This window comes from Arachis hypogaea, chromosome 9, assembly GCF_003086295.3.
Source record: "Arachis hypogaea cultivar Tifrunner chromosome 9, arahy.Tifrunner.gnm2.J5K5, whole genome shotgun sequence".
Lineage (NCBI taxonomy): Eukaryota > Viridiplantae > Streptophyta > Magnoliopsida > Fabales > Fabaceae > Arachis > Arachis hypogaea.
The window spans coordinates 112,830,780-112,902,868 of record NC_092044.1 but is presented as its reverse complement, the minus strand read 5'-3'; the positions used below and the strand labels follow the sequence as shown (position 1 = coordinate 112,902,868).

At 30.3% G+C, this 72,089-nt stretch overlaps 5 protein-coding genes and 1 pseudogene across 7 annotated transcripts in view; all 6 read right to left on the bottom strand.

The window, feature by feature from the left end:
* The window catches only part of LOC112713093 (uncharacterized), a 5,531-nt gene extending 4,426 nt beyond the window's left edge, over nucleotides 1-1,105 (bottom strand). For both annotated transcript variants that reach the window (XM_072203915.1, XM_072203914.1), the window contains exons 1-3: nucleotides 923-1,105; nucleotides 174-455; nucleotides 1-60 (exon numbers count right to left, since the gene is read on the bottom strand). The exon at nucleotides 1-60 is cut by the window's left edge and continues 433 nt beyond it. The gene's annotated coding sequence lies outside the window, so the exon portion shown is untranslated. The remainder of the gene's footprint in view (nucleotides 61-173; nucleotides 456-922) is intronic.
* A 27,153-nt stretch (nucleotides 1,106-28,258) lies between these two features.
* LOC112712025 (2-oxoglutarate and iron-dependent oxygenase domain-containing protein CP2) lies at nucleotides 28,259-32,584 on the bottom strand. Its single transcript, XM_025764800.3, has 9 exons — nucleotides 31,755-32,584; nucleotides 31,347-31,394; nucleotides 30,885-31,061; nucleotides 30,641-30,791; nucleotides 30,455-30,541; nucleotides 29,764-29,888; nucleotides 29,087-29,205; nucleotides 28,712-28,823; nucleotides 28,259-28,617 (listed from the first exon to the last, which is right to left on the bottom strand). Exons 1-9 carry the CDS (start codon nucleotides 32,190-32,192, stop codon nucleotides 28,588-28,590), a joined length of 1,287 nt encoding a protein of 428 aa, XP_025620585.1. The 5' UTR covers nucleotides 32,193-32,584; the 3' UTR covers nucleotides 28,259-28,587.
* A 3,370-nt stretch (nucleotides 32,585-35,954) lies between these two features.
* On the bottom strand, nucleotides 35,955-37,119 carry LOC112709536 (protein MAIN-LIKE 2-like). The gene is made up of 4 exons (XM_025761421.1): nucleotides 37,087-37,119; nucleotides 36,424-36,703; nucleotides 36,035-36,342; nucleotides 35,955-35,993 (listed from the first exon to the last, which is right to left on the bottom strand). The coding sequence occupies exons 1-4, from the start codon at nucleotides 37,117-37,119 to the stop codon at nucleotides 35,955-35,957; spliced, it is 660 nt and encodes a 219-aa protein (XP_025617206.1).
* Nucleotides 37,120-37,814: 695 nt separating this feature from the next.
* Nucleotides 37,815-40,588, bottom strand: LOC112712024 (fructose-bisphosphate aldolase 3, chloroplastic). Its single transcript, XM_025764799.3, has 6 exons — nucleotides 40,124-40,588; nucleotides 39,478-39,747; nucleotides 39,278-39,387; nucleotides 39,092-39,182; nucleotides 38,659-38,928; nucleotides 37,815-38,449 (listed from the first exon to the last, which is right to left on the bottom strand). The coding sequence occupies exons 1-6, from the start codon at nucleotides 40,286-40,288 to the stop codon at nucleotides 38,171-38,173; spliced, it is 1,185 nt and encodes a 394-aa protein (XP_025620584.1). The 5' UTR covers nucleotides 40,289-40,588; the 3' UTR covers nucleotides 37,815-38,170.
* A 3,203-nt stretch (nucleotides 40,589-43,791) lies between these two features.
* LOC112712023 (DExH-box ATP-dependent RNA helicase DExH5, mitochondrial) lies at nucleotides 43,792-53,224 on the bottom strand. Of its 2 annotated transcripts, XM_025764797.3 has the most exons (20): nucleotides 52,503-53,224; nucleotides 52,147-52,301; nucleotides 51,929-52,016; nucleotides 51,447-51,692; nucleotides 50,828-50,923; nucleotides 49,490-49,678; nucleotides 49,193-49,352; nucleotides 48,986-49,116; nucleotides 48,153-48,320; nucleotides 47,797-48,069; nucleotides 47,325-47,519; nucleotides 46,976-47,179; nucleotides 46,763-46,832; nucleotides 46,518-46,666; nucleotides 46,062-46,367; nucleotides 45,548-45,607; nucleotides 45,264-45,416; nucleotides 45,019-45,129; nucleotides 44,392-44,886; nucleotides 43,792-44,312 (listed from the first exon to the last, which is right to left on the bottom strand). In XM_025764797.3, the coding sequence occupies exons 1-19, from the start codon at nucleotides 52,884-52,886 to the stop codon at nucleotides 44,422-44,424; spliced, it is 3,603 nt and encodes a 1,200-aa protein (XP_025620582.1). In that variant the 5' UTR covers nucleotides 52,887-53,224; the 3' UTR covers nucleotides 43,792-44,312; nucleotides 44,392-44,421. The 2 variants fall into 2 exon arrangements, with proteins under 2 accessions (XP_025620582.1, XP_072059622.1); XM_072203521.1 differs by lacking the exon at nucleotides 51,929-52,016 and having other exon boundaries at nucleotides 43,792-44,886; nucleotides 52,503-53,150.
* A 12,059-nt stretch (nucleotides 53,225-65,283) lies between these two features.
* Nucleotides 65,284-65,493, bottom strand: LOC112713747 (small nucleolar RNA U3; annotated as a pseudogene).
* Nucleotides 65,494-72,089: the final 6,596 nt, after the last annotated feature.

The following is a 72,089-nucleotide window of genomic DNA, read 5'->3' as shown; positions in this document are numbered from 1 at the left end:
AAATTATTTTGTCATCATCAGAAAGTTTCTTATAGTCAACTTTCTCAGGAAATAGATCTCCTACAAAAAGGAAGACAACAAAGCATCCAAGTCGGTTCAAATACACCCAAGCATCAGGTTAATATACACCCAAGCAACAACTTAATATACAGCTATAATTTTGAGCTAATTACCTGTTGCATTGATGCCAAGCGCATCACCTATTTTTTTTGGGGTTATTTGGAAAGAACCATATCCTGTCTTCAGTCTGTTCTCCCCAAGTTTGAAGTTGTTTGCCAGCTCCCTTAAGAGTTTGTGATCCACCCTCAGTGGTGGGATGTGCATCAACCCACCGAATCCAAGATCCCTCACAATCGCCTTCTTCTCCTCAGTCATGTTTCTGAACTTATCATTCAGGAGATGTGTGGCACATTTAAGGTCTTTAGTTTGGTTTCTTGCTGCCATTTTCTCTGAAACTAAAAATATACCCAAAGATATCAGTAATATACACCCATATATATATGACTCAGATACACCCATTGATAACAATAAGATACACCCATATATATGAGTCAGATACACCCAAAGATATCCGCAAGATACACCCATTGATTACAGTGAGATACACCCATAGATATTATTCAGATACATCCATATAGATATCAGTCAGATATCACTCAACCATGCTTCAATATCAAGCCACATTACAAGGTTAAGCAGTTTACACCCCCGAATCTACGGAATAAACCCCCAAAAATCAACAAAAATAGCAGGAGAACTTAGAATAACAACGTAGAACGACGTAGAACTTAGAAGAACGACGTAGAACTTAGAAGAACGACGTATAACTTAGAACAGTGTAACAAAGAAGCAAGAGTAATAGTAAACCCTAGAAGAACGACGTAGAAGAAAAGTAAAATATACAGTATTTTAATGGACTTACGTTGAGTATTCTTGGTTTGTTTTTTCTTCAGATTCTTCACAGAGAGGTTGATGGTGTTTTGATGCAGTTTTCGAACTACGATTTCTATATTTTGAAACTTGATTTTCGCTCGAAAATGAGAGGGTTTCGTTGTTTTGAAAGCGCCTTGAGAAATAGAAGAAGTGGAAGAAGTGGAAGAGTCTGCCATACGTAACCGTTCGAATGTTGAGCGCGTGATTTTGACGCGCCATGTTATCTCTCTTCATGCGCGTGATTTCTGTTTGGGCTGGGCCAACTTGTTTGCTTGTAGGCTTGTATGTGTAGCAGGCCCGAAAAGAATATTTACTCACAAATAAAAGAAATAGTTGCTTAGAGTGAATCTGAAGCTGATTCATTGGAAAATCTGTATATATGGCTGTGTGTGCTTTGGGTGAGGATTAGGTGACTGCGAGAGAGAGAGCCACACCAATTATAAGGGCTTTCGTCAAGGCCCATGTGTTGTGGGGTCCTATTTCTTCCTATCATTATTTTCATATGTTAGCATTATAAATATTAATAAAAATAACTATTTTTTATCATCTAAATAATTACAAAAAATATAATTAAAGTAACTGTCACTTTTTAATTTTATCATTTATCCAAGGGCGAAAATTTACTTTGTAAGGCAAAAGGGGCTTGGCTTGGATGGTGACTAGTAACAAGTAACAAGAAGTAACTAGGGATTTTTCCAATATGGATTATTTTTCTTTTACTAGGGCATGCCCTACTAGTCAATGCAATGTGTGCTGATTTAGAAGGGAGCAAATTTAGCAAATGGACATGTGATCCTTATTATTTCATACATTGAACATTGAACAAAGTTTACTCTATATATAACATGAGAATGTGAACAAGATCTTCTAGAGATACAATAAATGTTCTTTTCCATTTTTATAATGTTCTTTCTCTTCCCCGCCTTCTCTTTGTTTGCATTTTTAAGCTTATTATTTAAACTTTCTAAAGGTTCATGTGCATCCCCCCTCCCCCTTCTTCCCCCCAAAAATAAAAGTGTTAGTGTTAACAACACGTTTCAAACAACAATAACCGTGGTGTTTTGGATATGCTACTAGCGACAGTAACATGATGTGTTTCAGTCAAACAAGTTAAATAAGTGCAGCATACAGAATCTTTGATTTATTCTTTCGTTTACCTCGACTACTTTAAGATTGTGTGTCCCCCCATCGTCCTTGATAGCTACCCAAATGCCATTGATGATTTGTAAATCCGCAATCTTCAAATTATTTTTTCCGGGAATCCTCATTCATCTCATTTAGTCATTTACAATGTGAACTAACCTCGTAATATAATTCAACGTAGGTTGTACGATATACTCATCATCTCATAGAAGTTGCATATTAAAGTTACTCGTTTCATGAATTGATCAACGTGATATATTTTTATTACAAAAATATTATTTATATATTAAAATCAGTCACTACATTTAATTATCATGTATTTTTATATAAATATATATAAAATTTAATTTATTTTTGATATATATTTTATATTCAATGTATATTATATATTAATAATTAATTTTAATAATTAATTTTAATATATACCTAACATAATTATTTTGGTTATCTTCTTTTCTTTCTTTAAAAAAAAAAATTCAACAGATAAAACAAGGGAAACAATATAACATGATATTGGTACTCATGCGTAATGTATATTCTGTAGGAACTACCTAGACAAAATATTATGAATAATTTTTAATTCCTAATATTTTAAAGGACATGATCTTTTTCTTATCATTGTTGTAAGTTGTAACCATGAAGCGTATATATATATATAGCCTACCTTCTCTTGTTTAATTTAATATATTGAATGTTAGTTTTGGTTTGTCGTCTAGGTGATTGAAAAGGTAAAGTGTCTGGTCCCTTTAGGTACTTGACGGGTAGGTACGCCCTTTGCATATGCTGTGTTTACCCAATACCTAAGGCAATCCCTGCTACACTTTATAAATTATAAGGAAACAACAAATGTTCACAAGGGCGAAACTAATCCAGCAATTATATATTATCCGAAAATATTATCATTTTTTACCGTCATTTGATCTGTAATAATTTATATTTATTAAAGTTTATACACATGAATTAATATAATTTATATTTATATTTATCAAAATTTATATATATAAATTAATAAAATTTATTTATTAAAAATAATTTAATATATGCTAATTAAATAATGATCAAAATAATTATTGGTAGAAGTAAAAATAGGCCGAGTTGAGTCGTGCTTTAACCAGAACTCAAGTCTGGTCTATTTAAAATTTAACAAATCCACAAATCTTAAAAAATTTATTTCGTGAATTAAAACTCAAAAAATAATACTTAAAAAATTTAAATTGACATTAAATATATTTTAAAATTTATAATTCATAATTTATAAAAAAATCATTTATATATCAATCTTTAGTCATATATCATAATTATACTTATAATTCATAAATTTTTTCTTTAAACAAAAAAATTACTATCTTAATTAATATTCACTATTGATTTTTGTTATTTTTGTTTTGTGTTAACATAAGTACATAGTTAAAAATTTAAATTAAAAATAATTTACTTTTACAAAAAATGTTTTAATGAATTGGTCCAACGAGTTTCATAATTTTTTTTTTAAATTTATGGCGTAACCCTTTTAATTAATAGGTTTTATAAAAAAAACTCAAACCTAACATATTTAATAAAACGAGTCAAATCAAGTCTAAAACAAATCGAATTACAAACTTTTATGGAGTAACCTAGCCCACACCTACTCCTAACTGCTTGCCTCTAAAAATTTCTGAAACTAATATTATAAGTAGTTTCTGACACCTAAATGTTTTATATTGAGTCATTTAATTAACTATTATAAATTGTTGAACTAATATTATATGTTAAAAAAAATAAAGAGACTAATATTTCTTTTTAATATTAACCAACTCTTTTGACAAATATTTATTTTATACAACTAAAATTTAGAATTTAAAATTTAATATATATATATATATATATTATTTTAACATTCAGATAAACACAATTATGTTAACAAATAGTACGGAAATGTCATCCCGAAACATTATATAATTATTGATTTTGTCATAGTTGGAAAAAGGTTTTATTATTTATGTAAAAATATTATTATTTAAAAATAATAATTAAAAATTATTAAATAATTTAATATATTTAGTTAAATTATTTAATATTATATATTTTAATATTTTAGTCATTATTTTATATTAAAATATTTTTATATAGGTAATTACTTTAAAAATTAAATATGCATTAAGGAGGGGGATATTATTATAATTTAATTTGTGCAGAACCACCATGCATCACTTGTAGTTTATGCATTTCTTCTTTTTTTCAAGAAATAGAAGGAAATATTACAAATATACAATACAATATAATGTATATTTAAAGAAAATCTATCTAGGAAGGAAGTTTTTTCATTTTAGCTACGATTTTCTTTTAAAAATAAAATAAAAGACGGAAAACAAAAGAATTTTTTATTTTAATAAATAAATTAATTATAATAATTACTGAAATAAATAATTTAAAAAATATCTACGAAAATAAATATTTTTTTCTTATCTCGTTTACACTATAAACAAGATAATTTTTTATGTATTTATAAATAATTAAATATAATTTTTGAAAATAATAAAAAATATTAATAATTTAAATTGGACCAAACTATTAAAAATAAAACGTTTCAAATAATAAAAAAAGATAGATTATTTTAAATAATAGAAAAGACAAACAGTCAATTTTAAATAATAAAAAAGATGAATTGTTCATTTAAAATAAGCCACGTTAACATGTTTATTTTGACGGTTTTTTATTAGGATTTATATAAAATTTTAAAATTTCGCTGTTATACGAGAATACATAAAAATTTGTTTGTTGCGTGGGATATGTCAAAATTTAAAATATAATTTAAATAACTTTATCCTAGAAAGAACTCAATGGAGATAGATTAATTGGTTTGATGATTTTCATTAATGAATAAGAATCAATTTCAGTTCGATCGAAAGAATCTAGCTGACTCTAGTTATCTTGTAAAACACACTTATATATCCGAATTACATTGTAACAAATTTTGTACAATAAACTTAAGTAAAACAGATTTCATATTTTATGTCAATAGAATTATGATATCTATTAATTGGGTCATTAAATAATAAAATAAATTATGTGTATTTAAATTATATTTTAAATTTTTAAAGAGTATATAATGGATACTGGATAATTAAAAAAAGCTAACTGTGTTAATAATAGATAATTTAATTGTGTACTTATGTACTTTTAAAATAAATATGTTAATGGCCAATAAATTAAAATTTAAATGATATTATTTTTTTATATTTATCTAAGAATTTACAAATTCAAATCTTTCTAACTGTTGATTTTTTTATTATTTAAAATACACATAAATACACATATGTAAACACGATAAGAAAGGTATATTGTACCTTGGATTTCGTCATTAATAATAATAAGGAAAATTAACTGTGTAAGGATAAGAGAGGTATATTGTAAACAGGACCCCATGCCTCAAATACACCACATGAATCAGGAATGAAGATAGAAGCGTGTAAGGTTTTGAACCTCATTTCCCTGAAATACCCCGAAACTGTGTCTTGATTAATCATTGATTAGCAATATAAACATATTTTTCGCATACTAAAAATTAACTGCTAAATTAATTATATTATTTAATTAATTTTTAATATATATTTTATACGAAGATATTCGGAATCTTCGGTCCAACCCACTTTGTATTTTTCCATGCATGGACAATTAGTTAATTCGTAGATATATATAATCCATGCCTTTCACATAATAATATGCTACGCACGCAATTGCGTGACCAAATATAGTTAATGATATTACTAATAAATTACATTCCATCAGGAAAATGAATAGGATAGAATAGAATGTGGATTTAATTTTAATTTTATTTATGAGTTAAAATTTTTATATAAATTTAATTTTATTGTATTTGTGTATTAAAAATATCTTAGTTATAATTTTATTTATTTTTAATTCACAGATATTTAATTTTATTCTTGTGTTACTAAAATGATGTAATATTATTATATAATTTAATGATAATTTAAAATAAAATTAATTTTATATATAAAAAAAATTAAATTATTAATTAATAATCTTCTTTTAGTGACTGAAAATTTTTTGTATTTAGTGAAAGATTTTTTATTTAACATCTACTTAAAATATATTTTTATATATGTATATAATATATACATATATAGAGTATGAGTTAGTCGAATAAAGTTAAAACTCAACTTATACTATACTTGATTGATATGAAAACTCTACTCACACTCTATTCTATCCGCTACAATTGAATTAATAAATCTATCCGAACAAATTGAATCAAATTAAATACCTATAAATAAAATACATGTTACCACCACCCCTACCCCCAACCCAAAAAGAATTAAGATAGCAAACAAATAACTATAGACCGTGAAGAGTTTGAGAGAATTTAAATAATTGGTAGAAAAACAAAGTTAACCTTTATGACTAGCGATTGTCAAAAAATCATATATAGAAAAGAAGTGTTGGAAATTCTTTTATACTCACCGCATTATGACTAACAAATTTAGATTTGGTCAATAAGTTAAATTTTTCAAAGGAATGACTCAGTATAAAGAGAAGAAGAAATGGAAGATATACATTATATATATAGAGCAAGGTGCATAAATAAACTAATTAGACTTTAAATTTATTCAATTATATTTTTTTTAGATAGTAGATATATTTGTAACTTTTTTTATAGTGATTTTTATTTTATACATAATCTACTCTAGAGTAGTACAAATTACATAAAAAAAAGTGCAAAGCAAAAACAATTAAAAGGTGCAGTGATTATGTACTATGTATAATGCTGCAAGATAAGTCTCAATGTAATTCCTGAAGTTGTACTCGAGTCTCACAGTAGTCTCTGAACTTAAAAATTCTTCAGAGTTATCCCCGAACTTGCACTCCGAGACTTAAACTCATCCTTCCAGCAATTTCTAGACACCTGGCGCAACCAGAAAGCTAAGTTGGCAAGTTTCGTGACATGTGAGCATTACAACGGCTAACTGATGTGGCAGAGTAAACTGTCCGAAATCAATTTGGTCCCTCAAATTAAGTTAAAATCCTAATCCCCAATTTTAAAGTCCATAGTGCTCTGTCTTCTCTTCTCTTTGTTTCTCTGTTCTTGTCTTCCCCACAACGCTCTGCTCAGAATAATTGCTACTTTCATTTGCTATAGTATAATCCCTAACACTGTATGTAGAAAAATCAAAGCACCAGATCATGACATAACCGTAAATTCACAAGAAGTACGATTAACCATAGAAAATTTTAATTTTCACAACATATCCGACTTCACCCAAAAAGAAAAGCTGATAACCTTTGAGCAACAAAACTCAATACACACAAGCTTAAAATTTGCAGCATAGAACGAATATACAAAATACTTCTGGTAGTTTTTTTATTCCTTTAACTATTCTATCTTAATATTTGATGTGACAAAGAAAGAAATGGGAAAAAAAGGTAAAAGTTGACAATACAGAGTACAAACTCTAATTTCAAAAGGTTTTCAAATCACAATTCAGTACTTCAGTCTTTACTAAAAATCATATATGATTTTTTGCCCCCACCATAGTCATTATATTTTAGTTTCTGGTCTTCTTCTATCAAGAATGAAAATTCTATTTAATTAAAAAGATTAATAAAATAAGTCATCAACAAATAGAAGCTCCAAACTCCAACGCAGCCCAATTCAACATGAACAAAGAAAACCAGGTTGGTCAGTTACAAAAATTTTAATTTTGCAATGCAACAAATAAAAGAAAAATCTTGAAGAATTTATAGCTTAAAGGGAGAAAAAGAGGCTTACCAAATCTCAAGATGTGCAGGGTTAGAAGACCCTTCCTTCAAGGCATCAATGAGTAACTTCTCATTCATGGCATCAATGAGTAACTTCTCATTCATGACGAGACACTTTACCAGCACTTTATTTGAAACCTTTTTTGGATTGACATAAATAAAGACATATTCTTGGTCAAGTTGGTTCCAGTTCTCTACAGACACCTCCTTTACACACAATCACAAACCACGTATTAAAAATGATCAGTAAATGCTAATTATAAGTTTCAGGCTGCATATATCAATTTGCTACATCTTCTCTTGATACCACAAAGGTATCTTCTAACTTCAGCTTAATTGACTTGATCCTCATATTAGATTTTATAGCCTAATCCTTCGTCTAGTATAGAAACCTAAGGATAGTGCAATTTTCCAGCATGAATTGCCATTATTTGTGATTATCATGGTTCATTAATAGCTACTACCTTAGAAAGCTTAAATTTACTTTATAATCTAAATAATGAACCTCTTTAATTCACTCAATCAATCACATATCAGTATTTGATGGTTTTTAATAAATCATCAACTCAAGAACAAATAATCCTATAAAATTCTAGATGCTTGTCTTAACTCATTGGCTGAAACAAGTTACTGAAAATTCTATATGCTTGAAAATATCTCTAGCTATACGCAGAATTTTTTATTATATGACTGGTGATCCAGATCACATGATGGCAATGAAAATGATCAATGAAGCACATATACAGAAGGAAAAATTAAGTCTTTCATTTCTCACTATGGTGGACTTCCATCTCCTGATGCTGCTAACAATCCATTAGCATATAAATTTAGGTATTTTTTTTAGTGTCTTTTACCATTATGGTTTAGAAATAAAAACTACATTTTTAGTATTTTTAGAGTTGGCTGGTTTGATAAACAATTAGTCAAAAGAACATGTTAGTTTGTTGCATTAATGACTTGAGAAAGACAGCTTATTAATCAATAGCTTCATAACATGGTTGTTGTGGCAAAATGTTTAACAATTGGGGAATTCTCTTTTTTCAAGTAAATACTTACATGACCAATTATGGATTCAATTAGATTTGATCAAGAGGAGGCATGTATCTGTTAGTCTATGTTTCCAGAAAGAAAAATTCTTCTAAATCTATCTACTTTTGTATTTGCTTTCAATTCAGCAGTACAACTTGTTCTTCTTAATGTAGTTAAAATATTTTATGATTGTTGCCATAAGAACTCACTGATTATCAATTATGTGAGTTGGAGTCCTGTAGGGACTATCCGAACTGGGAGAAATCCTGCAACCTACAAATATTGTGGTGAAACTATACACATTGATGGTAAGATTTTAGTAAGTTGGGTTAAAATTTTAAGAAAGCAACAAATAGGATGTATTTTCTATCTTCATTTTTCTTTTCTGTCTTCAAATGATTTTATAATCTATATTCATGCATGACAAATAACAACATGCTTGGAATCATCCCTAGAGAAGCCTAGTTGATAAAGATTTCATCTGCTTTGTTTTGGGAATATGAGACAGTATTTATGATTCAGCTACAAGAATAACGATAGCTGACTTTTCTGCTTCAGCTACTAGAATAAGGATAGCTACAAGATTGCATAACCTAATCCTTCGTCTAGTATAAAAATCCAAGGATAGTGCAATTTTCTGGCATGAATTGCCATTATTTGTGGTTATCATAGTTCATTAACAGCTATCACCTTAGAGAACTCAAATTTACTTTATAATCAAAATAATGAACCTCTGTAATTCACTCAATCAATCGCATATCAGTATTTGATGGTTTTCAATAAATCATCAACTCAAGAACAAATAATCCTATAAAGCTCTCTTACACCGATTAGATAAAAATTATTCTACATAGCTAGTGCTACAAACTTAGGACACATTTCATTTCTTTTTTTACTTTCTATGTTTTCTGGTTCTTGCAAAGAAAGAAGTGAAAACAGAAAACAGAATTTTCAATTATTTTCACTAAAGAAGAGTGATAATTAATGATATTTGGATATTTCACATAAAATATATCGAAATTAAATGATTTCGTTAAAGGAAAAAGAGAGACAAAACAAGGAATTAGTGAAAGTGTTACCAGTGGAGGGATGTGAGAGGGCGTCGTCGAAGAGGGCTTGGGGGCTGGTGGCAGTGAGAAGGTAGCCAGAAGAGAGGAAGGTGGTGTGAACGACAATCGCACAAACGCCATTGATGAGCGTAGTGGAGAAGAAGAGACCTCTGTGTTTGTGTTGTGATTTGAGAGGGAGAGACAATTCGTTAGGATAACGTTGAGGAAGAGGGGTTTTAGCGTGAAACGACGTCGTTTCATGTCATTTTGGCGCCACAGTAAATACTACGTCGTTTTTGTTATACCAACGTGTCAGGAAAAAGGCCAACTCAGCTTTTCGGTTGCGTCAGGTGTCTAGAAATTGCTGGAAGGACGAGTTTAAGTCCCGGAGTGCAAGTTCGGAAATGACTTTGAAGAACTTTTAAGTTTAGAGACTACTATGAGGCTCGAGTGCAACTTCAGGGACTAAATTAAAACTTGTCTCAAACGGTTAGAAATTAGGCTACTCGTTATTTTTTCATAAATTGCTATATTCAAACACGGTTTATTTAGAGTGTCATTTTTTTAAAACTGTTATAGTTCAGTTTAAAAATACGTATGGCATTTTAAAAAGTTATAATCTGATAAATTTAGATTTTAATTATTTTATTTAAGTAACTTGTATAAAAGATTATATTTCTCTATTTTGATATGCTTGTACCGTTATATAGACATAAAACCTAATTAATAAATAAGTATATATGTAGAAGAGGGATTGAGTTAGAATAAACTTTAGAATAAACGTAATTAATTTTATGATGTAAAAAAATAAATTAAATATTTTAGGAAGCTAAATAAAAAATTTTAAATAATTTATAAAAAAATAAAAATTTAAGAGAGTTATTGTCTTTTTTTTTTATAACAGACTCTACTTTTTTAACGTAGAAAGAACTAAATTCTTATATTAGTTTTTTAGATTTTTGACTTATTTAATTTTTAAGATTTTAATTGTATTATTGTGGTTTATTTATGAAATTGAGTTCTTAACACTATAGTAATCCTTTAACTTTTTTTTTTATGTTAACTTTACAAATACAATAATAAACTAATACTTCTTTATCACGTTAAATTAGTGTGAAACGACAATATTTTTATTTGACGGTCAATAAAAATTGAAAAATACCGTTATATTTGATCACGTGTTAAAATTGTTTTATATGTCTACAAGTATCAAAACGACGTCGTTTTTAATTTTTAATTTTTTTGTGATTGAAATAAATTAAACAAAAAAAACAAAACAAATAAAACAAGGAACTGCTTAAATAGAGGGGCAGTCCTGTTTAAGATTACTCTTAAACTCCTCCCAAGGTGAAAGAAGCTCCACATGCGAAAGTTGTAACTTCATCGCCATCTTTGCCATAGTATCTGCCACCGTGTTTGCATCTCTCATAATCAAACGAAAGTCAACACACCAATTCCAATGCATGATATCTCTTATTTTGAGCACCAATTGATCAATAAACCCAAAACCATCTTGAGTAACAAGATTAAATGCTTCCACACAATCCGTCTCACAAATAACATCTCGTTGACCCACATCCCAAGCTAAGAGATATCCTCTCCAAATAGCAAACAATTCTCCTTGAAGAATACTATTACTCTCAATCATTCTCAAACACCCCCTTTGCCAGCTCCCATTACAATCTCTAATAACACAAACAAAACCAACACTATCACCCGAACCAAAATAACTAGCATCACAATTAATCTTAAAAGTACCAATGGATGGGGGATTCCAAAAACCATTTAGAGTAGAGAGAAGGGACATACGTTGTAATTCAAAAATATTCCTAAACTCTTTTTCTGAGGTTAATGCCAGACAAATCACTTTTTCCGGAGGCCAAGTTTCATGGGGATTAAATATGTCATTATTCCTTGCTCGCCATATCCACCAAAATCCTGAAAAGAACTTGAACGGATGCTCTCTGCTATGATACAAGAACCAGTTCTTCAAATCCAAAGGATGACAAGAAATATCCAACCTATACCAGACAAGCTGAGCTTTTGGACAATCCCGAATACAATGTAAAACCGATTCCTGGCTAGAAAGACATCTTGGACACCTATCCGATGACGACATCCCTCTTCTAAAGCGAAAACTTGCAGTAGGAAGAGCCTCCTTAAGACACAACCAAGCCAAAAACTTATGCTTTTCCGGAACAAGCTGACGCCAAAGCCAAAACCAATTCTCCCGCTCCTCCCAACCAAACAGTTGCTTACACAACCACAAATAACCATTGCGTGAGTTATAGACTTTGGCAGCAGACCCACTCCAATACCAACCCACTTCCAGACCTGCTTGTTCATCTGGATTGTAAGAGAGAATATTACCTTTCAGATTTTGAGATAAAGGAGAATAAAGAGTATCCAAATGCCACCTACCAACCGACCAAATATCCTGTATCCGGAGATTCGAATCAGAAATGTGAACATAATCCATCTCATTAGATAACCGTCCTTCTCTCCTCCAGCTAGAAAACCAAAAATTCTGGTTCAAATCTCCAATACACCAAGCAAACCCATCCTTCAACACTTCCCAAGCCTTGCAAAGACACCTCCAAATAGGAGAGTCCTTATTCTTAGGATAACTAAAACAGTCATATAGAGATGATCGGTACTTGGCATCCAACAATTGGACCATAGCTTGTTTGGCTACTGGAAAAAAGTCCAAACTAGCTTCTCAAGAAGAACAATATTTACACAATAAGGATCTCTAATCCCCAAACCTCCATATTTTTTTGGAGTAACCAGTACCTTCCAACTAACAAGATTCAATCCTCTTCCATCAACTTGTCCTTTCCAAAGAAAATTTTTCATCATAGACTCCAATTTATTAATGATTCCTTTGGGAAAAATAGAGACCTGCATCTGGTACGTGGGAATAGCGGCGACAACAGAATTAACCAAGCAGAGTCTACCAGCCCAATTGAGTAAACTCCCTTTCCAGCTTGCTAGCCTACTCCGAATCTTATCCAGGACACCATTGAAAGCTGAATGAGTCATCCTAAAATGGTTAAGTTTCAATTTTTAATTAAATACCAAACAAAAATATCATTTTTTTTATACTAATCCAAAAAATACTAATTTATTATCGTATTTGCTAAGTGAATCCTAAAAAAAAAATCAAAGAATCACTATGATATTCATAATTCAATTCGAAGACCACAATAATACCATTAAAAATTTTTAAAATTAAATTGGTACAAGTCGTGAATAAGAATGACCATGATAGAAATTTAGTCATATAGAGAGACATGCTGCACTATCTCGGCGGCAATGGAAACAGAATAATACACTAAAATAAAAAATAAAAACTGGGCAGCTTTGCATATGCCAGGCTACTTATCTATGCAATACTTTCCAGTTTCCATTACATTTTTTCTAATGATAAAAATCAAATAGATAGGGCGTTTTCTAATAATGATTTTTTTTATTAAATATAGGAAAATTCGAACTCGTAACTTCTTAGATAAATATAAAAAAAATTATGTCATTTTAAACTATAACTTATTGATTCCTAATAATAAATTGTTATTATTATTCGTCAGAGATTGATTAACCATGTTTGTATATCCTGCAATTTGCTTTAAATTTGTCTCTAATGAGTTGTAATTAAAAAAAAATCCATTAGTGCCTTTTTGTGCCAACTTTAATCTTGTGGTATGGAATTAAAATATCTAAGTCAAATAATGAACTACTAATTATAAAAATGGTGAAGTATATATTAATTAAGAGAAAATTAAGAAGATGGTTTGCATTTTTTGTTTTATTTTTAGTGTTTCTTATTTTAAAAGTTTCTAGAGAAAAAAGAAATTAAAAATTAAAACAAAAGACACAATTTTATTGTCTTTAATATTTTCTACAAATTTTAAAAAATAAAAATAGAAATACAAATTAAACGCGATATTAATAATTTAATTTGTTTAATGAGATAGAGGCATTATGGCCAAATACGAAATGATATATAAACCAAGATTTGCAACGCAGAAAGATTTTGCGAGATCTGCGGAGGGTCGGTGACTTGTGTATGTTGTGTTCAGACTTTAAACTAGTAATTAAATGCACTAAACGAAATTATTAAGGTTTCAGAATTATATATTAATTATAAAATGATTAAGAACTAATTAAGAAATAAGAACAGTTAATAAATGAATAAATAATTTAGACTAATCCGCATTGACCCAATCCACGCCGTCCAATGAGAAGCGCGTATCTGCCGACCACACTATTAGTGGCTTTAAACAAGTCTCTAGCAATATAATGGACACAAAGCAACCACTTATTATAGAGCTACAGCAATGGAAATTAATCAATAATCATGGGGTTACGTTTCACAATTTATTTTATTTTAAGCAATTTGTTAAGTATTTTTAGAATCTTTGTTAGGGAGATGAGAGTAACTTTTTTTTTTAATATAGGATGAATGAAATTAAATACTTAAAATATTATTCAAATATTATATGTGAATGGAGTTAATAGTTGAAAATCGTTAATTTTTTTTCAAATTATTCGATACAAACTCGACCTAAGAGAAAAGAAATATAACTACTCTATGATTGTTAAGTATTTCCTTGGCATTGTAATTAAGGATAACAAAGCCTTTAAAATAAAATTCTATACAAAAGAAACAGTAACTTAGTCTAACAAACAATAAGAGGTGACAAATAACGAAGCCCGCCTCCGTTTCGCCAAAAACTCGATCTCTAACAGGCTGGTTTATTTTGGAGTTAAACCCCAAAATGATTTTTGAGATGGGCGTTTTGTACTGAAATCATCCTTGAGATTCCAATTGCACCAATTACGTTCCTGAGATTGAAAAAAATGCATCATAGTAGTTCCTAACCCATTTTTCATTAACGACGTGATGACATGGCATGATGACGTAGACTGTAAGTGACATGTGTCACTTCATGATTTGGCCACGTGTAATGGTAGGATGATGTGGTGACCAGTGACACGTGACATGCTGACGTGGATAGTTGTGCCACGTGTCACAATGTTATTTGGCCACGTGTCCAGTTGTGCCACGTGTAGCAACAGTATTCGTCCACGTGTCATCCATTATGTCATCGTTGTATATGCACCAAATTAGTTCCTCACTTTGCATTAAGTGACTCATTTTAGTCCCTGAAATTGAATGTCGTGTACCAAACTAGTCATTTCACCAATTTTTTTTCATTTTTTTTAAATTTAAAATTTTAATATCTTGGATACACTAATTTCAATTCTATTTTTTCATATATCGTTTAAATATAAGTGCTTTTATAAAAAAAATTTAAGATTTTAGTTTTAATTATATAATTTTTTTAATAATTTAATATTGGTAAATTTTATAATATATAAATATGCTATTATAAAAAAATAATTATATGATTGATTAGACATATTTTTTTCATAAAAAAACATGTGTTTTTAACAAGAAATTAATAATTAAAATAAATATTTTTTTCTTATGAAATATACGTTTTCGTTATGTATAAATGAGATAGATTGAAGGTATTTCAACCACCCTCACTATCACTTTTGATCTTTGCAGTCTAGACGAAAGAGGTCGGAGATGATAATGAGGGAAGCTTGAAATGCCTTCACATCAACTCCAAGACGGCGGCTATTAGAGGTATCCGCAAGAAAAAAAATATTTTATAAAAGTATTGAAAGAGGTTGGAGATGGTAGTGAAGGTGTTTGAAAAGCCTTCACGTTAACTCTAAGTCGGCGAATAGGGTATTTGCAAGAGAAAAATATTTTATAAAAACACTTTCATTTGAAGAATGTGTGAAAAAATAGAATTGAAATTAATGCATTCAAAAATATTGAAAATTTTGAATTTATAGAAAAAAATGAGAAAATTTGATGAAGGGACTAGTTTGGTGCACGACATTCAATTTCAGGGACTAAAATGAGTCACTTAATGCAAAGTGAGGGACTAATTTGGTGCATATACAACGATGGCATAATGGATGACACGTGGACGAATACTGTTGTGACACGTGGCACAACTGGACACGTGGCCAAATAACATTGTGACACGTGGCACAACTATCCACGTCAGCATGCCACGTGTCACTGGTCACCACATCATCCTAGCATTACACGTGGTCAAATCATGAAGTGACACGTGTCACTTACAGTCCACGTTATCATGCCATGTCATCACGTCGTTAATAGAAAATGGGTCAGAGACTACTATGGTGCATTTTTTTCAATCTCAGGGACGTAATTAGTGCAATTGGAATCTCAGGGACAATTTCAGTACAAAACGCCAATCTCAGAGACCATTTTGGGGTTTAACTCGTTCATTTTGTTTTGTCTAATGAAGCATTCTAAAATTGCACTATGTCTCATCTAATTTTTATTATTATTAAATATTAAATAATATATATAATTTTATAATTATTTTAATAAATATAATTTTTAAAAATATAAAAAAATTATAATTTTTAGATTCACAAATATTAAAATATTTAAAATTATAAATATGTAATAATCATAAATTAAGTTTTTTGAAACAAAATAATAAAATCAATATTATTTAAAACAAAATAAATATTGTTCAAAACATATAATTAAACATCTACAAGTTTAGAATATAATCAATTAAACATAAAAAATAATCTAAAATACTAAATTATAATATCTTCAAAAAATATTTTTAGCAAAAAAAAAAAGTACTGGATCTGTCTAGAAGGTTCATCCTATTCCGCCAAAACCTGCGATTTAAGCAATTTGGACTAGGCAAATTTTTGAAGTGTGACCGTCTTAATTTTTCTGTTTAATCTGTATTTTTTGACGGATTATATAGACCAACTCGACAAATTTATATCCATTTACCACCCCTACATACATCTAAAAGTACATTTTATTTTTTTCTTTTTACTCTAAATGATATTATTGTATCCACTGCTAACTCATCCTCTTCAGCCACATCCACACAAGTCAATTATCACTTTTGAATATCCAAATTTTACCTGCTGTGTAAAAATTAATAAGCATATTATCCCTTTTATATCACCAAAATTAGCTTGTTACTCTTAAAAATGTCCACTTATCCAGTACTTCAGTTTAGCGTATTATGGTCATCTTTTAAGTCACCCACTTAATCTAATTTCCTTCAATTTTTTATTACCATCCCTTCTCATTATTTTTTATGCTTAAATCTTTGCTCTCCTTTATGTACTAATTTTATATTACTGAGAATTTGATTTTTTATTGTTTGTTCTATTTCTTATAAATTTTTAGTATAGCTAATTTACTATCTTTGTTGTTGATCACTATTATTCCTGTCCAAGGACTCGAACCGAGGTATACGTCGGTTGGAGATTCAAGAGACTTGGTTAACCATATCTGCTGAAGATCACGTCACCAATATGAGCCTCGTCCGAACAGTGAGGAATACCTGCAAAAAAGATTCCGATATTTAAGTTAATTTCTGAGCAGGGATAATATTCTTTATGCTACTATGAAGTGCTTTCTGATGAGATCTGTCTTCTGATTATCTGAGCAATGCTATTTATGTTTAGAGGGATTTGTTAGTGGGTCTGAGATCCTCGGGTTTGTATCTGAGCTAACAATCAGATTCCTCTCGGGATAAGTGGCGTAGTGGATAAGTGACGTGGTTTTGAATTGGTATATTGCACTATTAAAATGTGCTGTTGTTGAGGTATAACGTCGGTCCTACTTCACTAGTACGGATCACAGGCCCCAAACTTAGCTTGCTATAGTCGGGAGCAAGTTGAGCTTTTTTGACCGACGTTATACGTTATCTTGATCTATGTCCGAGCCCCCAAACTCGACTTGGTTTTGACCTTGATGTTCGTGCCCTTCAGTAAAATTTAAATTTAAATAAAGTAAGGAAAGAATAATGAAAAATAGAGGAAAAAGGAAAAGGTGGAAAATGAAAGTGATTTATGGAAAATGAAAATGGTGCATTTATTGATGTCTCGGTTTTCCAGAGATATTTGATGATGGTCTGCTAGTGGGCCCGTGGATCGAGGGGATCGTGGCCTTTGTTGTCATTGGTCATATCAACAGTTTTTTGATCCAGCGGCTAGGGGTGGTTTGTAAATTATATCGTGTGATCTTACTGTATTGTGGGCTTGCTTTGTCATTTCTCTGTTTTGCAAGAAAGGAGATGGCATCTAGAGGTTAGTCTTTGGTTTTTGTTTTTACCTTCAGTTTTCTTTCTTCTTTTTCTGTCTTCTGTCAAAATGAAAAAACCAGAGGATAAAGTAGTTGAAGTAAAAGATGATCTTTATGAGTGGGTTCATGCTGATGTCAAGTGTCGTGTGTCTCTCTATCAAAATCCAAAGATGCTTGCTTCGCTTAATGCTTCGGAATGGGTTTGTAAGGGTACTGTTTGTAGAGTGGAGCTGATTGCTTGTAATGGGAAAGAGAGGGTTTCTGAAAAAAGGGGGGATTGGGCGTATTTTTATGTTTACACTTGTTTGTTTTATGAGCTGAACTTGAAATTGTCTTTTACTTCATTCGAATGTATGGTATTAACTCAGTTGAATTGTGCCCCCTCTAAGTTACATCCTAATTCATGGGCTTTCCTTCGAGGTTTTGAAATCTTGATGTCATTTCTGAATCATGTTGCCTCTCTAAATTTATTTTTTTCTCTTTTCCAAGCTAAAGGCGTCCACAAGGGCCTTTGGGTGAATTTGAGTAGTTACCCTGGGCGCGCCTTGTTTTGAAAACGCTGTTGGGTTTCGGAATGGTCGGTCATGCTTTACTTCCTGCAAGAGGAAAATACACAGTGCGAGTATGAAAAATAAATTAAAGCTAAAGATTCAGCGAGGGGTGAAAATGAACTCTCGGGCCCCACGGTGGGCGCCAAATGTTCCTGCTCAGGGACTCGAACCGAGGTATACGTCGGTTGGAGATCCAAGAGACTTGGTTAACCGTATCTGCTGAAGATCGCGTCACCAATATGAGTCTCATCCGAGCAGTGGGGAGTACCTGCAAAAAGGACTCCGATGCTTAAGTTAGTTTCTAAGCAGAGATAATACTCTATATGCTACTATGAAGTGCTTTCTGATGAGATCTGCCTTCTGATTATCTAAACAGTGCTATTTATGGTTAGAGGGATTTGTTAGTGGGTCCGAGATCCCCGGATTTGTATCCGAGCTAACGATCAGATTCCTCTCGAGATAAGTGGCGTAGTGAACAACTGACGTGGTTTTGAATTGGTATATTGCACTATTAAAATGTGCTGTTGTTGAGGTATAACGTCGGTCCTACTTTAATGGTATGGATCAACTATAGTTATATTTTTTTTGTGCGTTTCTTTCAAAACATATACTGTAATTCCACTTGAATTATTTTTAATGTAGCTGTTCTAGGGTTACTTAAACATGGATGGAATTTGGGCTCGGATGCGAGGTCCAAATACTCGAAAGAATAATCTCTGATTTGTAGAGCTGTCGTCCGAGTTGTGTGTTTGAAAAGGTGGGGAGTGGTACCTGCAAAATACTCCGATACCGTCCGAGTTGTGTGTTTGAAAAGGTAGGAGTGGTACTTGCAAGACACTCATATACCTAAGTCAGCAAGTGATTAAGCATATTTAAGTCTATTGGAACTTGAATATACCTAAGGGGTGTCAGTGTATTTATAGATGATGAAATAGTTTCACTATTAGTGATGGATAATCGTCTCTTTTTTTAGGAGTTGTTGTGATATCTCTTCTAGAGGTAGGTGAGAGATATTAGGAAAAATTATAACTCCTTCAACAAAAATTATCATTTCCTAACATTCTATCTGACTTTTTAGGAAGTCGATTATTCGATAGCTATCTTTTGAATTTTTTCTATTTTAGATCTGACTTATATTTTGTATCAGAATATAAACAGTAGCATTACGAAGTTTCATTTGCTATTTCTTCTATTAAACAGTAAAATCTATTTTTTTATCAGTCAAGTATTTTTTTGTTATATAAAAATTTAAATTCGATATGTATACAGTACAACACTATTATATACATTTTCTTTTATCACTATATTGTACTTTATTTATCTTTTTGTTGTTTACATTTTTTTCTTTTTTTCTATTGATTTATTAAGGCCTTAATTATATTTCATCTACTATCAATTTTTATCATTTTTTTCTCAAACACTTTTATATTTTTGCGGCTCTAAATTACCCATAAAATTAACTGCACACAAATTTTTATTCTTTTATATACCTCTAAAATATAGAACAAAGTTCAGCTAGATGTGAATGCTGCAAAAATAGATCAAATGCATCGGACTAATCCATTTATTCGTCACTAATAGATAACAAATTAATATGCACTCTCATGCTTGCTAAAATGGTTAAATCTAAAATTGCAAGATTTTTTACCCTAATAAACGAATGAGACTGGAATTATTATTATTATTATTATTATTATTATTATTATTAGTTTTTGGAAGAATACTTAATTAGCTAGCAAACGTATACGTATAATATCCAAAGAGTATTATATTATCATAAATTCTAATAATATAAAAGTAAAATTGTTGGCCTAAAGTATTGGCTAGAAAATCCTAACTAACAAAGAAAAATATTTGAATATTTTTAATTAAAAATAATAAGCCAATAATTTCAAATAATTGAACCTTATCAACTTAAAAGACTTAATTTGTTATATATGTGCTTTTCATATATATACAAACAATTTATATTTGACTATACTTTGAAAATATTAACTAACCGAGCGCATATGAAACAAAAAAAAAGCTAAAAGTCCTAATTTATTCTCTTAATTATTTTTATAATTTTTAAATAAAATTTTAAATATATTTTGATGTTAAAAAAAAATAACACACAATATATATATATATATATATATATATATATTATATTTAAGTTTTTATCATTTAAGTATTAACATATTAAGTGTATAAAAAAATAGTCATGAAATTAATTATTTGTATAATATATATATATATATATATATATATATATAAAATACATATTAAAAATAAAAATATAATATATAATATATATTTATATACAAATATATAATAAATATTTTGTTGATTGATTTTTTATATGAATATAATATTTTTTAAATTATTGAAAAAATAATTAAAAAAAACATAAATTAAGACACCAATAAAAAGCCATGCATGAGCCAATAAGCTTACCCATATCTCGAAATAACCATATATTAAGTGCAACACTGCACACACTTTTGGGTGATTGAAATCCAAGTGGAAAAGGGCAAATGAGCTAAGAGACAAAAATAATGTTGGCGGGTAATACACAACTTGATGATGACGATGATAAGGCTTATTAATTAACTAATTGAAGGACAAGTTTCAATTCATAGGTTTCTTATCTTCTAGTAGACAAGTAGTCCCATCTCACTCGGTGATTATCCTAACCTATTGTTATGAGATCATACCATGCAATTTCTCCAATTATTTGATTGATGCATCTCAATTGCCTAAACCAATCTTTTCTATAAATATATAAAGGATAAAGGATTAAATTCGTTTCTTATATTTTTGACGTAATTTTGTTTTAGTTTTTATGGTTTAAAAATATTTTATTTAAATTTAAAAAATATTTAATTTTAATATAATTTTATTGTGAAATTAAAATTAAATAATTAACAAAATATTTTAAATAATAATAATAATAATAATAATAATAATAATAATAATAATAATACAAGAAAAGTTAATAATATAGTGAATAAGTACAAATTTTAGAGGAAAAAATTAATCATAAATACGTCAATATATTTATTTATCATTCTTCTTAATTCCATAAAAAATATTTTATTTAAATTGTAAAAAAAATGATAAATAAATATCTTAATACATCCACGATTGATTTTGTGTCTCTGAAACTTGTAATTATTCTTTAAATTATACATTATAGACCTTGTTTTTGTATTGCTATCATATAAGATATTTCGTTAATTATTTAATTTTAACCTGACAGATGCATTAATACATTTATTTATCATTCTTGTTTCTTAGTTTTATATATAAAAAATATTTTTATTTAATTTGTAAAAAAAGATAAATAAATATATTAATGCATCTACAGTTGATTTTGTACATCTGAAACTTGTAATTATTCTTCAGATTATACATTATAGACTTTGTTCTTATACTGCTGTCATATAAAATATTTCGTTAATTATTTAATTTTAACCTCATAGTAGAACTGCATAAAAACTAAATGAAATCTTTTTAAATTAAAATAGGACACTTTAAATTTTAAACACCAAAACAAAATTACGTCTATAAAAATATAACTAATCCAAAATATCTTGACCGAATTCATCAGTATATAAGTCAAGTCAAGCTAATTAGGTTTGGAAATTAAATCACAAATCCGGTTTAGACACAATAGCCATGCCCTAACAACTCATTATTAATTCTTTCTTTCTTTCTTTCTTTCTTTCTTTCTTTCTTTGTTTAGTTGACCTTGAAATGCTCTAATCTTTGATAAGAATTTACTAGCATCACTTCATGATACAGCCACATATAGAGGCAACTGGCTAGCTAGCTCAAAATGGAGTTAGGTAAGAGTGTCCCAAGTATAGTAAGCACTACTAAATTACTAATTAGCTTCATATTTGGTTGGGCAAAGTTTTGGTTTTTCTAGAGTAGTAATTCATTAAACTTAACTTTTATTTTATTTTTTTAAATTTTAGTAGTTTTATGTAGAAAATAAAAATAAAAATAATTTGTAATAGGTTAAAACTACAAAAGTTATTTTTTATAACTTTTTAATTTAAAATATTTATAATATATAATAAATATAATAAATAATGAGAATAAATATAGATATTTATCAATATATAAAGTTATATTAAAAATTTTTTTATTTTAGAAAACACACGAACTAATTTTAAAAATTATCTTCAAAAGTATTTTCAAAAATACATTTAACATTTGAAAACTTAAAAACAAGCACCTCATCTTTTTAATTGTAAAAACATAATAGAGGGTTTTTTAACTTTTAAAAACTTTATAAAAAGATTTTGGTGGAAAGATTTGATTAAATTATTAAAAAGTATAAAAAGTTAAACATTTTTTTTTGTGTAAATTGAATCTTTGTCACCTAACTACACAAAATTACACGATAAGAAGGATTCAAATTGTGCAAGGACCACATCACATGCAAATATAATCTCAAAGTTGAGATGATGTAATTAGGGTGTGCCTTTGTTTCATCAAATTTAATTTCAACGCAATTACATTAACATTACAATACTAAGTAATAGGTTACGTTATTAAACCCACATTAAGTCATTATTAATATAATCTATTGAATGTAATGAATCACAATTACATATTTGATTTTAAATTACAAATATTTAGTTTGCAGTTATTGCAAACTCGCAAAGTGCATGGCGCCACTTTCAATTAGAAGTGTTTTACAGTACAATAATACATGTACAAAAAAATACTATATCAGTCATATATAAAAAATAAATATTAAAAATAAATTAAAAATACATATATTTGATTATTTATAATAAATTCATAATAGTTGGAAACTACATTAAACCACTTTTCCATATATTAAACTCATTTCAAATTAATTTGTTATAAAATTATTTGTTTTTAAATTTATATTAATAAAAGAAATACATAAATAATTATATTTCTAATTTTTTTCACACAAAAATCTCTTTTGATTTGTTTAAAATTATATATATATATTGATATTATATTATGAAACTATACTTATTCTACATGTTTAAACCGATAATTAAAAAGAAATATGTGAATGATAATATTTTTAACATAATTTATAATTTTTAGCATATAAAAAATAGATGTTAACCCATTTATATACAAGTAATTAGTTTAAACCAGTTTGACCGAAGTCGTACCACATTTGATCGAAATTAATCAGCGTAATTATTATTTTTACAGTAAAAATTTATATGCAATTATCTATACATATGAAATTAATATTTAAAAGTGATTAGATAATTTAATAAATTTGATTAAATTATTATTAATTATTTTTAGATATTAATTTTAAAAAAGTTATAAGAGTACTAGTATATTAGTTATCAACTTATTACTAATAATAATTAATTATTATATTTTAAACACATATAAAAAGAGATATATTTAAAATATATATTTATAAAAATATTTTTATTAAATATAATAATAAAAGAAATATTTTTATTAGAGACATTTATAAAAATATAAAAATATAATTATAAATAAGAATTGAGAGAAATGCTATTGGTAACGTAGAGGATTATAATTTTAAATGAATACAACTGCCTGTAGAATCTTGAAAATAAAAGTTTAAAAAACGGTGGAAGAGTCGAGCGAGATATAGAAATTGGGTAGAAGCAGTGTTGAAGGGCATAGATGGCAACAGAGAAAGGTAACAACGAAAACGACACAAACAAAAACTGTTGCTTTCGAGGGGTCTCGGCGGGTAGCGAGTTGGCACCATTATCATTAAATAACCAACATTTGATTTCAATTGTATCAGAATATGCACTCATCATATATATTAAAACAAAATTATATAATAAATCATAATATAATAAAAGTATACTTTATTTTACCTGCAGGAAGCTTCAGGATGAAAGAGTATCCAGAAGATTCTCTAGAAATTAGAATTAGGTATCCAAAGAGTCTTTGATTCAATCAATTGGTCAACTGTATTAGTCACCAGAGAAGCACCTTCAACTTCAAGCCACGCTATATTTATCTGATGAAGACTCAGAATTAAACAATAATATCATTACTTTCTCTTTTTCTCTTTCTCACTCATTCTTTTCACACATGCAGGAGTCAGTGCTCAGTGGATTAAATTCACATTGTTTGCTTACATTAAATACTTAAAATCATTTATATAAGAAAAATAAAGCTTTAGAAATGAAAAATAATTAATATATATATTATTTAATATATATTTTATATTTCAACTTATGTTTTATTGGAATAATAATCTATAACCTGATTTTTGCATATACGTACTGGCTATAGCGAACACTCGAGAGAGGAATCTTAGCATCAAATTCCGTGTTTATTAGATGTGTCTGAGAGCTTAGACAGAGATACATACATTTTAATAATGAAGGGAAACAAAAAACAGTCTACAAGTAATAATTATTTATTTAGATAATACAATACGGATAAGTATAAGGTACATGTATTGTTGTCAAATTTTAGAATTAACTCAAACACAAACTCGTTTTTAGATAAATTTAAGTAGATTTGGATAAACTCGTATAAATTTGCGAATTTACGAGTGAATTAGTCAATTTATTTTGGTTGGCTTTTTTTTCGCAAAAACAGAGTTGTTTTGGACTTAAAAAAAAAAAGCAACATATGAATGTAATCTAAACAACAAAATTTCTCATTTTTTTCTCGCTGCACTCACTCAGTCACTCTCTTCTCTCAGCCCTTACCGTCGTTCGCCATTTGCCGTTCCCTAAATAGCTCATTACTGTCTTTCTCACCGTTGTTCTCTCATTCTCACTCTCTCATTCTACTCTCTATTGACTCTATTATGCATCAAAGCTCGTGAACTCGTGGAGCCTCTGCCAACGCCACGCTACTGTCATTCGTCACATCCTCTTTCGTTCGTCGTGTTCTCTGTCGATTAGTCGTGTATTTTGTTGTCATTTGTTCTTGTCTGCTTGCACAGCACAGCAATGCCTAATTTTTCAATTGAGTCTATTCCATTCAGCCATTTAGATTCAGGTATGTTTAAGAGAAATAGTTACTGAATTGCTGCATGTTGTAGTTGTTACTTGTTAATGTTAGTTTAGTCTATTCTTAATTGTTACTTCTTGTAATTTGTAGTTGTTACTTATTAGTGCTAGTTAATTGTTACTTGTTACTGAATCTGAATATTTGAAACTCTGGAATTTACCAACTTTGATAGTGAATAACTTTGTAACTGTTAGTGGATAACTATGTAATAACTAAAGGATTTGAATGTGTATTCTAGAGTACTTGTTATAATTGTAGTATTATGTTAATTTATTATGTTTTTTTATGTTGAAATTGTTGAATTTTAATGGCTATATTTGAGTAAACATATATCTTATACACGATATATATAATTTTTTTAAAAAAAATTATAATAGATAAACTCATACAAGTCTATAAGTTAAATTTAGATCAACTCCATAAATTTACTTAAACTCGCGAGTTTGACAACCTTAAGTACATGTGTGTCTATTAACAAATATTTCTTGATAAAAGTTTTTTTGGGTGTAATAATGGGCCTGACAACAAAGTCTGTTAGAGACTTTTTTTTAAAAAATGATGCCTTTTCCACTAACAATTTTAAGCAGGTACGTTATTAGTTCCTTCAAAACTTAGCTTCACAAGACTATTGCGAAAAAAATCTGTCATATAAAGTTCAAGATAACGTTGATTATCTTCATCATTTTTTATTATGTATTCTTCTTAACTCGGGTATAGATGTTCTTAATTGGATGCCACCGTTAACTATTAAAGTTTTCCTTCTTAGAATTTTCATAAAAGGAATGAATGCTTGCTCGCATTTTTCGCTACTATTTGGATTGTTCGCTCCAATAGTTTTGTAAAAGACGAAAACTCAAATGTATTTGTTAGATGATAATTTAGTTAAATATATTAAATTATTTAATAAATTTTAATTATTAATTTTATACAAAGATAACTATACTTGAATATCTACCTTTGTTAATTCTTAGTAGTGAAATAATGAACTCGCTATCTCGAAATACCTAATAATTAAAGATGGATATATCAAAACTTCAAAAGTGATACTAAAACAATGAAGTCGATATCTCTTTTTTTTTCCCTCTCTGGACAGAGACATCTCTTGTTCGTTAGTGTAAATTTTGATTTGTGTCAGAATCAGTGAATTACAAGATCTACTTTTGTTATATATATATATATATATATATATATATATTAAGATGTATACAACCACCATTTGGTGTTGAAAAATTTTATTTATAAGAATAAAGCGCTCCTTTGATTATAATAATATGTTTGAAGGCTAAATATATATGCTTAATACCTCAAATAATCCTTTAAAAGTTTTAATATACAGATTAGAGAAATATAGTCCATAAGATTGAGTGGTTATTAAACATAAGGTAGGGTTGACAGGTGAGCATGTCCTAATATCTTGGTGGGTATGCACTGTGCAGTGTGCACGGCTAAGACATTATTATGCATGTCAATGTCTCATAAAAGCACCAATATAGCTCCCTCTCAACATTTTAATGCCATTCTTGAAGGAACTTGCTCTTCAATTTCCTCATCATAAGAATATCACTTTTCACAATAATATTCACGATTATAATACCTATAGTAAGAGTAGTGATATGTAACCGAAAAGAAAAAGTATAGGGAGCCAATGGAGTATCTATACAATGTGTATAATGGAGATACAAAAATGTTCGATTCAGTAGAATATCAGATGTTTATTATCTTTGGTACCCAGATGTTTATTCTGGATAGTATAGATGTATTGTATTTGAGAAATTAGTAGTATTTTGCTCTGAATGTTTATTTTTTAACTCATAGGATCAAATAAATAGCCTATTATATATATTGTATAAATACTCTATTAATTTCCTAGTGGGATTCGATAAAAAATACTAAGAGACTATTAGAATTTATTATTTTTTGTCATTACGTAATTCATAACTCAACTTTTTTATTCTAATAATTTAACATGTTTTATCCTATATATTAATAACTAACTGATAACTAAAAATAATAAATTTTGATAGTTTTCAAAGGCTTAACAAAATCTGGAGTATAGTAGCTTAATTTGTCGCACATGAAAAGTAGAAAAAATATCAATGGAAAGTAGGTGCTAGCTTGTGACAGTTAAGTCAAATTGGCAGTTTGGTTACAGCGAAGACTGAACTGAAAACTTCATTTTGGAAAGTGAAAGAGGTTCTTTATTTGTAGTTACTTTCAGCCAATGTGAATGTGACACCACTCACAGGATTCAAACAAGACATTCGATTGGTTTCTGAGTAATTGCTCCACCACACCAAGAATTTCTCTCTCTGTCCCTCCACACTTTTCACAACAACAGTCTTAATATTATTTTTCAACCATCATTTGATTAATTTTTCCACAATACCCTCTCTTTTTTTTCAATTTCCCTTTCTATCCTGCTACTTAAAAAGCAAAAGGTTAAGGTCTTAATTTGGTTTCAACGAATAGCAGTTTAAATTGAAATTCTTGCTGTGAAATTACTTTGCAAGTATTATTACTAACCTTCATTTAACATACCTTCTTAAATTGAAATTACTTAAAAGGAAGAAAGTGTATATGACTTTTAAAAAAGAAAAAGGAACAAAAGTTAATTTCTTGCTATATGTAACATTCAAATGTAAAAACTAATAATTCCTTTTCACTAGTGTTCATTAACATTATAAAATACACCCTTACTACTTGAGCCTCAAAATCACATTAATCCTATTCAAAATACATAACTCCGACCGAATCCAGAATTACCAAAAACAAAAAGGAGAGAAGGCCGGTTGAGTGACAAGAAAGAGAGGAGGAGGAAAGGGTATTTCTTCTATACATAAAGTTGATATTCTCAATTGACCTAAAAAAAAAAGTTGACATTCTCATAATTCATAAACATAATAAAAAAGAAACTATACAAGCACCATTTCGATGTGCATGGTTATAGGGCCATTCTTCTCTTAAGCAATTCCTGAAAAGTGATGACAAGAACTAAATTAGTTTCATGTATGAACGATTATGAGATTAGCCATGAAGTTCCTCTGTATCTCAGAAAGGCTTCTTACCTGTTTGGTTGCTGCAATTGATAACCGCTCTCTCTCCTTCTTCTTGCGCCGGCATTCTCCACACCAGCCAGCAAACGCTCTCTGATACTTGATCATCTCTCTAAATGTTGAGCTACACGACGGTTCATGCAGATGTTATTTACCATAGATAATACCATAATATCAAGCTTAAATCTTCCTGATGTTTATTGGAACTCAATTTTATGTTAAGCCCCAACAGACGATGAAAAAAGAAAGAAAGAAAACTTCGATGGCAATCTATAATCTATATACTTTGAAATACGCATACATGAAAAATTTGCTATTTCAATGATGCAAGGGGCCAGGATTATTCATTTGCATTTCCTTAAGTAATGAAACAAGTGATGCAAATACCTTCTACACCACAGAATCAAATTCATTCGCTTCCCAGATACTGTCGCTTTGGCACCATGCCGATGACGACCACTATGAAGAATTGCCTGTCCTGGAACGTGGGAATAATCGAAGATCTCCTACAAGGATTTGATTGGGTTTATAACAAAGGTTCAAATAAAATCCATTAGTACTTATATTCAGTCAATACTATTCCAATACTGCTATAATATCGTTTAATGTAGAGCATGATTTATATGAAATCAACACAGCTCAATTCAAAATATCTAGGAAGCGCTAGCTATTGCATTTCTGCCTTAATCACACCCCAACAAACATGACGCGTTATTGCCCTCAATTTGGATTGTCTCAGGTCTCAGCTTACACGACAAATTAGAATCTACGTATTAAGCTTCTATACAAAGAAAAAAACATATACATAATTTTTAATCTAAACTTCGGAAAGAATCTGTATTTTAACAGATAACATGATGTGGAAAAGGAGAACGTCTTATTCAGCTATTAGCAAGAGCAGAGTCAGGGGAATATGTAACATCCAGAATTTTTATTCAAATAATATGAATCATCAATGTTACTAATTACTCAGTTTAACTTTAAGAATGTATTCATACATGCTGAAGAATATATAGCTAAATACATGGTATTGAGTCCAAAATACAGTAAAGATGTCAACATACCTCTAGTTGGGAATCTGAATTCACATGTGCATCACATCGAGCACCCCGGAAGAACAGTTCTCCACCGGAAAATTCTTTACCCAAGCAAACATTCAAGGTAACTTCTGAGTCATCTACATGGAAGCCTGCAAAAATATTGCTCTTAAGACTTCAACAAAAGGCTAATAAAGCTACAGGGTTGAGAGGGAAGACAGAAGTCTGGTGTGAAAGAAATCAAAGTAAATAATACATTTGTATGATAGAGAACATATGTAAGCATACGGGTACGCAATACAAGAAGGAAATAGATTGAGTATACTATTAAATCAGCAAGAGGAAAATATCTAACCGCATTGAACAGTAAATATAAGGCAACAAGAGCCCATCTTTTGTTAGACTGAACTTGAATTTTAAAAATAAACATAAATTGGACAATAACTGAAATTCAGTCAGTCAGGACAGAGAAAAGATATCCTACTAAACTCAACAAATCTGACTGGCATCTATGCATTTCATAGAATCATCGGAGCTCTTAACACTAAACGCTAAAGTAAATACCATAAAGAGTATTGTAAAGTGAGTTAATATTAAACCCTGAGTAGAATTGCTGGAAACAACATGCATATAACTCATCTTTGAACAAAAAAAAAGTTGCAGATTCCAAGCCTTAGGCAATAAGAAACTCACAAGAATACTGAGCTTCAAAACCTACCAAGTTCTCTATCCCTGTGGATCCCATATTCAACAATAAATCCATGATGAGTGTCCAGAGAGCATCCACCGAATTCAGCAAAGAAAACTACAAAATTTCAAATTGCAAGGGTAAGTACACGAACTTGTTTACTTAGTTTTTCTTTATGTTAATTCTGAGTCTCTCATGAAGATAAACAAAAATAACCTCGTGATAAGGGACGTATGAAATCTTTCATCAGTTTATCAAGCATGCTTTCCATGCCAAAGTCATCAAGAACAACACCAAATTTATTCATTGTATTAGGTCGCATGATTTTGATTTTGGACTCGTGGACCCATCTTTCAAAATTATCCACCTAAGCAATCAAATCTTGATGAGAAAACATAAAATGCAAATGTAGAGCAGATATGATAACACACTTTAAAGGGAGCGGAAAGAATTGTGATACCTCAGATACCAACATTTCACAAAACTCTGGTTGAAGCATTTCAAATGTATAAATTCCTCTTGTGGGTTCAGCCAGTATTCGTCTAAAACCTGCTTCCGTATTTTCTCTAATTGCATCGAGAAACGAGGGCACAAAAAAGTTTTCAGCATCCATGGTATATATCTCCTTATATAATGGCTACAAAAGAAAGGTGCAGTCAACAATTGGTAAGATCATGAATAATTAGCACGCACATGCCACATATAGAGAAGAAGACAAGATAACAGTTCTCAGGTCAGCAAATTCTGGCATCAAAATGGGATCGTTTCAGGTTCCAAAAAATAAGTGCCAAATAAAAGGTGCCTCCATCAGAAGTCTTAGATTATCCCATGAACAGCATTCCAACAGTTAAAGATCATAAATGAAACCATCAAAATTTAGTTAGAAAGGGACAAACCAAAACCCATTCCCAAGAAAACTTACTTGATAAGTGGACATGATCTTCTGCCTATATTCCTTGTGCTTTTGAATCTGTTCAGTCCAACACAGAACAACAAAATGTGAAAAATGTGAACAACAAAATAACGCCAAAGGCAAAAACATAGCACAAAATAGGGGGAAAACGTGAAGTATTCATATCACTGCAAAAAGGGGATTGAAATTTGAAACAGAATAAAAATTTCTCCTTTCCCACTCCAAAAACAATAAATACACAACATCTTCCGCTAAATTCTCTCATAATCTCCCCAAGTCAAAGCAACACTGCATTTCCAATCAAGGGCAACATCAAAATCAAGTTTTTATACAAAACCACGCGCCACCCAAATTCAAAAACCCTTACTTTCCAACAAATTGAACAAAACAGAGAAAAGCTGGGAAATTGAATGATACCCGAACACGATCACCCTCAGAGGAATATCGCATGAGAATGCTACTCATATACTGAGCCTTAACATCACGCGGCTTGTTGAGCATGTCGGGTGGCATGTATTGCTCCAGCGAGCTGAACACGCGTGGGTCGAACCCCAATTGCAGGTCTTCGTAGTTATCGGGCTTGTGGTCTTGCTTTGGGTCCGAGCGCAATCGCGTCGAACATGGCGTCAACGATAACCTCTGATTCTGTGGCCCAGCCACGTGTCCGTTTGCGATGATGTTGGTGGACACGCGGGGGTGTTGTTCCAGCTGTTGTTGTTGTTGTCGTTGGTGTTGTTGGTGTCGCTGCTGAAGATGATGCTGCTGCTGAATAAGAACCTGCTGCTGTTGCTGCTGAAGAAGCTGAAGCTGTTGCTGATAGGTTATGCGGGGAAATGAACCGTTTTGATGAGCCATTTTTGAGAGAAAAGAGTGAAAAAGAATAGGGCTTTATTATATGTTATGAGAACATTGAGGGTGGTTTAGGGTTCAGAGCAAGTAACGTTCAATTTTTGAGAGCGGAAGAGAGTCTCTGACTCAGACTCACTTCCATGTGGAAGCTCTTCTTCTCTTGTCAGTCGCTCCTTTCTCACTGCTGAAACCTCAAGATCTTAATCAACATAAAAACCACAATTAATTATTCGTCCAAGAATATAATTTGAAGGGTCACTCGTTTTGTAAATTAGTCATAAAATATATTTTTAATCAGATTTATTTTTTAAATATTTTAAAATTTTTTTGGTGACTAAATATTTTAAATTAATTACGTTAATTTTTTTATGAACGGCATTAGAATTTATTAATGTGATAAGTTTAGGAATAACAATACTACTCGAATATGTGGTATTCATTCTATTCCTACCCGTTCAGAGCGGGTATCGGGGCAGATTTTTAGTGGGGCGGGTTCTTAGAAGGGGCAGAGCAGGTTTAGGTAATACCCGTCCCTATCTGCCCCGCTATATATATAATATATATAATTTTAATATATAATATGTATAATATATAAAATAATTAGTAAATAATTAATAATATTGTATTATATTTAAATTTTTACTTTAATTTATGTTATGTAGGTGTTGATGGTTATATAAATTTTGAAATTAAATTTTATTTATTGAATTTTAATAATTATAGAGGCGGGTAGAGGCGGGATGGGTTAGGGTTCAACATTTTATTACCCACGGGTAGAAGCGGGACGAGTTCTATACGCGTTGATGTACGGCGGAGCGGGGTCGGGTAGTGCAAAAATCCGCCCCTACCCACCGCGTTGCCACCCTAAATAAGTTAAGTAATATTACAATACACATATAAAAAAATTGAATTAATTATTAACTTGATAAGTTTATGAAATTATATCAAATCAAAACCAAACGAAGAGAAGAACTTAAAACTCTCAAATTCTTTAATTTGGGGTTAGTTTGATTTAATTTTATAAATTTATTATGTTAGCCGCTTATTAAGATTATTAGGTATGTATTGCGGTGTCTTTTAACATCGTTAATAACGAAAGTATTAGAAAGACTAAAATAACTGACTTAAAATTTTTAAAAAACAAATTTATTTTTTTTTCAAAAACTAATTTAAAGAACTAATTATAATATGTATATTTCATTAAGCCAAGATAATTGTCTATATTTGAATGTTTTATTGATAAAAGATTTATTTAAAAGAAAAATTATTGAAAATCTAAAATTGTCCTTTTAATTATCATTTTTATTTTTTTAATTTTAAAAAATATATATTTTTGTATTCATTTAGTATTTAAAAATAATTAAAAATAAATTAAGACTCTTAGTTATTACTTATTCAAAAACTATTGAATTTTTTATTTTGATATTTTGAGCTGATTTATAAGTGTTAAAAATAACTTTTATTTTGGGTCTAGATCAAAATATTATAAAACTCTCTTTTTTTCAAATTTTTATTTTTACTAAAGATAGAGAGACTCAAATCCCAACTTCTTAGATAAGTATAGAAAAATTATATCATTTGAGCTATAAACTCATTGGGATAAAACCCTATGTTTGCCCATAATTGAATGTTACTATATAATTTTTATTTTCTATGTTTTTCTGTCCTTTTTATATAATTAGATATGATAAAAACTTTAATTCCCAGAATACGCACTGTAGGAAAATGTTACTGAAATATGCAGGCCCAAGTCTTGCCCACCGCCCACGAAATGGGTTTCATTGTGATTTTAGGTGAAGCGCCCACGGAATGGAACAAGAAGCAGCAGGTTCCAACTCTAGGGCGGCGGCCACGAAATGGTCCAGGTGCCATTTTGTGGTTGTCACCCGTGAAATGGGTGACATCTGGGATGGCGGCCAGGAGTTGGCTCCAATTCAGCTGCAGCGCACTTGAGTTGGAACACTTCTAGTGTACTGGACACGAAATGGGATCGTGGTGTGCCTATATAAACGCTGTTGGATGAACCACGGAGGAAGCCATTTTGTATCCATTCTCCTCTTACTCTCCAATATTCTCTCAAGTTCACAAGCTTCTTTCTCTCTTAGAATTTTTTGGGTATTCAGATTGGTTTGTTTTATATATGACTTCTGAGAACGTGTATTTAATTATATATCCCAATGAAAAAATTTCTCATACAGCAGAAGGGATAACATTCGTTTGCGATGATCCATTATGGATAATGATTCTGCCACAGACACTATTGCAAGATCTGAAGAATCTGATTCTGGTTCATACCGGAATAGTTGGAAAAAAAATCACAAAGCTGACTTACAGGATGCCGGTTGCAGTAGCCAACTCGTTTGCGTATCAAAAAATGCAGATAAAATCTGATTAGCAGGTGTCGATGATGTTCTCTTATCATCGCAGCATAGGTACGATATATTCGTTGGAGCTTTGTATGAATATTCAGGATATTGGCGGAAGCTCGTCTAGTTCCAATAATGTGGAAGGGGTGAAAAATCTGGGAGCGGCTGATTTTGCACCGGGTCCGGATATAAGTAGGGCCCGTAGTCCAAGCTTCAATGCGTTTGTTGTGCGGGAACATAATGCAAATCTACGGGAACCGCGTCCCTCCCCTTCAACCTTACTTGGGTTCGATAGACATCCTGATGTTGGCATTGCTGAAACTTCTGACGATGATGACATTGAAGAATTCAGTGGTGATGAGGCAGAAGCCGTTCTGAAAACGCAACCTCTGCATCGCAACTCCGTTCCTCCAACACCTGTCGAACCGGTAGGTGGAGGTGTATCCTCCAGCACACCTGCACACTACCTGTCCCTGAATCTTGGAGCAATGCATTCGAGTAACGCAGAGGACAGACCTAACAGTTACGCTCTGTCAGGCGAGATGGAGCTCGAAATTGGGTTAAAGTTTCTGAACCGGAAATCAGCGATGCTGGCAGTCAAAAACTACAACATCCGTAGGAGTGCAGAGTATAAGGTCGTAGAGTCGGACCAAAGGAGGTATGTATGTCGATGCAAGCAGTTCGGTGATCAATGTCGTTGGATGGTGCAAGTTGCGAAGACAATGTCTTCCAGATTCTGGAAAATTCGAAATACGATGGGTCTCATAGTTGCTTGGCAAGTTCGATGTCTCAAGATCACGCTCAACTAGATAGCAATGTGATCTGCCAGCACATATTCCCCATGGTGCATGCTGATGCGACTATTTGTGTAAAGGTGTTGCAAGGGTCGGTAGAGTCAGCGTACGGATACAAGGTATCTTACAAGAAGGTTTGGCACGCGAAGCAGAAGGCAGTCGAAAGGATCTATGGTGATTGGGATGAGTCCTATGACCAGTTGCGCAGATACTTTAATGCACTGCAAGCTTTCGTCTCAGGTATTCATTGCAATTTACTTTCGTATGGTCTTTGCTATTCGTTATCCATTTACTCCTTAACAACTTTGACTAAGTAAAACATTGGTTTACAGGGACAATTGTTGACCTCCAAACGGTTCCGTACTATGTCGGAAACACCCTTGACCGTGATAGCGTCATGTTTCACCAGGTTTTCTGGTCGTTCCCTTGTCCAATATCAGACGGTGCCTCAATAAGCGCTGCTCAGCATAGTCATTTTGTCCTTTTTTGCCTGCCCACCTGTTGGACAAAGACAAAATTAAAAAAAAGGGAATTTCCAACCGCAAAGGATATCTGATAACAGTCACAAAGTGGGAAAACATATACCATACCTCGTGGCTAAAGAAAAACTATACGGTGTCGTGACATTCGGTGCCAAGAAAAGTAATCTGTAATATATCCACGACATGAGCAACGTATGACAACTGACCATACCCTCAACACTGTACTCTGTTGCTAAGCACATAGTACGATATAACCAATAGAGGACGGCGCTACCCCAATTGTACGTGCAGATCCCATCATAGTCAGCTAATAACGGCAGATATCGAACATGCACCGTGTTGTTCGCCTTGTCTGGAAGAAGCACGCCTCCCAACAAGTAAAGTATGTAACACCGTGCATATTGCATGAGGCCATTATCTTCTAAGTCAAGCGGCATCTGCTGAAGACGAGTTCTGAGCCACTTCAACTTTATGTTGAACTTCGTTGTCCATACATGGCCGGCGGGAACCTTACCTAGAAGTTCATGACACCATTCCCAAATATCTCTTTGGTGAAACTTGCTCCATGATCTCAAAGTACCACTAACAGGCTAACCATCAACAAGTAACCCTAGCTGCATTGCTACATCCTCCAGGGTTATCGTACACTCGCCCCAAGGGAGGTGGAAGGTGTGTGTCTCCAGTCGCCATCGTTCGACAAAGGCATTAATAAGTGGATTGTCGTACTCGAAGCACTTGATCAAAAAGGCATGGTAAAATTCCGTGCGTCTCAGATAAGGCTCAAGCCTCTGCCGCCTAATTTCCATGTTTGGATCCGTAGGATCTACCATGAAAACATCGACGAGCGTGCCATGAGGAGTAAGGACACATGTCGGCTGCAACATAAGGTAGCAAGAAATACAATACTTTAAAATACTCTACAAAAATGTTTAAAGATGGAAAAAATTATGTTTAATAATCTCAAACAACAATAATCAGCTTAACGACGTAAACTAGCCTTAAGGAATAAATGTGCCGCTATATGATGTTCGTCCAACCGGTTCAAGTTCTCCTCTGCGTTAACCCCTCCCCCACTCATATTAAAATTTTTTTCCTAGCACTGCCCTCCCACCCACCTCCTCTTACCTTCCTTTTACCACTTATACAAATTTTTTTTTACCCTATCATCCCTTCAACCGTGCATGAGGTTCCCTCCCTCACAACTCTTTTATAATGGTCCTGGCTCCCTTCTCAAGTGTCTCCTGCCTCCCAACATGACCAATGCATGTGCAGTTGCTACGTTGACCTCCATTTCGTTGGCGTCTTCCCTGAAGTGATGGCAAACTTCATTTCTTGGTCGCCAGACACGAATTGTGCATGCGTATTTCAAGATCGTTTTCAGCTAGTGCGTATTTTGGGAATAAAAGTTTCTCATATATTTAATTAGATAAAAATGCCTATTTTTCTCTTTTTTATTGGTCATACACAATTACACACTAAAGGTTCTATCATAGCCCACCTACTCCTACTGCTGGGATTCGAACCTGGGATGTGGCTATTACGAGGCCAACATTTTCTCTTGCTTTTCTCTTGCTTATACCAATAAAAAACGATGAAGATAAAATGCTACTAAAACTAGGGATACAAAAGAAAAAGAGGCCATATTAGTTCATCAAAGTTCATTTGTCACTAAGTTAGATTTATCTATCTAGTAGTTAGTTCATTAGTCTGTTTAAACAGGTGTCGAAGATTCGAATTCCGCTGTGTATGCAACAATTTAAAAAATTAACTTATTATTATATAAACAAAACAAAAAATTGATTTGACTATTTATTCTATTATAAAAATCCTATTTAATGTAATATAAAGCATTATTTTGCATGGGTCATTAATCAACTAATATAAATGAGAAAATGCCAAATCATCTACATATTACTAAATCAGTTTTGGTTAAATATTGTGGCAAAGGAAAGAAACAATGCTAGTTAACGAAGAAAAACTGAGCAATTATTCGCACTTCTCAATACTAAATATTGCACTCATAAAAGATCTGATATACAGCCCAATATTTAGTTTCCTATCACAAATGGCACTATTAGTATTGAACAAAAGCTATGAATAATAGCACAGATAATAACTAAGTAATAAACTTCGTTTTACTTTTGTTTTTTCCAATTCCGAAATTAAACTTAAGGCCAACCTGGAGTGGCACCAAGAAAAGCTTGCTTACTTGCTCCCACTTTATTCAAACTCAGTTAAGTGTTGAAAGGAAAACAAAAATACAACACCATCTAAGTCCTTCTCAGATTTTGCTGCTGCTAATTAGGAACGAGAAAGATGGTTAACTTATGTGCCAAAGGCTTCTAGTAGGTATAGCCCTTGACAAACATTCCCTTCTTGGCTTCTTCGCTTTCACCCTCGGCAGAATATCTTCCCAACTGAGCCAAGGAGTTTGCTTTTGCGCGCACCAAAAGAGACTTTTGAGCCGCTTCCACATTCTCGGGGCGTCCTTGCCATGTCTTGAGCACAGTGTTCTGCAGAGCTCGTGCATATGAAAATGAAACGTGCCATGGGTTGGGACTTTGGTTCATTGCATTAAGGTTCAGTGTTGCTTCCACTTCAGATTGTCCACCAGACAAGAACTGAAAATACAAACGGAACATAATTTGCGGTTTATTATAGTGATTGTAACTTCCAAATTCTAGGATAAATGCAATCTTAAATGTAAAAACTAAAAAGTAATTAAATTAGCATCATCTCAAATCCTAAAAGACAAGATACATGCACTCAACACGATCATAATGCTACGTATCAATTTGTGATAAGAGGAAACAAAGAACAATAGATGTACCATGATTCCAGGGACTGCAGGAGGAACTCTTCTTCTAAGCATGGTAAGTGTATATTTGGCAATGGTTTCTGGAGAAGCCTTTTCCTTGTGCTCGGCCCCAGGTGTAACCATGCTAGGTTTGAGCAAAATTCCCTCAAAAATGACATTGTTTTGAGCCAAATAAAAGAAGACTTCTGACCAGACCTTCTCTGCCACTTCTAATGTCCTCTCAATCGGGTGATCACCATCTAGAAGAATTTCCGGCTCTACAATTGGAACAAGGCCATTGTCCTGCAAAGAAACACAAATGATGGTCCATAAATGTAATATAATTGGTAAATCAATAACTTTTCCACATATGCATGGAGACCAAAAGAATAAACTAAGGAAATGCATCTATTACTATGAGAATGAGCTAATTTCAACAGAAAGAGAGTCAATAGTGAAACAATACCTGAGAGATAGCAGCATATCGTGCAAGTCCCCATGCTGCTTCCTTAACAGCTAATGCAGAAGGACCACATGGAATGCTAACAACTGTCCGCCTGTACAATACAAAAGCAAACAATCAGTTACATTCAATTTCAACAGATCTTATCCCCAAGAAAATTTCTTAGAGAATAAATGAAGAATGACTTACCACTTGGCAAATCGAGCACCTTGCTTGTAGTATTCAGCAGATCTTGAAGCCAATCCATCTAGCCCTTGGCACCAAGATTCATTGTTTGATCCTGGTAGTGGGACCAAGCCCTAAAAGGAGACAGAAAAAAGGATTAATCACTAATTAGCAATAGTAAGACAGAATTCTAGTGACATGAAAGAATTACTGAAACAACAAACCTTATCAACTTTGATGCCAGGCACAATGTTCTCCTCACGAAGGCAATCAACAAACTTCTTTCCATCGGTTGTTGACTGGTAAAGGGTTTCCTCAAAGAGAATGGAACCAGAAATGTATTCACCAAGGCCGGGTGTGGTCAGCAGAAGCTGCCTGTAGGCCTGACGATTGACCTCGGTGTTGTCCAATCCTATCGATGCCAACCGCTTCCCACAGGTGGCATTGGACTCATCAATGGCAAGAATTCCACGACCAGGAGATGCAATAGTTTTCTATACCACCAACAAAGAAAACAATCATAGTAAATCTTCCAATATGCTATTACCATCTACCAATAACTAAACTAAAACCTAGCCCACTACAGAAGAAGGAAATACATATCTAAAGACAAAATATTTTCATAACCTAGCTCGCATGACTTTACTGTAGCATAAAAAGTCCAACAACGTACAAGTAAATTAATAAACAAAATTAAAAACAATAAAAGGCTAATCAGAGACGCTAACCAATAATCAATACAAGAAACAGTTTTTTGAGAGAATTTAGCATAAAAGAATCAGAGCACGCGTTGAAGAACAAAGATGCATGAAGGATCAACGTTGAAGAATGTTGTGAAAGAAACAGAGAGAGAGGGAAGAAGGGACTAACAGCGGTTTTGACGAGTTCGTCGGAGTAAGAGGTGGCGCGGATCGGGAGGGAGACACGGCGAGTGGCGAGGAGAGACGAGGATCCGCTGCGGGAAGAGAAGGAGTTGTTGGAGATCCAGGGGGAAGACAAGGAGTTGAGCTTGGCGAAGCTTGCACACGCGGCCATGGCTTCGATCAAAGAGAAAACGGAAGGGGTTGGGTTTTGCAGAGAGATTACTAATATGACTTACTATGTTATGATGATTGTGATGGGTTTATGTTATGTTTGTTTGTTTCCGTCTCGGTGAGTCCGCGGTAGGTGAAGCTGATGCAAGTGGAAAACAAAAGACAACTACCATGCGGAAATACCAAACCTGCCCAACACAATTATATCTTTTTATTTATCTTTTTTTCCCATCTTTCAAAAAATGGATGGATATGATTTTTTCATATTTTAAGTTTAGATCACACTATATCAAAGTAAGCCAAAAGATTTCGGAACAAGATATCAAACGAGTTTATGTTTGAACTCAAATCTTTTCTATCAAATTTTGATCAATTAAAAATTGAAAATTTTCAATATCTTACGTTGCCAGTTAGGAAAATTAAATCTACCTGTCTTCTTTTTTTTTTTATAAATGAACATCCATATATCTCTATGCATCTATTTTTTATTACTAATCTCTATGCATCCATAGGACTATATCAATATATTCTTTAATAATAAAAAACTAATAATAATAACAATAATTTTGAAGCTTTTTTTTAACATTATTCTTACATAAAAACATCTTATATGCATATTTTTTCCCCCATTGACTTGAAATATTTTTATATTTTATAATAATCTTACAGTTAAAATCTTGTTTTATCAACAATTGAACCACAAAAGAAGCTAATTAAACTGTTTCAATCCAAATTATATCAAATTAAATCATATTCAAATTTTAAACTAAATCGAGAATTAAAATTTGATACACAATCAATTTAAAATTATTTTATACGTACATTCAATCATATAACGTTATATTAGTAAAAATAACTACTTTTTGTATTAACCATGTAAATAATCATCTAAAAAAACAGTTGTGATTGCACAACTGTATAAAATATTTAAAAATTATTTATTACAATGAATATTTTCAACAAATTTTATACTATACTAAATCTATCTATAAATTCGTTTATAGTATCCTATTTTTTATAATGGTCTATTCAGATCATAATATAAGGGATGGTTGTATCTTATATTTAACTTCTCAAGTCTATGAACTAAACTATCATTGCTTTTTAAGTGGGCACATGACTTAGATTTACCTTTTAGAAAATCACTAGTTGGTTTTTTAGATTTTTTTAAATTGTCAAAAATTAATTTATAAATTAAAATTGATTTTGTATAAAATTAATTTTGAGTATATATCTAAATAGGTCCCTTAGAAATTTTATATTGGACGTTTTTATCTCTAAAATTTTTTTATTACACTTAGATCCTTGAACTTTATAAAAATAAGATATATAGGTCCTTTTCTCATATTTTTAAAGACTTATTGGTCTAAGTGAAAATAATGGGTCATGCTAAAGTAGAAACTTATATGTCTTATTTTTGTAAAATTTAAATATCTCAACATAATAAATTTTTTTTAAAAAAAACAAAAATATCCGATGCAAAATTAATGAGGGACCTATTTAGATAGATACTCATTAATTTTTAAAAGAAAAATCAGTTTTAATGGTAAAGAACCCGTTTCAAAGAAAAAAATTAAAATTAGTTTGGTTTTATTAAAAAAGCTAATTATTTTTTAAATGATCGATTTATTAGTTTTGTAACTTGTTAATAATTAATTTTATTATTTAAAATTAGTTTGGTTTAATACCTTAATTCAAATTTTTAGTTAATCAAAAGTCAGGTTTGATTTTTTTTTTCTTAACCATGTTTACTGTTTAAAAAGAGATTTCGAACTTACTTTAAAATAGCGGTAGATAAAATTAAGGAAAAGTTAAATGGATATAGATAAATTAGTTGCTTTTGATTAGATTTGATACAAATTATTTTTTTATTTTAACTTAATTTTGACTTTGATTTTGTTGGACTAAAATTAATGTTATCTTTAACACAATGACAAAAAGATTTATACTATTATTAAATTAAATTTAAGAGTATAAGAATAAAATATTTTACCATTATCAAATAAAAAATATTATCTATGAATATTTGATTAAATATATATCATTTTAGATTTTAACTGAACTGTTTTTTAAAATCATAATTTAAAATTTGATTTACAGAATTGATTTATAAAAATAAAAAATTTCTTAGATATATTATAAAAAAAAATAAAAAAATTTACTCTATTTCATTCATATTTTGACATATCATTAAAATAATTTTTCACTCAAATCCAATCTAATCCAACACAAACTGCTCCCTATGGACGGGAGAGAATGTGAATAGATTCACTCTAATTGTAAAGACATGAAAATGAAAATATGTCTAATTCATATCGTTTGTGAGCCACGAAAAAACCATAGAGCCTGATAGCAGAGGCAGCATATTGAATAACAAATGTACCGGAATGAGAAGTAACAATCTACAAGTAAACTAAACCAGTGAACCATATGTCTACAAGTCTTTTCCCACAGAAACTGTAAGATTTTGGTTTCCTCCAACTCTAAGCTGGCAACAAGACACCTCTGGCCTAAAGTCTTTAGCTGAAGTTTAAGTGTGTGTTTGGATTCCAATGGAAATTTGAATAAAATTAATTTTACAAACTTGATTTTGATAAAAAATAAGTTTGTATTAAGTGATTTATGTTTGGCAATATTTATATCAAAATAGATTATAATAAAATAAATATTATTTGAATTACACTAAAAATCACTTTTAAATACAAAATTATTAAAATAGACATCAACTTAAATAATTTTTTGTATATTATTTTATTATTTTAATTTAGATATTTGAATAAATCTTATTAATTAATTTTATAATAAAATTAATATTTATATATTAAAATAAAAATAATATATAAAAATTGGTAAAATATACTTGTAATTAAAACTAATAAAATATAAATTTTAGAAAATACTAAAAATAATAAAAAAATTAAATATTTATTTTGGTGGTAATTGAAATAAATCAAAAAAAATTTATAATATTTTTTATATAGTATATTTTTAGTACTCTTAGTACTCTTTTTTAGTATGCTATAATCTTTTATTATTATTATTTACAATTAATTTTTTGTTTAATTTACTTTTTTAATAGGATCAATAAATTATATTATAAAAAATAATAAAAATAACACAAAAACATTATAATTATAAAAATGAATAATATCAAATAAATAATTAATAAAAAATAGTAAATAATAGAAAAAGATAATTCATATAAACAAGAATAATATAAATAATATAATAGTATGCATAAATGATAAAGTTGATAAAAGATAAATAAAGATTAAGTATTGATAACTAAAAGCCCGTTGGTGAAACGCGAAACGCAGACGTTTAAAATGGTTGCTTCTTAAAAACATGATTTTGAATATAAAATCACTTCTACGTTCATGAATAAAAAATTTGCCAAACCAAAAATTAAAACTTTCAAGATGTCTAAACGTATTTCTTCTTTTTAAACGCGTTTGCCAATCACACCCTAATTAGTTAACTCTTTATGTTTTTCACTCTATCGTATTTGCAAAAAATGGAAACAAATTTTATATTTCGACGGCCAAATATGCAGTACTAGTTACCATCATTCTGCTTTCACAGCACAAAGACAAAGCTTCGTTGAGGTCCTCCATGACAGATTTCAGGATATATCACTTATCAATAATACTGTACAAAGAATTAATAGGGTGCAAGCATGGAATCACTTCTCACTCAATGTCCGCCATCCTCGCTTTTCCTCCAAATGATGAATGGTATCTACTACATCCTGCTGTTGCAAAATGATTCTTCCCGAAACCATCAGTTTTCTCGCTCAAGATGCAATTGCATCAAATAGGACAGTTAATATCCTCAAAGATTTGATTGGCAATTCCTTGCTTCATGTTGGAGATCCATTCTACTTCAATAAAAAATTACTATCTTCCAACTTCAAATTGAACGAGTATGATACACGCCAGATTGGATATGGCTTGGGTTTTGGTATGAACAAATTTGACTCTGATCCGAGACCATACAATAACAACGTCACTGCCGAAAGTCTGTCCCTATATCCAAAAAGAAATGAAACGGGTAAGGCTGTAGGACAAGTCGTCAACAACAGTCCCTTCACCTTGCTCTTCTTACCCTTCCATTGAGATCCCTGTAGTTGACTACTCAGCTGTGATCCTTCTTACTTTTCTTTAGCAACTTGGACATGTGACTGATATACTCACTGCCTGACTGTTTTCCACCCATCAGCCACTGCAAGGCCTCAGCTGCAGCATCTTTTTCTGCACTTTTCTTATTGCTACAGGGTTGGCCCATTATCTGCATTCCATTGAACTCAACTGTAGCCCGAAACTGATTATTCTTCAATTGTTTAGTCTTGTAGCTGGGTGCAGCATATCCTGCTCTTGTGAGTAAGGTCTGGAGCTGACTTTTAGAATTATCACCCCCAGGGCCACTCTCAGTCCTTGAAATCGATGCTGGATGTGATGTGGCCATCACTGTTGACTTTGCTGGTTTAAAGACCCGACGACCAAATACAAATTTGCCTTCACATGTGTCTATGGAAATCAGCAACCGCACTGCTGATAGGAGTTCATCATACAAGTGTATGCTCATCTTTGGAAAAAGTAGCTGCCCAGTACAAGAGAAAAAATCAAATTAAATGTAAACATTAAGCACCAAAAATGCTACTTCCATCTACAACAAGAAATTGTTAGTTATCACAGAAAAGCTCTTAGCAGCATGAAATTAATATGTACTTACTTTTCTTTGAATTAAGTCATCAAGTTCTCTCTTTACACACTGGTACAGATCAGCAACAGGAGGTTCCATGAAGAACTCCAGATATCCTCCCAACATTTTTAGGTGGCCATCCTGAAAGAAAAGGATGGACTTCCGTTAAAATATCAGACGACTAGAGCATAGATGGGAACTGAAGCTGTACATCCTTTGGAATATTGAATAAAAATGAGAACCAATAACAAATCATGAAATCACATGGCACTCACAGCATCCCCTTTCAATAAGTTTCCACCAAACAGAAGCACCACTGCATCAGGCACAGCTGTTGAGTCGCGGAGGAAAACAGAGTTCACTTTTATCTTCTCATTAAAAAGTAACCATGGATATGGAATTCTAGTTTCCCGAGCATTGACGGAGTTCTAGAAAATGAAATATGAACATACAATTGAAAAGGGAAAGCAAAATCTTAGAAGAGTCAACATAAAAAATCCATCCAAAAGTTTGCAGAGAATTTACAACCACCAGCAAATTATGACTTGAATGAACTAACCGAATATAGGAGCACTTGACCATCCTCCATTGTTTTCAAAGAGAATGACTTTTCATTGTGCTGCACATGAAATTACACTTCATTTATTTTATGCAGTCCGAAAACAAGAACAAGAATATTCCACACAATGTCCCCCAAAAAAAAGACGCGCACACACACAAAAGAGGTGGTGAAAGTAACCCTTATTAATTATATTTTATTATTACACTCAATGAAACACTAATTACTTAATTTAAAATACTTTAACTGGGTATCTTCATATATACAATTATGTATGAAAATGTATAATCAAAATAAGCCCCACCCAGCCAGTAGATAAATCAGTGTCTTTCAAGAAAGTAACTTCAGAGAGAGCATAATCAATATTTATTTCTGTGAGCGTGGTTGTCAACAAGCATCAACTTTTGTGATAAAAGAGAGAAATGGAAAAGAACATCAGTAAATTGTCCCAACTTCCTCCACCATGAGTTAGAAGGGAAACGATTTCTTCAGTATATATTAAAAGAAGACATACCACAACAGCGCAAATTCCAGGATATAGACCATAGCAAATAACTGCCCGGATAAGATTCACATCACAGCTCCACAAGTTGCAGTTGGCTGTATTGCTATCAACTAATCCAATATCCTTGAGCAGGCATCTGAACTCTCTCCTAAGAGCATCAATAGCTTTCATTGATTGTGCTGAAAGAAAATTTTTCCAGCAATATTCACATCCTCCCATGTCTAATTCTGCATCTTTCCAACCCTCGTAAGCCTTTATAAGTGCAAGGTGGTCACTATATGCTCCAGCAAACTGAGATTTTGCTGCCTCTGCAAGCTACAGTGAAGAATGTAAAATATGTTCATGCCAAGAGAGAATATCAGTAAAGAAGAATTATCGGTGAAGTTTCAATTGGCCTCTAATAAAAATGGATAAAAAGGACTAGCATTTACACATCAGTCAGTCATAACACAGGAATAAACTTACGTCTTTTTTGTCCAGTGGTGTTAGGAAAGGATCTCTCACACTAAGACCAGCAGCCACAGTTAATATTGGATCCAGGCAATTGAAGATAGCCCCTAATATAAGCATCTTGCCAAGTTTGGGTTCCATGGGAAGCATTGTCAGATAGGACCCTGTCAATTCAAAGAGCAAGTGTAAGTGTTCGTCATATTGAGAGAGAGAGAGAGAGAAGGAGGCTAAGAAGGGATTTTCCTGATGGAAAAACCTACCTAGAGTAGTCAAATTCTCATTCTCATCCAAAGCCCCAATTATTTTCAAATACTCAATAGCATTTTGTACCTGTGAATAAAATTAATTAACCAAGATACTGAGATATAAATTTGTATTCAAATAATCAACACAATTAAATAAATTTGTCTATTTTAAAATTGTGCATGAAATGATGGTGTTCTAAACCATACAAGTATCGAATTTATCATTACCGCAAGGATCTCCGGAGACTGCAAAGCCCTAGACAAGAACTCAGGTATGCTTCCAAGTCTTAGACTTTTTATTTGCAGACACAGAGATTGCAAGGGTGTCCTCAAAATTTCTGGCAATTGATACTCAGCAAATGCATCATATACACATCTAGGATAGATATGGTAACACACTCCAGGTTGAACACGACCAGCTCTTCCTCGTCTCTAAGAATCAGTTAATAATAATAAAAACAACAACAAAAACAAAACAAACCATCCAGATATATAATGATGTGAGAAGCTAAAAAAAGGGTCTAAATATTCAAATGATTGGTGACAGGTACGAAATTAACTGAAAGTCTAGCCTCACCTGTTGGGCAGAAACCTTAGAGATCCATGTTGGAAGCAAACAGGGCGTGTTATTCAGTGCATCATATGATGTTTCTTTTGCTTTTCCGCAGTCAAGCACAAAAACAACGTCATTTATTGTGATACTCGTTTCAGCGATATTTGTTGCAAGCACTATTTTTCTTACTCCATCTTTGGGTTCTTCAAATATTAACCTCTGCATATCCAATGCAGAAAAAATATAATCCATCTAAATATTGTGAAACGCAATGCATATATTTAATTTATTCAACAGATTATGCATGTAATACATTGTGAATAGTAATTCCATACAAGGTATCAATAAGGGATTGTTGTGATGCAAACATCATTGACCTTTTTATTTCAAACTAAAAATTCCTTTATTATGACAGTATATCTATAGCAGATCTGATGATCCAGAGTAATTACTACATCAACTTAAACGGAAATCCATCAACAGACAAAAGCATTACCTGTTCTGAACTGCCCATTGAGCCATGACAGGTAAGCAACAAAACTCGATTTGGATCTCCTAAGACAGGATGAGCCAAAAACTTCTCTTTCAAAGTGCTTATATCATCCCATCCAGTCATAAAAACTAAAACAGCACCAGGCCTTTCATTCTCACATATCATGCATAGGATATATTCTATGAGACTAAATCCAATACAATCAGGATTCCAACACAACAAAGACTCCTGTGTCTGTGGGCTGTAATCTTTGAAATCAGCAGCTCTAATAGCATCCTGGTCATGTTTTTCAAAATGAACCGAAACTAAGAAATTACTATACAATCAACAATCAACTGAAGTTCAAATTTCAAGATTACCTCGACAACATAAGCAATTTGGCTTTTCCTCTTTCTTGGGACCTGTTTGTTCATTTTCCACATCCTTTCTTGACCATAATCATCAATTTGATTAGAAGTTGTCAATCTGTAGCCCGTCATTTCAAGAATGTCCTCCAAAAAATGAGTTCTAACGGGATATGTGAAGCCCTATTAGTAAGCACATCCACCAAACCAATAAGAAATAGGAAAACTTCTAAACTTTGGCACCAAAATATTATCCTATTCCTTTCATTCAGCAAACTAGGAATATAATTTAGAATGAACATGCATTTTAATTATTGAAAAATAGAGTGGTAGCAGTTTAGTCCTCGAAAATCCAAATATAATATCATAACAGCCATAAAATGATTTTGACATCAAATAGAACCCTAAAGTATGTCACATCCATATTTTAGGGACTAAAGTAATATCACACTTTAATTTCTGCAGACCTATTTGATGTCAAACAACTAATAAGGACTATTGTGATACATTAATTTTCAGGGACACATTTGATGTCAAAAATTTAGTGACTAAAATTCATGACACAAAATTTCAAGGATCAAAATGAATGTTTACTCTACAGTTAATAATGTTTAAACCCAAATAAATAGAATAAAAACTTCTTAATGCTAAAACTCTTAAGCAATTGTATTCCAATAATGAAGATATCATGCTTAGTTTGCTCCCATACACTCCATACTTCCAAACAGTCTCATTCTTATATTTCCTACATAGATCATCAAGACCCATTAACCCTATAGAAAACCCAAAGGCACAACTATCCCCCATGACAGCCCAAATTGGGAATATATTCAGTTCTTGTGACAAACCGGAATATTCATAACTGGTGCCCCATTAAAGTAAGAAGAGAAGAGCTCTGAATCTAGGGTAGCACTCATCAAAATCAGTTTCATTTCAGGTCGGTGCGGAAGGAGATCTTTAAGGACGATAAGCAGAAAATCTGTCATGAAAAACAAGAATATGAATATGCAAATATCTTTTGAAACCTAAACAGTAAAATCAAGTTCAAATTCTACCTTCATTCATGCCACGCTCATGAATTTCATCCACGATAACATGAGTTACACCTGTTAAGTTTCTATCAGCTAGCAATCTTCTTAATAAGATGCCCGTGGTGCAAAAGAGAAGATGGGTATCTCTCCCCTTCATACCCTCCAATCGAACTTTATATCCAACCTTTCACAAAGAGAGAAAAAGAGAAAGAAAAAAGAACAAGAACAAGCAACAGACATGAGAAAAAACTAAAATTCCCAAGGAAACAGAGACGAGTCATAGGCAGGAAGATAATAATGGTTTTTGGACAAGGAACTCACAGATTCACCCAATTTCTCCCCTCTCTCGTAGGCAACCCTTTCAGAAACAGACATAGCTGATATGCGTCTTGGTTGTGTGCATATGATATTACAAGCAGCTCCTCGAACTGATTCTATCTCAGATTCTAAAATAAACTGTGGAATTTGAGTTGTCTTGCCACAACCTGTTTCGCCTGAGATGACAACTACCTGCACAATATGACATTTAATAATTAAAAATTTTAATATCCAAGAGCATGTGCCATGGTGCATGCTTTTTTGCTGATGATACCATCCTTATGGGAGAGTCAAAGAAAGACCTAAATAAGAAGTTGGATTTATGGAAGAAGCTCTAAAAGTGTATGGTCTGCACATAAGCCGTAGCAAGACGGAATATATGGAATGTAAGTTCGGTCGTCGAAGGGAAAACCCTAATACAGAGGTGAAAATTAGAGAAAACATCCTATAAAAAATTAAAAGTTTTAAGTATCTTGAGTACATCATACAGGATAATGGAGAGATTGAACAAGATGTGAATCATAGGATCCAAGCAGGTTGGTCAAAATGACGGAGTGCATTTGGTTTTATATGTGACAAAAAAATGTCTTTAAAACTTAAAGGTAAATTCTATCGCACTGCTATCAGACCAACTACGCTTTATGGTACAGAATGTTAGGCGGCCAAAGGAGAGCACGAACATAACTTAAGTGTAGCAGAGATGAAGATGTTGAAATGGATGAGTGATCATACGCGATTGGATAGAATAAAGAACGAAGATATAAGAGAGAGAGTTGGAATAGCACCTATTGTGGAAAAGATGGTAGAATCGCGTATCAGTGGTTTGGATATGTGAGAAGAAGACCGACAGAGCACCCAGCCAGGAGAGTAGATGAGATAGAAAATGGACAAGGGTGAAAGGCAGAGGAAGATCTAAGAAGACCATCCATGAGGTGGTCAAACGAAATCTACATATAAACGGCTTTTCTGTAGACATGATACATAATAGAACTTAATGGCGTCGTTTGATCCATGTAGCTGACCCTACCTAGTGGGACAAGACTTCGTTGTTGTTGTTGTTTTTGTTTGAAGTAGTAGTAATAATAATAATAATAATAATAATAATAATAATAATAATAATAATAATAATAATAAGATTGAAATTAAGACTATGAATTACTGTTAAGTCACATTACCAAAATGTACTAAGAAATTGACTAATATTTTTCATTTAAAAAATGACATGATAATTTTACCGAAATAGTTTGTGAATATACACAATAGAGCCTCGACAAAAGGAATAGCATACAGCTTGTAATTAGCCAGTGATTAAAAATAACAAAATACCATTACTCAACAAACCTGATTTCTTGATAAGAGAGACAATATTGCTTCTTTCTCTTTATAAGCAGGGAGACTCCTGCGAAATTCTAGCATTCTTCTTCCTTCTGGAGATTCCTGAAATGGTAAGGGAGGATGTAAAGGACCCCCAAGCCATTTTGTTTCATTCCACTGGTTTCAAAACCTCATTACATATCCTTGAAAAACATCAAATAGAGTATTACACCCCATCGATATGCAGCATAAATCCAAAAAACCTTTATCTATAAGCACTTGTAGAGTACAAATGCTAACCAAATTGACAGCCACAAAGCAATTAAAAATACAAAAAAAAAATTAATGTAAAACCACATAACTTGGGCACAAGTAACAATAATTATTTTATAAACTAGTTAATTGATGGAACCATCATCCTAACTTCCTGAGCCTTAACTGTGACTTGTCATCTTTATGAAAACTGAATAAATGGTTTCACAAATCACAACTGCACAATCCCTTTCAAGCCCTAGCAGTGGAAATTCAACAGGTACCATTCCATAAGCAGATTAGATGGAAGTAGTAATAAATTAAAAAATGCACTCAAGCCCAACCACAGAACAGTAATACATATGCCATTATTCTATATTTTACGGGATGTAACCTGCCATGCTTGCTGCTGATCATGCATTTGCAAGCTCCTCCGCCTAAGTATTTTCTCCCCAACAGCCTTACTAGATGCAAGTGGCTCAGGGTGCTCAAAAAGCCCTTCATCTGTACCAATACTACTGTTACTGCTTGATCTTGTAAATGATACATCTGAAAAGCTTTCCTTCATCTTGGACTTTCGGGTAAGGTGTTCCTCAAAGTATGCATCAACTCGCCTTAACAAAGTTATAGGCATGCTCACCTGTCAAGTCTTGAAAGCTTTACTAAGGCTGATTTCATATATAAATTTTCCACGAGAGTTTCATCAAGATATATGATCTAAGTTCCTTAGGCTTCAATCCAGTAAAGAAAATAAAAGAAATACAACATTGGAAAGAAGAAAAGCAAGAACATTTGGGATAACTTCAGTTTCTGTTTAATGTCTGCAATCAGAGCAAGGGGAAAAGTGGAGAAACCAACTATATCAGTGTAATATACCTCCCTCTGCGGCCGCCTATCATCCAAGTCATATCTATAGTTTGGAAGTGGAACCTTACTGAAGACAACAACCTTTGCATACATGTGGCTGCCATAAATACAAGTAATTGAGATTTCCAACAACAAAGACCAAGACAAATTGATATAACACATGCATTAATAGTCAGGTCTGAAAATAAATTTAAACAAAAAAGCTATAAAATAAAAATGCAGAATACCTATACAACCCCATTCTGCTTGCCAAAAGCGCAATTTGATCAAAATCACGCCTATCCTTTTTCTCCCTGGACAACAACTCTTGCTTACTCTTGTCGTTTAAGAGCAAGGTTAGCTTCCTCTTCCACTCATCAACATTATCATTTGGTGAAGCACTCTGGCAAGCAAATTTTGAAGCAGCAACCGCAAGAAATGAGATATTATTCATCAAAATCAAATTCCACTTAACAGGTATATACACTTTTATAGCAAGAAATCCTCCACATTTGATTAACCAATAATTCAAGATATTCCATACAGAGAACCTTTACGTTAACAAAAACAAACAAACGAAAAACTGCTATATAAATAAGCTCACCCGAAATGAGGGAGCCTCGAATTCACGATCGGAGCCTTCCTCGGAAACCACGTCGTCGTAAGCTGAAACAAAGCGCGAATTCCCCTTGTCAGGAATTTGCTCCGGCAACGTCGTTTGCGAGCGATGCACAGTGGTAGGAGCAGCTGAAGCAACGGGTCTAGGGTTTAGAGCTGCACCACGGTGATCGCGGAGCTTGGCTACAGAGGGAGCGGAGGAGTTGTAATTGGCGGAAGTGATGACGGAGCGGAGGCGGTGGTGCGGGGGAACGTAAATGGCGCCATAAGAGGACAGCGTAGGGCGGTCCTTCATGGCGTGAATCGAAGGTTTTAGGGCTTTGGCGGTCAACAAAGAAGGTTGTGAAGAAGAGAGAATAATGAAGGGCATACAAACTGAGCTAGGTCACTATATACGGCGTCGTTTTGCAAGTTTCGCGGTTCTTTTTTCAGCACTACTTTCAATGGCTCTTTCTTGTTGCTGCTGTTGCTTCTTCTTCTCCTTCTTCTTCAGCTTCAGCTTCAATTGTTTCTAGTTTTTGGATTGGGTTTGCAGTTTGCGGGAACCAACGAACAAGTGAGTCACAGTGACAACGAGACGAGATGAAGCGATGCCTCTCTCCACCGCAACGCGCCACGTCACACTCCCATACCCGCCGAATCAATTCCATACCATATTCATTCATACATTTTCACTCTCACTTTGAATTTTTAATCATTTAATTTCATATTCCATTTATAAATTAACTTGTTAAGTAAAATACTTTTACTAATATAACAAATTCACTATATATATATTTGCATATCTGAAATAAGATAAATCACGTTATTATTGTATGATGAAGTTCAAATCAGCATTTCATGATTATTAAATATTACATGGCCAAGAGGCTGTATGAAATATGAATATCGACCTATGTGATTATTACAAATTTTTTTTATCTAGTACTGTATCAAAATATTTTTTTTAATTCGCAAAATTAAATTATTTTATATATTTAAAGAAAAAACTAAAACGTTTACGAGTAGAACGTTTTTGTTTTGGGCCCTGTCCCCTTCAATAGCAGGGCTTTTCTCTGGTCAACTGCAGGCCTCCAGAAGACCAAAATACTCATGAGAATAATGGGCCTTAACTTCTGAATCAAACATAACATTTCGGTTTACTCAGATTGGGCCTATTCTCTAATCCAAAGAAACATTGGACTTAATTCAGATTTCCCTATATTTCAAGTCCCCTTTCTCTATTTCTTCATTTTATTTTTTTCTCCAAGTTTTTAATTTAATCTCATTAAGCCCATTGAAGATTTTTTTAATAAAAAAAAAGCACTTTCTCAACCACTAGAATTTAAACTCGAACCAATGGCTCAGTCGATGATTCAACTCACCCTTCTACTTAAAACAAATTAAGTGTTTAAATCTTATTTTATATATACAATAACTTATTGATTAGTCCGTAAATTACTGAATTAATTCTGACCTGTAATATCGTAGGAAAACAACTAGTCTACTACCATAGTTATTCTAAATTTATAATCCAACCCCACTTTGATTTAATCCTTTTCATGTTCACATAAATTTCTTATCCACTACTTCCTCGGATGCTGATGAACCCTTAGCTTGTTTGAAATATCCTATATTATTAATAAAACAAAAATTTTTTAAAAAATTGTCCGTTCAAAATGATCCAATGTTTGAGAAGAAATAATAATTAAACAGTTGCCACCGCCATCAACGGCAGCATCCAAGGTTACAGAGACTGTTTAAATAAAATTAAAAATTGCATGTATATATATATATTTGTTGTGATAAATAAAAGCAGGGACTGAGATGAAACTGAATATAGAAGACAAATGGGCATTGTAGGAAACTTGTTGCATGTGACTGTGACAATAATATTGGCGGTGAAATGGCTAAGGTTCATTGACCCTTGTATATTCTATACCAATTGGATTTCTTTCCCAAAGCCGTTTCCTTTGTATTCAAATTACATCATATGCTAATATATATAATAATATCTTCTGAACTAATCTGTGTGTTTTTCTTCCTCTCAAAGAAACCAATCCAAAATATATTAAAGAGATCAGAACATATTTCTGCCACCACTTTGGAAGTGAACAAATTAAACAACCTTTCTATGTCGTTAAATGTGATTAGAGATTAGAGATGTCGGATCAATGTTTTAAATATTTTACTTTGTACTTAATGTTCCACTTTGCATGCATATCAATTAATTTTAAAATAATACATAATAATAAGTAGAGCAAAATTGAGATCAATTCTGCTAAGGAATCAATTAGAAGTGTAGTTAGCCAATTACAGCTAATTAGTTAGAATAAAAAAAGTTTTAATTACTCTATCGGTTTCTTTAATTTCACTAAATTTTCAATTAGATCCTTATATTTTTTTTTTATTGAGTCTCTATATCATATCAGATCGTGTAGTTAAGTTCTTACCGTGACAAAAACGATAGAATTAACAGAATATTTCATTAAACAAAACGAATATGTCTAACACTTTACTAAATATTATGTATATTTTAATAAAATATTTTATTAATTTCAACGTTTTTGTCACGATAGATATTTACTTACAAAATCTAATATGGTATAGAGACCTAACTGAAAATTCGATGAAATTATAAAGACCGACAGAATAATTAAACCTAAAAAAACCGTTTCATTATTCTAATTTTTTGAATTTCAAAATTAGAAAATAAGAGAAATTGATTGAGTTGACTTATGACTTATAATAAGAGAAATTAGAAAATAAGAGATAGATGAGAATGAGACATTGATTTACCTGTGGGGGTATGCTTATAAATAATTTACACACAAAAAAAACACAATGGAATCTGAGCAAATTAGGTTATGAGACAGGCTGGGCAGGGGTCCCCATTAAAGTGTCGCTAATTCAAAAGGGAAAAAAATTGATGAGAGAACATTTGAACCTCATTAATTAAAAACGTTTAAAGTAGAGAAATCTAACGCATTGCTTGCTGGGTTCCAAGAGAAAGACATTTAAAGTCAGAAGTGACTGTTTTGTTGTTGTGTTGTTGTCTGAATTAAGCTCTATTCATATATGTATATAGCAAACGTTATTGATTGTTTTGTGGCCTTAATTTGCAAACTGTTACGAAAATGACTCCAATGTTAGTGCTTGTGTTGGGCCACCTGCACATTGTGGCCAGGGAAATCCTTAGCCATAACTCATCACTAATAATATACTATATGATATGACATGTAATTAGGAACATGTATATATCTTGAATTCGACATAAGAAAATGCCAGCCAGGTTAAGAGCTACTTAAGTGAATACTTGTCTTGCACTTGTCCAATTTTTTCTTCTTCTTCTTCTTTTTTTCCATGTCCTCATTCAGTGGTGGGAATCACATTGTTGCATTGTTTGAATTTTGAACTCCTTCTAATCGGATCTTAGCTTTGTTGAACACATAAAGTTGTGTTAACCATGTTATAACTGAGATTTGTTAGATGAAAATTTAGTCGAATTATTCATATCATTTAATAACTCTTAGATATCAACTTCAGGTGAAGTTGACTACACTAAGTTTTCACCTGTAATAATGTAATAAAATTTTAAAGAGCGAAAACTCAATTTGATTTTTATTCATTCACACGAAGGACAATATAATTTTTTTTAAGACAATACAATCTCTGATATTATTATTTTGAGATAATGTAATTTTTATATTAAAAATATCTGTTAAATTTTAATTAAAATTAATTTAGTAACAATTTTATTTATAATAATTTGTGAGGATTTTAACGAATGTCCTTATTTTTATGTGTATAGAATTGTCTAATATAAAAAGAGTGTAGTTATTAAAGAGTAATTTAAGAACATTGGTAAAGAGAATTAAAAAAAAATCTTCTAATAAATTCAACAAAGATAGAAATTAAAACTTAGTAAATTTATGTTTAATTTAATTTGTTTATGTTATACTTTATACTTCTGGAATTTCATATTTTTTACAAGTGGCCTGTTTTGTTAAAAAAAAATGCATATTATACCAAATTTCTTTTTCTGTTTTCTAAGGAACAAACAAGTGTAGAAAAAGCTTTAGCTTCCCACACCAACTTTATGAAAATTAAAAGAATAATTTAAAAAAAGAGAGAGAAAGAAAATAGTGTTTAGATAAGATTCAATCCTGCTGTATGAGAACATGAAACACTATTATTTTGAAACATGATAATAAACACTTTAAAAAGATTTTTGTTGATAACTTGGTGAGGTAGGACAAGATGATACTTGAATAATACAACTCATAAAAAAATGTAAATGTGTGTAATATCTTCCATGCATCAATACAAGTGGTAGGAGATTATATCATCCAAGTTTTTTAAGGTTGACATGGCCAAATTCAGACAGATATTTATATATAGATATATAATGATTAATTGAATAATTAATTTTTAAAATACACACAATATATATATGAGCTAATTAATCTCGATGATTTGATATTTAATATTAAACTGTACAAGTCAAATTCCATGCGCATCAACTAATAATGTGAGCAACACCTACTTTATATCCTTAAAATGAATGTTATGTGATTGAGATTGTTCCATTAGATTAAATAATTAATATTGTAACCTTTTAGTTGTTCTTTAATTATTGTAGAAAGCATATGAGTGGCAAACCAACCCCACGATCCGGTTAAAGTAAACCTGCTTTCTTCCTTAATTTGATCCTTTGGAAACACAGGCTATAAGGCCTATCGTTTCATTCTTTTCACCCACAAACAATAATAAGAGGGGGAAAAAATAAAGTAAAAAGTATCTTTTTAAGTTTCACATTATTATTATCTTCTTGTTTCATTTGAAGATTTTGTTTCTTCATAAATAATTGTATGCTTGTTTTTAATCTTATTTTGTGACATGTTATATTGACCAACTAACGCACCTAAATTTCTTTTAAGGAAATGAAAGTAATTTGGTGAATAAATATACAATAATAAATTTGAACTAATTAAGCTTTGATTGGGAAATTGGAAGTTAGAAATTCTTTTGTAAAATATCATATTTTAAACATGATAAGATATGCAATCACTTACTAAATTATAGAGAAACTCATGCATTAAAAGTGATTTAATATTTTTTTACGATATTTTTTAATATATTAAATTAAAAATTAATCCGTCGTAAATAAAAATTATATTTAAAAATTCACTACTTATAATTAATTACTACATACATAAAATATAAGGAAAAGTATATAGAATTAACTCCAAATCAGCCAAGAATTAAACAACTTAGTTAATTATAAATATAGTAATTAGTTTTATTTATTTATGATTTAAAATATTGATTATTAAATGTTTCACCACATTCAAATTAGGAGGAGATACGTTTAATATTATTGTAACGTGAATCACGGAAATTGATTCAATTAGTTTATATCTTTTCACTCTCGTTCACTCTCCAAATGCCTAAAACATGATAAATCAGAAAATCGATTCAGAACCATCCAATTTACAAAAAAAAAGAAATATCTTAATGCCTAACATAAACACCATTTACGTAAAAATTTTGAATTCACCCAAAAACATTTGACTGATTTTTTACTAAAACCATCTTGATTCTTTAGCATTATTAAAAATATAATTTACAAATTTTTAAATTTCAACACTTACTTTAAAAATATTAATTAATTACCGGACCAATCCAAATTCTTTAATACTAAAAACTAAATCTTATTATGTATGTCTAGTTTAGGAATAATTGTTTTAAGGCCTAATCTAGGAGGTGGGAACTGCAGCATGCATGTATCCCTTTCATATGCCGGCCTTCTCGTCACTTCCACATCATTTTCAAACTCATTCGTAATTATTATTTGTTAATAAAATATTAAACTATTCAAATAACTTATCATTATTAGTTCATCCCTCCATAATATAGTGTGGCTATAGTCTATAAGTCTTTCTATGGTCAATTGATAGGTGATAATGCCATATTATTATTGCACATGACATGACACCTCTCATTACACATAGCATGAAAAAAATTTTAAAGGTTAATTATGTCATTATTAGATAAGCTTAATTGCACCTTTTGAAATTAAGAGCGCATAAAAAGGTGTTGAAAGTTGAAACAAAGCTATATAGGGTTTAATTCAAATAATCATCACCTCTACAATATCCTACTACGTACCTTTTTTTTTTCCAGTTAAATAACCTTTACTTGCTTTTCTTTCATTTATTATCTCTTAATTATGTGTTCCATTTTATTGCATGCTTACTGAATGATAATCTTAGTGTAATAAAAAGGTGGTGGCAGCTTAGCGGGGGGAGGGAAGTGATATAATTGCTACCTCCTTTTATGTGTATGTAAGTCAAAAGTTTAGGTTTTTTTTTTAAGTTATGGTAAGTATATATTAAAATTAATTATTAAAATTAGTTATTAATATAAAATATATATTAAAAATAAATTCATTTATAAATATATCTATAGATATATAAATACATAATAATTTATTTTAGTGTATAAATTCTATTTTTATTTAATTTTATATATATTTTTTTATTAAATTTTATTTTTTCTAATTTTCACTCTACTTTTCTTTTTCACCTAGGAATGGCAACCCCACTCAAATTCGCGGGTATCCACTCCGCTCTTACCTGCTCGGGGCGGGTTTTGAGCAAGGCGGGTCTTTAGGAGGAGCGGGACGGAATCGGATTTAGGTAATATTTGTCCTTACCCACCCCGATATATATAATATATATAATATATGTAAAATAATTAGTAAATAATTAATAATATTGTATTATATTTAAATTTTTACTTTAATTATTTGTGTTATCTAATGATGGTTATATAAGTTTTAAAATTTAATTTTATTTATTAAATTTTAATAATTATAGGAGTGGATAGGAGCGAGACGGGTACCTACAGGAGCAGATTAGAGTTCAATATTTTACTACTCGCTGATAGAAACGGAACAAATTTTATGCAAATTATTGTACGACAGGACAAAGTCAGATAGAGTAAAACCCGCCCCGATGCCTCTCTATTCCCACCACTCTCTCTCATAGCTTGCGAGGAACTTCTTATTAATTATATCGCGATCGATGGTTCATCTTTCTGTTTAATTGTTGGTTTATTTCTAAAGTTTAGACATTAATTAAGGACATTTTAGTTAATGAATAAAAAATTATATGATAATGCATGATGGAACAATGATCATTATTACTATACTTAGATTTTAGATGTCCTTCATGATTCTAGTCTCTAGATATCAACAAATAAAGTCAAGTAGTCAAATGCGTGCAAATTAGATATCCTAAATCTTTCCTTTAAAAAGAACAACAATGTTAAACCTACGATAAAATTAATTATTAAAATTAAATATTATATATTTGTGTATAAATATATATATTATTTAATTAATTTTTAATATATATTTTATATTTTAATATATATTTTATATTACTAACTTATTTTTTTATTAATTTTAATATATATATATAAACAGTATTTTTTATAATTCAAATCTAATTAGGATTTGCATTGCATTGGGGTAGCTAGGTAGCTCCCACCACAAAATAGTTTCCACTTTGGAATGATGAAGTTCTTGCTTTAGTTACCACATTTTTTTCATATGATTTATAAAATGTGCTGACGCATATATTTTTATCGTGATCTTGTTTAAGAGACAAATTAAATTCGAAAAGTGATGTTGAATCCTTTTAAACAATTTAATTTTATACCTATTTGAGATGCATCCAATGATTATAAAGATGTATCTTTTTTGACTAGCGAGCTAGCTAGGATGCATATATTATTATATATATTCTTAGATACACAGTGAAGTATGCATGCATATGCTATATATGCTTTACGACTATCGTAAGTATGAAAGGGTAATTAATTGTTGAGTTTATTTGACCGAAAAAGATCATGCATGCGTGTTAAAGTGGTGTTTAAGATCGGATATGGTGACCAAATTTCCTACCAAATCACAGAGTCAAATTAAAACATAATCTTAGCGGGGCATAGTAAGGTGAGAATGTGAGATCTTAACTTATGCAGTGTGCTTTTCACGTTTAATTAATTTGTATTCACACGTGATCACATTAAGATTAAGAGAAAGTGTAGGGGAGAACGTTTTTTTCTTTTAATTATGTAAATAATAGGTTAAAAAAATTAATTTTAATTTTAAAATTTAAATTTTGAATTAATTAAATTTATTTATGTTTAGTAGGCTTGAGATGTAGTCTATATATAGTTTTTTTTAGGGTAATGTAATTGTACAGTGAGTATAATGGTTATATAATTTTGGTAACAATTATTAGGTGACGCTATCAACATTTAAAAAGTGTAATTTTATTTTTAACATTACTTTTTTAGTGTTATTAAAATTGTGTAATTACTATATAATGATAGAAATTATGTAATTCATCTAGTGATAGATCTGAAAAGTTTTGATAGTGAAAATAAAGTATAAAAAATATTATGTGTACATCAAAAATTAAATCACTACAAAATTAGGCACAATATATTTATGTATAAACATAAGTATTCTTTTTATTTCATTTTTAATAATTATTTTATATTTTAACATGAATACAAATAACTAATTTAGCGGTTAATTTTGTATGTATATATAACATAATTGCCAAAGTATAAATATAACATGGCAATAATTTTTATAAATTATATTTTTTTATTATAAGATCTGATTTGTCTTTAATTTATCTAACTAAAGAATTATAAAATATTGAATAATTTAAGTAATAACATACAATTTAGAATTTTATTGTTGTAGAATTTTCATTTAAAAAAAATAATCTTTGTATTCTCAATATAAGTAAACGTCTCCTTTTTTATATATGTTATTAAACATTAAACAATTATTTAAAAAATTTATCTCTGATTACAAATTAAACCAACTCTTTATTATGATGTTTATAGTTGAAAAAATTCTTTCAACTAATACAGTTATTACGGATAAAACTAAAGCCAACGTTAAAAGAAAAAATACTAATAAATAAATATTCTTTCAAATTTTAACTAATTTTATAATAATTTAATATAATAAAGTCCAATTTAATTATTTAGTAAGAATAAATAAACATTACTATTATGTATTATCCAAAAAAATTTTAAATTATATTAGAACACTTGTCCCCACAAATTTTCTAAATGAATTTGTCTCGAAATTCCCCTAATTAAATTAAATACATGTAATATAATAATATATGCATTTATTTAATTTTAACGTATTATTGAAATGAAATATATAATTATTTTATTATATTTCTTATTAACAGAGAAATCAAAGGATAGAAAATTTTTAAGTGTGAGATTGAATTTTGAAAAAAGAGGTGTATATTGTATTTTTTTTTTTTAATTTCCTTACACATGACAAATAAAACAACAAAAAACAATAAACCTAAGAACATGGTTTCGTTCATGTGTTCCACGAGATGAAACAATGCATAATAATATAGAATATAATATATACAAATATATGAGGAAATTATATTTCTTGGGCCTTTTTTGTAAAGAAGAAAATGGGTTATTGGAAGGACCAATATACACCGAATTGAGAAAAGCTGAATGGCAATTACGTGAAGCAGACGTTGTTTTTTTATGTTGGGACTAGAAAGTGTACGTGTGACGTAGTTTTATATCCATCTCTTATTTAGTTTAATTTCGTGTCCAAATTGAAAGACAATGATATTGATTTCTGCTTATTCTTTTCATCATGTTCCCTCAACAAACAAATGCCACATGCATCATCATGCTAAATTAAACTAAAGACAACGATAACATATAAATAAACAAATGGTTACTATTCAAATGCAAATCACTCGCATAATATAAAGATCATAATTAAAATATATATATATATTATATTAAATATATTAAATTATTTAATTATTATCTTTACACGGAATTATTTTTTCTATAAGTATAAAACAAATATATACACAGTACTAAAAAGTAGATACCCAAAAAAAAAAGCCTATTTGCGTGCCGTTTGTTGATTGTTTTTTGACTAAGGTTTAGATGCAATTTAATATAACCTTTTTCTCCTAGAGTGTGGAATATCAAATCAATCTCTATATCTCTCTCATTTTTTATTTTCCAAGCTAAGCAAAATATTAAATATTAATCAATCATGTCAGCATTAACACCCCTTTCTTTATCAAAGCTTCTAGTTCAAACTTCAAATCTCTCCTGTTGATACGTGGATTATTAATTACTCGCTCTCAGTTATTAAAAAAAAAAAAAGAAGACCAATTTTCACGACTACTATCGAAAATAATTATTAACTTTTTGACAAATAATAATTATGTTAAAAGATATTTAAATATGGTAGAAACTCAGGTGCAATTGACTTCACGTGAAGTTGATAACTGAAATCCATTAGGTGATTTGACTGATTTGACTAAATTTTTATCTAACGATTCTCAATTATCAACTTCAGGTGAAGTCGACTGTACCTAAATTTTCACATTTAAATATATCCTTAACGGTTTGTTAATTGTTATTAAAAAAAAGTTATTCTTGGTTCTAATTTTTGTGCCTATGTTACACTTTTTCTAATTTTAAAATAACGCAAATCCTATTACTTCTAAGACGTATTTTGTAAAAAACTTGGTCTATTTAAAGGTGGAAATACTAGTACAATTGTCTTAGTCTAAAATTAATAATTAAAAATTATTAAATAATTTAATTAAATTAATTAAATTATTTAATAATTTTTAATTATTAATTTTACATAAAAATAATTATATGTCATTATTCATTCTATTTAAATTATTTTGTTCATAAAAAAATATTAGACTGATTAAAATATATATGTATGTTATATAGACTACTCTCATTAATTCGGTTGCATGTGGCTGGTTAGTACAGTATCAAAGTTGACTAAAGTATTTCATCTTTTTAATTAAAAAATGGAATAAGAAAGATGTCGCATTTAATTTAATTTCTTATTTTATTGATAAGATTAAATAGATTATCTTTTTTGGGGGGATGGAATAGCGTTGGATTTAGATTTTTAAACTTTTTGGTGCAAACATTATAATTATTATGCACTGCCCACGTAGACATCATCAAATTTATATTAACTAACATTTTCATAAGTCAAATTTGTCTATCAATTTAATTTTAATCGACCATGAGTGTAAAATAATTTTGTACTATATTTAATTATATAATATTATATTACAAATAATTATATTTTATATTAATCATATAAATAGCTATCTAAAGATGTAATTAGACGATTGTGTAATGATTTCAGTGCATTAAAATTAAATTATTTTTTGTTTATAATCAAAATACTAATAAATAAATTATTTAATGAAATTAATTAAAGGAAACTGATAATTATATATATAAGTAGATGTAAAATATGTTTTAACAGGACTTATTACTATTAGGAGAGAGCGAGATTTTTTTTTTTTGCTTGGATTAGTTAAGTAAATATTTTTAATTATTCATTTAATAAAAGAAGTAAAGATTAAATTGCCATCGTGTGTGTATTGGATAATTGTTAATGGAGAAAATGTTATAAGAAGAGAAAACTAAAAGTATATATCTTCTTTGCATTATTTGAAAATGAAGTGAAATGGATACAAAAAGCTTAATACAAATGTTGTCTATTAAAGTGCATGCGCAGCAGTGATATGTCTAGAAAATGAAAATAAACCACAAAATTAACAGTGATATTTGCGGATAAAACAAGCACTAACATTTGAAAGGTGACCATACAATATTAATTGGTCTCTTTGGTTCACATATTCCCTCTCTCAAATTTGATATTTGAGATGCTTTATGGGTCACATTCACATGAATGTTAGCAACACTTGTACTATACCATTCTTGCATCATGCCTTCATTTTTATTTATACCAAAAACACTATATACCAACCAACAATACAATCAACCACACACACACACACACACATATATATATATATATATATATATATATAGTCACCGAAGAATTTTAAGTATATTTGAAATGTTAGTATTTTAATAGTCTTAATCGTTGATTTTAATTATAAAAAATAAATAATATATTATTTAAAATCAACTGTTAAAAATATTAAAATATCGGTGTTTTAAGTAAATTTAAAAAATTTTCTATAGTCACAACTCACAATCTCAGAGATATATTGTATATCTATGGTATATTTTTCAATGAGTATTTTTTTTTACTTGACTTTGAGTCTTTGATAAAGTAAAAGCTAGGCTGAAAAATTAAAACATATATGATAGGTTTAATGGTATATATGTTAAAAAATGATCTACTTATACATATTACAAGTATATGGTAACATACATACTAACATAATTTTGTTGGTGACAAAATATTTTTTATTTTTTTTAGGCAAAATATATAACAATAAATAAAGTTTAAAAATTTTACTCAAAGAATAACTTTATATATATATATATATATATATATGGTGAGTTCTACCCAACCCCCTCTATTTCAACATGTAAATTACCCCTCGTAACGTGACATGCTTTAGTTGGATGTTTAGTTTTAGTTTGAGTTAATTTAACTCAATAAGAGTTAATATGTTAACTAAAGTAGGGTAATTTTGTAATTAAATATTTTTATAAGAGGGATAAATATATAATTTCTATAAACATTAAAAAATAAAGTTATATTTTTATTATTGTGTAGAAATTCAATTTACTCTGGTCCCATTTCTCTCTGAAATTGAAAGAAAAAATCAACTCATTGGGTGTTCCATATTTTGATGAACACCGTGAGATTTGAATGGCTAGGGAAAAAAGATTTGAGTCTGTCAGAACACCGTGAGACCATCTCGACCACAAGGTTGTAGCGCCAACGATCCTCCACCGTTCAGATGGCATGCGCTTTGGAACAATTAATCACACTCTGACCTCACGGTCATAGTTCATCCGCCAGACTTTGGTTACTGTCTTCTTAGAACTCAAGGATACAGATGTACGAGCCTATAGAACAGATCCTGTTCAAGTAAGGTCGTGTTCTATGTTTTGTGTTCTTTGTGTTTAGTTATAAAAACTGCTTTTGTTTTGTGAACCTAGCCCAGGTGAGACTAAGTTTACGTTTGCGAAATTCAGAAAATCTTAAAATTTAAGAACGTGAAATCGATTATGATGGCTTTTTATGATGATAGTGTAGAAAGGGAAGACGAAAAAGAAGATGAAAATAATGATGATGATGATGATGATGATGATGATAGTGATGGTGATGATGATATGGGATTTCTGGATGGCATTGAAATTAAATTTGGAGGTATTTAATTACATAATCATCCACTTTGGGCTATAATTTAACTACTAATAATTTAACCATAGTTAACATAGCAACCAATTAAAAGATGACATGTCTCAGAGGGTAAATTACATGTTATTATAGGAAGGGTAAGCTAGAATTTACCTATATATATATATATATATATATATAATGCAATAGTTAAGAGATTAAAAAAAGTGTTCATGATGAGTTATTTAGAATATTGGGATTCACAGTTTTTTTTGGACTGATAAATTTTACGATTTCTGGTCTAATAAATGATGAATGTACATATAAAAATATTACGATATTCAAATTAAAATGGATATCAGAAATAAAATTTTTAAAAATGTATGTAACGTACTTTAAAATACTTTTTTTGTTTGTTTGTTTTGATCCAGTAAATTTTAAAGTTATCTACTTTAACTTCTAGCCCTAATTTGCTATATTTAATGTTGATGTAACAAGTTAAATATTGACATGATAAGTTACTTATTACATTTGTATATATAAAAAAAGTTTAAATAATTTTTACAAGTTATTCTTTAAACACAAAATATATAGAAATAATTGGATAAAAGATAGACAAAAATAAGGATATAAAGGAAAATAGAGGTGGGCTTAGTATAATGTGGATAAGAAATTCTTATCTCATTGTTCTAATTTTGTTGCATTGTCTCCATGTTTTGAAAATATATATATACATACAAATATAGAAATTTTTTTTTTCAAAAAAGAAAAAAAAAAGTCCATTTACATGTCTTAAATAACAAACAAATACTATCCTAATTAAGAATTGAAAAGGCTAAGGTTGCATTTTAATTTCATAGTCAAAATAAAATATAAATTCAAAGGTTTAGATATGGCTCAATTTTTACGATATGGAAGACTTGTGCGTGTCTTCTCGAGATATGGAGTTACGGGACTACCAGACCAATTTGTGGGGCAGTTTTTTTGTGAGTGTCAGGTCGAAGAATTCGGACTGTGCGAATTTTTTGAATTTCAAATTTGGCTCAACAAATCACAAATTTGAATTGGAGCTGGTGAAATTTTGAATTTTCGAAAAGTGGAAATTGGACCCTCCGTGTTGTTAGTAGTGTGTAATTTTCTTATGAAGTATGTTAGAAAATCGTAGGATCCAATTTCCATTACTGACATCACACTAATGTGAAGTCTCACTTCTTTTCATAACCGAGTCCAACACCAGCTTAGCTTCCATATACAAATTAAAAAGTGAAACTTTACATGCTCTTTGTCCAATTTTTTTTTTCTCCCAAAAGATAGAAATTTTTTTTTAAATTAGATCCTTAAATGCATTGATATATCTAAATAATTCCCACAATCTCGTATATGTGGATTGAAGAAATAGTATATAGAGTAAAATGATAAATAAACTCTTAACAACTGATACTTTGGATAAATTAATATTTAAAAAAATACTAATAAAATTTTCTAAAATAGTATATATAGACACACTATCTTAAAATTAGTTCTATAATTAAGATAAAAAAATATAATTTAAATTAATTTATCTACATTTATTATTTTAAAAAACTTTATTAATATTTTTTTAAAAGAATAATCTATCTATAATATAAATTTTAAAAAATTTATTTATTACTTTATTCTAAGATATAACATGAAGAATTCAGCACACACAAATTAAAAAAAAAAAGTTTAAGGGTCAATAATTTTTGTATTTTGTGACTAACATTTAACCATCAAAAGAAAAGTGAGTGATTTTTTATCATTAAATGTAATTTCACACTATTAAAAAACTATTAATAACCAATTAATAATTATAAAATATAAAAATTACTGCCCCTAACACTCTTCTTAAAAAAAAAGGCACCAAATTAATTAATAATTAATGGCACATTTTTGTGCCATTGAAACACTTGGAGAGGAGACACCAAAATTGAAATGACACCAACATGTATCTTTATACCTCTAATAATATATAAATAATTAAATAAATTAAAGGGTGGTATCTGACAGTTTATTAGTCAATATTCCTCCCCACCTATATGCATGGCTAGTTGGCTGCTACGGATGGCATTAATTATTATTAGCTATTCATATGTTTCGCTGTCAGATTACCTAATTATTTGAGTTAAACAGCAGAGGCAACTAACTGTATGAAGCTGGAACTTAATCAAAAAAGACGACACACACAAACACACTCATGCCTCATGTTTAATTATTAAATTTTCGGTACGGTTGGTTGGATGCTTATGCTCTTTTACTTTTCAATTTTAATTACATCAATTTTTGTTTTCATTCCTTCAATTTTTAAATATTATATATAGACAAATTAATTACATTTTTTTTAAAAAATAGTTGTAATTCTAATTGATTAAATAATAGGATGAACAACATATAAACATTTAATCTTAAAATTAAACAAATCTACTTAGATATTAAATTTAAATTTAAATAGTTATATCTTAAATGTTGTCGTACAAAGTAAAGATATAGGAGCGTTAATTAAATTATATAAAGAATAATAATGCTAGAAAACTAATATATTATAATAGACAAATTCAATTAATATTATATATATAATAAGGTATCAAATAAGTTCATCATAAAATTCATTAAATATATACGAGCTTTTGTAGAGTTTTAATTTTGAATATTTCGTTTAGTTGTGTTTCGGATGTTATTTTTTTAAAGAGTTTTAGATGATTTTTTTTTTCTGTTATATGTTAAATATTGACTGTAATGTTAGTTGTACAATATTGGTTCTTAAGACTGTCTTTTTTGTAAAATATTAATCTCATTGACGATAGAATTTTCAACAAAATTATATATAAATTATGCTTTATTAAAACATAACTACAAGAAATCATTAGTGACCACTTTACTGACAGATTTGGATCATCGTTAATATTTTGACCGCAAAATTTAAAAACAATGACAAATTTATAGTAATCAATTAAAATAACTTTAAAGTTGGTTGTTAAATTGTTTACTAATTTATAATTTAGTGACCAATTTAGCGATCAACGTGAGTTGCTTCATTGGTAGCTGCTAATAAATTCATTTAACGATTGATTTAACGACCAACTTTTTGTTATCATAGAAAAAATATATCGATCTTAAAATCGATCACTATTAGGCATCAATTTAATTAATCGCTAAAATTAGTCCCTATTCCAAAATTATCTTATAGTGGTACAAGCTTAATGCATGGCGATAAAATGATGAAATAATCAATATTCTTGCCAGATTTATATGTACATGAAACAGTAAGGATTATTATTTGAAGGATGATTAAAGATTTTTGATAAAATGATAAATTGATCAGTATTCTGGCCAGATTTTTATAGATGAATTTGTAAAGATTGTTATTGTAAGGGACACTGAAGGTGTTTTTTTATTTTTTTTATTAAAGTCACTAAATTTGATAGATGACTGTATGGTCAAAATTAAACTCTCTTGCCAAGTATATATATCTTGGGGAGGAACAATTCAGAAAAAGAATCTTATGGTCTTAATTTCGAAAATTAGCCATAGAAAACTCTATTCATATAAAGAAGTTTTGAATGAAAAACTAGTTCAATTCAAATATAAATTATATCATAATTTAAATTTTCTTTTTCAATAATCAACGAGGTGGAAGTCTAGAAAATATAACTACACCGAAATTATTCTAGTAAAAAAATAATTTTTAATATCAACAGAAAATTGAAGAAAAATCATATTAGAAAATGAATCATAAACAATTAAATAAGAGTTTTGGGTACCATTTCATTCCCTAAACGCGTGATTATGCTTCAAGTTCCACTTCTTGAATAGCAAAGTCGGAATTGCTGTTATTATAAGAGAAAAAATTACATGAGAGTCGTAAAAACCATTCTAGCAAAACTCCAAAATTATTATAGATCATGTTTTCAATTTAGATGTTATTATATCCTCGTTGAGAAACAATGGAGAGTTAAAAGAAGATGCCCTAAAATTTTGTTAAAGTGATTGAGCAATTATTTAAATTCACACTAAAGGCTACGGTAATAAAACTGTCATAGTAATCCCTGTCACTACAAGTCACTGAACCAAAATCAATAATAAATCTATTTTGCTTATTTGTATCCAAAAACTTAGTGGGAGCGAAATCATATTTTATTCAAAAATACTATTTACATACTAAAATTGGTCATTAAAATATTATTTTACTGTATACCTAATATAGTTGTATTTTATTATATATTATATATAAAAATAAATCAATTACAACCCTAATAAGAAATAAGATGAAAACTCAGGTGCAGTTGACTTCATGAGAAGTTGATATCTTTTTTGATTGTTCACGGTATCCCACAGCCCGACAGGTCAATGACTAATCTGTCGCGGATCGAAACTCCATTTAAGGGTCTGCTGCTGGCCAATGGGTTGCTGCATGCACAAGACGAGATTCGAACCCCCGACACTTGCTTAAACGGACGAGTGAGCTGACCACTCGACCAACCCAAGTTGGTTATGTAATTTTAATATCTAAGAGTTGTTAGATGAAAATTTAGTCAAATTAGTCTAATAATTTAACGGCTCTCAGTTATTAACTTCACGTGAAGTCGACTGCACATGAATTTTCACCCACGTTGTAAATTGATTAAATAACAAAGTGATAAGCATAAAATGGAAAGCTAATATGAAAAGTAAATTTAGCAAGTGAAATTGTTAAAATAAAGAAAGGAGATGATTATTATTAGGTGGTGTTAATTGGTGGATGGATGTCACGATCATGATGAAAAATAGAAAGTAAGAGAGCCCACAAAAAGGGATCGTACATGAATGATGAGGGGGGAAACTGCAAAATCGGGCACACACAAACACCAAAAGCATGTCTGTGTCACATGCCTGAACCAGCCATTGTGTGTGAGTGCACGTGAACTAACCCTTCTCTTACTATCCCTACGTACTTAGCTTGCCCCAGACCCTTAACTCATAACTCATATCCAACAAAGTCAAAATCTTTCTATATATCACTCGATGTTACACGCGTCTAATCATGTTTTTATTGTGAATTATTTATTCTTAATTTAATCATCATCACCATACACGTCTTCTTCTTCTTATTGTTGTTGTTGTATGTGCCCAAGTGCATGTATTAGTAAACATTATTATTTATCCCTTGTGAGTGTTTTTTTTTTATTTTTTAAAAAAAGTAATGTTATGGGTCAATAATTTTTGAGATTAGTAATCATCAAATAGTTATCAATGAAGATTTAATAGTATAAAATTGGTGTAAAATTTCATCCAATAACTCACTTTTTTCTGCTGATTACATACTGACTAAAATTTAATAAAATTGCTGGCCTCTAAACTTGTTTTTAAAAATATTTTGATGGGTTATTTATTTTTTCTTTTTAATAATCCATCCCTAGCCTTTTTTAATTTTAACAAATATTTTATTAATCAAAATGATAAATACTTTAATATCTTAGTTACTGATTTTGGATTTAAATTTAGAAAAAAATAATTTTTTATTTATAAAAATATTTTAAAAGTGTCTTATGCAATTCTTTGTGTGTACTTTTTTTTTGGGGTAAAATAGGAGGACCTTTATCACTTAAATAAATTTATTTATTTGAATAATTTACATAAATAAAATAATTTAAAGTTTAAAATTATACAAATATTTCAAATCAATTTTTGTCATACACGCTTAAATATTTTTATGTAAATTGAATCAATTTAATTTACACTATTTACATGCAAATTAAATTAATTGAATTCGATTTAGTATGTTGAATAGTAAATTGAATCAATTTGATTTAATTTATTGTTGGAGGAGGGTGTAATATGTAAATCAAATTAATTATATTTACTATTTATACAACTTTATGATATTTCTTACTTTTAAGTTAATTGTATTTATTCTATATTAACATAAATGTCAATAAAAAATATCTTTATTTAGATTCAAATAAAATATAAAAAAATAAAATGAATAAGAATAGAAGTTCAAATTTTGTATTTTAGTTCAAATTTAAAAAAATCTACATTTTTACAATCTTATAAATTCAAAACGGAACCACAAAAGATTTATAAAAATTCGTTAAAAATCATTTTTTGACTCATTAACATCTAAAGAATCATTACGGGGACTTTTGATGTTAAAAAAAATTATTATAAAGAATAACTAATTCTCCAAAGTGGTATAGGAGTTAAAACTTAAAATTTTTTAGAATCAGAAATAACAAATAGTTATACAGTATAAAATGACCAATTATATTTGTACAATATGTAATTTGAGTAGAACTGATTCGATTTACTATTTTATATTACATAGCGGTAAATCAAATTATATTATTTTAATTTATA

Excerpts from the sequence above, each read along its gene's own strand:
- LOC112712025 (XM_025764800.3), bottom strand. The coding sequence starts at position 32,192 with ATGGCTCATCAAAACGGTTCATTTCCCCGCATAACCTATCAGCAACAG. Across the intron at positions 30,542-30,640 it reads CATACGTCCCTTATCACGAG|TTTTCTTTGCTGAATTCGGT; the intron begins GTTATTTTTGTT and ends GAAATTTTGTAG. Across the intron at positions 28,618-28,711 it reads CAATTGCAGCAACCAAACAG|GAATTGCTTAAGAGAAGAAT; the intron begins GTAAGAAGCCTT and ends ATCACTTTTCAG.
- LOC112709536 (XM_025761421.1), bottom strand. The coding sequence starts at position 37,119 with ATGGAGGTCAACGTAGCAACTGCACATGCATTG. Across the intron at positions 36,343-36,423 it reads GCTAGGGTTACTTGTTGATG|GTAAGGTTCCCGCCGGCCAT; the intron begins GTTAGCCTGTTA and ends ATGAACTTCTAG. Across the intron at positions 35,994-36,034 it reads AGTACAGTGTTGAGGGTATG|ATTACTTTTCTTGGCACCGA; the intron begins GTCAGTTGTCAT and ends GATATATTACAG.
- LOC112712024 (XM_025764799.3), bottom strand. The coding sequence starts at position 40,288 with ATGGCCGCGTGTGCAAGCTTCGCCAAGCTCAACTCCTTGTCTTCCCCC. Across the intron at positions 39,748-40,123 it reads ACGAACTCGTCAAAACCGCT|AAAACTATTGCATCTCCTGG; the intron begins GTTAGTCCCTTC and ends TTGGTGGTATAG. Across the intron at positions 39,183-39,277 it reads GGTGCTCGATTTGCCAAGTG|GCGGACAGTTGTTAGCATTC; the intron begins GTAAGTCATTCT and ends TGTATTGTACAG.
- LOC112712023 (XM_025764797.3), bottom strand. The coding sequence starts at position 52,886 with ATGCCCTTCATTATTCTCTCTTCTTCACAACCTTCTTTGTTGACCGCC. Across the intron at positions 52,017-52,146 it reads AGCAGAATGGGGTTGTATAG|CCACATGTATGCAAAGGTTG; the intron begins GTATTCTGCATT and ends TATTTATGGCAG. Across the intron at positions 47,180-47,324 it reads CTAAGGTTTCTGCCCAACAG|AGACGAGGAAGAGCTGGTCG; the intron begins GTGAGGCTAGAC and ends ACTGATTCTTAG.